The 72,089-nt window shown below is 45.7% G+C and overlaps 4 long non-coding RNA genes across 7 annotated transcripts; 2 read left to right on the forward strand and 2 right to left on the reverse strand.

The window, feature by feature from the left end:
- The first annotated feature begins 2,953 nt into the window (after nucleotides 1-2,953).
- Nucleotides 2,954-4,490, forward strand: LOC144987919 (uncharacterized). 2 transcript variants are annotated; one of them, XR_013651609.1, is made up of 3 exons: nucleotides 2,954-3,172; nucleotides 3,947-4,037; nucleotides 4,278-4,490. It is a non-coding gene; the product is annotated as an uncharacterized LOC144987919 (long non-coding RNA). The 2 variants fall into 2 exon arrangements; XR_013651608.1 differs by having other exon boundaries at nucleotides 3,947-4,032.
- Nucleotides 4,491-25,565: 21,075 nt separating this feature from the next.
- Nucleotides 25,566-29,239, reverse strand: LOC111946410 (uncharacterized). Of its 2 annotated transcripts, none has more exons than XR_002872124.2 (3): nucleotides 29,019-29,239; nucleotides 28,154-28,244; nucleotides 25,566-27,913 (listed from the first exon to the last, which is right to left on the reverse strand). It is a non-coding gene; the product is annotated as an uncharacterized LOC111946410 (long non-coding RNA). The 2 variants fall into 2 exon arrangements; XR_002872126.2 differs by having other exon boundaries at nucleotides 27,701-27,913; nucleotides 28,159-28,244.
- A 352-nt stretch (nucleotides 29,240-29,591) lies between these two features.
- LOC144987924 (uncharacterized) lies at nucleotides 29,592-32,487 on the reverse strand. Its single transcript, XR_013651613.1, has 3 exons — nucleotides 32,391-32,487; nucleotides 31,205-31,291; nucleotides 29,592-30,722 (listed from the first exon to the last, which is right to left on the reverse strand). It is a non-coding gene; the product is annotated as an uncharacterized LOC144987924 (long non-coding RNA).
- A 2,839-nt stretch (nucleotides 32,488-35,326) lies between these two features.
- Nucleotides 35,327-57,039, forward strand: LOC144987922 (uncharacterized). 2 transcript variants are annotated; one of them, XR_013651612.1, is made up of 5 exons: nucleotides 35,327-35,780; nucleotides 37,688-37,868; nucleotides 37,943-38,073; nucleotides 38,248-38,333; nucleotides 56,902-57,039. It is a non-coding gene; the product is annotated as an uncharacterized LOC144987922 (long non-coding RNA). The 2 variants fall into 2 exon arrangements; XR_013651611.1 differs by lacking the exon at nucleotides 56,902-57,039 and adding an exon at nucleotides 38,430-39,176.
- The last annotated feature ends 15,050 nt before the right edge of the window (nucleotides 57,040-72,089 follow it).

A 72,089-nucleotide genomic window follows, 5' to 3' on the forward strand; every position in this document is an offset into this window, starting at 1 on the left:
CTAACTACATTTAAACAGAAACTATATTCTGCGTTATTGTTTTTTTTAACCTGGCGGGGCGGCTAGGTGCAGCGTTAGGGCAGTCGACCCATGATCTTAAGATTGCAGGTTCGATTCCCGCCTTGCGAAGTGACCTTGGGCAAGACACTGAACCCCACCTTGCCTCTGGTGGGAGGTTGGCGCCAGTTTGGCAGCGGAGCCGCCACCAGTGTGTGATGTGTGTGTGTGCATGGGTGAATGGGACTGTGACTGTAAAGCGCTTTGGGCCTTTGAAGAAGGTAGAAAAGCACAATATAAGTACACGCCATTTACCATTTGTCCTGTCAAACAGCTGAGAAAGCAGATCACAGCTGAAGGCCTACTGTGTTGTGAGCCGGAGCCAGGGCAGGGACCCGTCCCACCCCAAGGCACTCTGGGCCCATACCCAATGCCCTGACCGCTCGAGACCTACACCAGCGCCCAGAGGAGAGGCATGCCATCGCCCGGAAGTCCTGAGCCCCCACCCCCAGTGGCAGGGATGGGACAACCCATAGTCAGTCCACACTGCACACCCCTTGCAACCTGCCCGCTAGCCCTCTTGATATTCTGTGTATTTTTGACCTCGTGTCCTAAAAAGACCTGATGGTCCTCACCAGTGTTTATGCCAGGAATGGTCCCTAAAGGTCCCAAGTACAAGAACACACCTACTTTCTTTAATTTAAATGATATTTAAATGATAAACGGTGTGTACTTATACAGCGCCTTATAACCTTCTTAGAAGGACCAAAGTGCTTTACAGTCACAGTCCCATTCACCCATGCACACACACATTCACACACTGATGCTTAACACTGGTGTCAACCTATAACCACCAGGAGCAATGTGGAGTTCATTGTCTTGCTCAAGGACACTTCGACACATGGGAATTAAATCTGCGGTATTCTAATCAGAGGTTGATCGCTCTACCTCAGCACCATGGACCACACCATGGCCATGTGTGGTCACTAAAATTCAAGCTTTTTCATAGAATTTACACAGGGAAAATGAAACAAAACCTTTTTTTTAGATTAATTTGTATTGTGTTTTTTTTCAAATACTCTCTTTTCAATAATAAAATCAAATGGTTCCCCCAGACTGAAAACTATTAAGGCTGTATAGTGGTTCAATTATTAATCAAAGAATTCAGTAAAAAGTAGTTTGACTGACAGTTCTTTTGAAGAAACTTCCCTAAGAACTGGGACCTATAAGCCCCATTTACCTAAAATCAACTCACACAACCTTTTTTTTTCGCCCATGCCCTTTTCCGGATGTTTTAGTAATCAGAAAAAACTAATTTTCCATTTATAAAAAAGTAGAATTTTGTAATTCTTGTATTTCAAGCTCTTTTAATTTGTTTTTAGACATTATTCTTTTTGTAGCTGTGTATACATTAATTATATTAAATCTTCCTTTAGGATCTGTAATAATACTCTGCAGATAAGTTGTGTTAAGTACAGATAAAACCCCACAAATGTGAAGCACTTTGACCCCCCCCCCCCCCCCCCGACTCATAAATTAAGGGGATCAATTCCACCCAAACCCTCTACTAAAGATATGTCCCTCTGATCACCTGATCCAATTAATCAACAGCTTTAATAGCGAAAAAACAAGCAGGTTTGTAGTGTTTCAGCACCAAGGTTGGGTCACCAACCAATTTGGAAAGATAATTCACATTTTACCATGAACAGAAAGTTTAAATCAACTGATCACTCATAGACATAAAGTAGCACAATGCATTTCCAAAACTGAACTATGTGGTACCCACATTTGGCCAGAAGATGGAGCCACTCTTCAGATGAACCTGCAACTGTTGAAAGAACTGCAAGTTTAACCCTTCCGCTCGCTTAGGTTGGCATGTGCTTTGGGGTCTGCATGACCCCCCTGCAAAAAATGTAACTCCTTCCGCTGTGTTACAGGGCATAAGTGACCCCACGATGCATTTCTCGGTGGCCAGCACGAAACCCATTCCCTCCGCTGTTTAAACGGGCATAAGTGACCCCACGAGACAATACTTTATTTATTTTTTCTCTTTCCATCCTCTCCGCTGTGTTACAGGGCATAAGTGACCCCACGATGCATTTCTCGGTGGCCAGCACGAAACCCATTCCCTCCGCTGTTTAAACGGGCATAAGTGACCCCACGAGACAATACTTTATTTTTTTTTCTCTTTCCATCCTCTCCGCTGTGTTACAGGGCATAAGTGACCCCACGATGCATTTCTCGGTGGCTAGCACGAAACCCATTCCCTCCGCTGTTTTAACGGGCATAAGTGACCCCACGAGACAATACTTTATTTTTTTTTTCTCTTTCCATCCTGTCTTCATTTTCCTTACACCCCAAGACCACCAGGGGGTGGAGAGGGGGGGGGGGGGGGGGGGGGTATCAATTTTTTTTAAAATTTATTTTCATACCCCTCGCGCTGTGGAGTTTGCGACTACTATTCGCAGTCCAGCCTGTTCCTGTGACGCTTTGAGTGTGTGAAATATTGTTGTTTCTTTTGTAAAAAAAAATGCTTTTGTCTTTTCACTGTTGCTTGTGTTACTTGACTTGCCTGTGAAACTCAATAAAACAATGGAGTTGATATGTTTTTTTCCTTGTTGTTTTTTTTTTTTTCTTTCAACCATTTTTCACTCCAGCAAGGCATGAGTCAAGGTAAGTAAACTTTACAGCGACTTTTTCTTTTTAGCTGGGACTTTTGATTATGTTTTATGTCTTTCTTTTTTTTAAAAAAAAAAAACCTGTTGCAACTGTAAGACTTTAGATTATTATTAAATACCTTTTATTTATTTATTGCTTTCTTTTTTTGTTGTTTGTTTTTGCTTTCAAAAAATAAAAAGTTGTGTCTCAGCTCGCTTTTTGGAAAATCAGTTTTAACAGGAGCAGTTGGTGCAATACCTCCACACCAGGTGGTGGCAGTATTGCACCATTCTGTTTTTCTTGTCAAGCTGCAGGAACCGGAAATCAGAAGCTATCCGGTCTACCACGCACGCATTTAATTGCTTTTAAAAACTATAAACACTAAATTGTGCAGCACTGTATGCCGTTATAGTTATCGATTAGGGAGGGAATTCGGACACAGATTTTCAGGACTTTTGTAACCTTGAGATTTAATGTTTACAAGCTTCACGTGTTTACATGGCTTTGTTACAAAACGGTGAGTTTTCCCGGTCATATGTGGGCTTGTTGCTTTTACTAAACACTGTCATTTGCGTAATCAGTGTTCTAAATTTTATTGAAGAGAAAAAAAAAACCAACAGGAATTACCATCTTTAATAGAATTTGCATCTGATGCAGCAAGAATGATTTTATGGATTTTAATATAAAATGATCTTTTAGGTAACATTCTTTCGTTCAGATTCTTAAAAGAATGTAAAATTGTGAACGCTATTAAATAATAACAGGATGCAGACAATGAGTCCGAACACACAAAAAACCCAGGTGAACTCAAACCGATCTAGGTCACAGATTTTTTATTGTAATACAGTATAATCATAATCAAGGATACATTTCTTGAAAATATGCAGTGTCAGATTAAATCAAATTAAAAACGAATGTACGACTCCAAGTACCACAGATACATCAAACAAATTTCAGAAGCAATAGTTCTTGATAGTGTAATTACTCACAAATATAGACATTTTACCTTGAAGAATATCTATGAAGTACACTCGTGTCACATTTAGCTAAGTGATATAAGGAGCCACTTACCAGATATATCAAAAATAGAGATTAAAACTTTTCTTAAAATGTAAAGACAACTCAAAGATGATGATATAATATTTTTCTACATTTTCTTATGCGATGCACACGTGTCGAACTACGTTGGTTACATATATATTGATTACAATTAATGATTGCTATTACTTTTATAAAGAGCTTATATGTGGCTTGAAAAGTAACGAAAATAACATGTCATTCTGGGGGGGAGGTCCGGTCCACATCAGCGCCATCTTCCTTCATGTCATCGTCGTCCTCATCAGAAGAACTGCCGATATAAATGACTCCAACATGACTGTAAGGTACCGCATGTTCCCCATAGATTTCCATCTGTAAAAGATGTTAGGGAAATTTCATGTGTAATTGCATTAATTATTCATTAAAGAATAATGAATCAAAATTGCTTGAAAAGTAAAAAAAAAAACAATACATTACCTGGTTGGGTTGCATGTTATGGTTTATTGAAAGTGGTCTCTGGTTTTTTGTCTTCAAAGTGAATTTTTCCTCACTTTCTGTCTGCACGCCTTTGTCAATCTTCGCAGGTTTGTCTGCTGTTGGAGTGCCTTCAGTTGAAGATGTGACATCTTCTATCATCTTTTCATCTTGGAAACTGGTTAGGTTTCTATTGATGCCTTCACAGCACAGGTATTGTCCTCCACAGAGGCAAAAACACCTCTTCCCTGAGCCAGGTTCAGGTGAACCAAAACCTTGGAGGTCCTTAAGATCTGCAGAAAAAAATGAAGGGGTAAAAGTTGTCCCGTCTAAATTTCTTTCGTGAATAATGGTAAGATCTTCCATCTTGTGCTCCAATCTGTTGTCCTGGGGAAAGCCTGAAGTAGAATGGGGAGGCCTTTATTTAAATCCTCTGTCTGGAGTCTGACTTCCTAATAAGGTTGAGGAGCAAATCAAAAGTTCCCAAGTTTATGGTTGCTCCTTTACCATAAACACATACATTTTAACTCAAGGATCAGAATTAGCTATTCTATCATTGTGCCATGTCATGTCAGACACCTCAGAACCCACACAGATTTAAATCTATGGAGGTTTTTAATACTAAACTCTGTGACATAACATAACAAAGATATATCTGGACTTTTTAAACAAAATTTTCTGAATCTTTACCAACAAACAGACAAACAATTTAAGCGTCTAGGTAATGTACCCATCTCATTAGCTGGTCGTGTAAATATAGTTAGAATGAACGTATTGCCAAAATATTTATTCCTTTTCCAATGCATCCCTATTATAATTCATTAAAAGTTTTTTAAAAAAAAATCGATTCTCTTGTCTCATCATTTATTTGGAATAAAAAAACACCCAGAATTAAAAAAGTTTTTTTGCAAAGACCAAAATTCCTGGGAGGATTAGGACTGCCTAGGTTTAGTCTGTATTATTGGTCATGTAATATTTGATGTATGTCCTTCTGGGACGGAAAAACCAGACCTGACTGGGAACGGTTGGAAAATCGAGCTTTCTTCCCAAACACAGCAAAGTCACTGCTATATTGTACATCAGATCTTTCTAAATTTAAATGCCAGAACCCAGTTGTATCTCAGTCCCTAAAAATTTGGTCCCATATAAGAAAACATTTTAAATGGAATTTTTGTTCAGTACAAATGCCGTTGACCAACAATCAAGCTTATAAATTACTATCACATGATACATTTAAACAATGGGGCTCTAAAGGGATCCACTTAGTAGCAGATTTGTTCATAAATAAGACTTTCTCTACATTTGACCTTTGAAAAATCTCAAGAGTTGAGCTTAAATGTAAGTGCGGACGAGCCAATTTATTCGCCCAAAACAGAAAAGAAATACAACCTTTTTGGTAAAGTTACATTTGTGATTAAGACGAAAGAAAACCGATAATTCAAATAATTCAATCTCTTGAGTGGCTGTGATTGTGTAAAAAACAACCCTGCAGCTTTTGCACATTTCATCCACAAGGTGACAGCATTCTCCACAACAAAATCCACTGCCAACCTGTTTGGAAAGTCTTTATCGGTCTGAAAAGGACCTCTTTGCACCAAATCCATTCTTACTGGATCAGAGAGTGTGGTTGGTCATTCAGCTGGATCAACTGGATTTAAGTTTGGGCGAATTTTGGATCCAGTCTGTTCCTCTTCCATACAGAGCTACAATAAAAGCAAACAGTTAAAAGAAAACAGTCAAATGTTTCCCTTTCAACAGTAGATGTGGTGACAGAAGTTTCTTCTGCAGATAAAAAACAAGAATTATTATTGTACAATAATCAATGATAAAGCCAATAAAATATCTATAGCAGAATAATAATATATTGGCTCGTTTAAAATCTGTGTGCAGGTTTTTCACAATTTCATGATCTTTTTATATATTTATGAGAGATTTATTGTTTGATTGTATATTTGCATAAGGTCATATTTCATTATGCAGACACTGTTTTTTTTTTATTACTCCAATACTTTTTAATACTTTTTGAGAGCAGAAGAAACTGTCGGCTGAGATGGAACTGTGCAAAACATCATCATTATGTAAACTAAAACTGCAAAATATAAATGAGAAATAAATGTACCTATTTATAAATAATAAAATGTGAACACTAATTTGAGAATAAGTGGAAATATAAGCCTTTAATACACTTCTTTTTGTATTATTTTGTATGTTCATAATTTTAAAATTAGTACATTTATTTTGTTTGTCATTTATAGATGAGAACCTTTATTTCCTGACACACTCGTTGTAAAACTCAGACTACCTGACTGTCTATAACAGATAAACAGCAGTTTTTATGCTGTAATAAACCGAAAAATGCAGAACGCACTAAATATGTGTTACCAAAACAATGAAACAAAACGATAACGTGAGTTAATTGCGCAGCTGCACAGAACTGCTGGATAATGTAAAAATAAAGCCCCAACATCCTCCAAACTTACCTGGTGACTGATGTGGAGTTGATCAGTGACAAAATGTGTTGGTTCGTTGATTTGTTGTTAGGAACCCATCTTGAAACGGAAGGCATCAACCTAAGGGCTGTGTAAACATTACCTGGTGACTGATGTTGAAGTTTCTTTTATCCCTTTTAGGTCCTGTCAGATAAAGTCTCTGAGGAATTAAGTGTTTCTTGTCGAGTTGATCACTGACAAAATGTGCTGGTTCGTTGATTTGATGTTAAGGGACCCACCTTGAAACCATCCACCTAAGGGCTGTGTAAACATTAAGGTTAACGTTTTTTTAGGTTTCATGCTTTTCTATTCCCGTTTTTGCTTGTTCCTTTAGCATAAATCCTTTTAAATTTGATTCTGTCAGGTTAGGTTATGTGGACAGTGTTTAAGTCCAAAATACATTTAAAAAATAAATAAAAATACAGATCGGGAGAGGTGCAGGAGGGATAGACCAGCATTTTATGTATGTATGTATGTATGAATGTATGTGTGTGTGTTGAAGGCCGATAATCATTTTATTACCATTTAGCTTATAATCTTGTTTATGTTTACGCTGAACACTTTTATTGAAACTGCTGAAACTTTTATATAACTTTTGCATTATCTTAAAGTAGATGTGGATTTTACTTAAATGTGTTTGCTAGATCTGTTTTTTTTTTTAAGGAGGGGCGTGATGGTGACCTCAGGCCTTGTCTACAGAATCAATGTATTTTCTCTTTATTTTATCGCAAAGCCCTTTTCGCACCTTCAAGGAGTTGTAAAGTGCTATATGTATGAACAAAGTGTCATTCGTTCAGGTTCCCTTAAATGAAATAATTGTTTCTGACAGAGGCAAAACGACGGGGGAAAATAGTGTATGAGGATTCATACCTGCAGATCGTTCCCGACATTCCACAAAGCGTTCGTATCGCCAGAAGAGCGTTCAACTCCGTGTGCGCGCACCTCATCGAGAGGAATATACGCTTCCAGATGGCTTATCCAGCAACACTGTCCTTCACAATCAACGGACCTGAAAAGACTTTCAGAGACTCGAAAGAGGCTGAACTATTTCTAAAAATTGCCCACAAATGAGGTACTGTTCTTCTATTCCAACCTCAATAATAATCTGGTGAGTAAACGTCGCAGTAATGAATGACTAATGTTTGTTAAGGGTATTGAATGAATTGCACTCCTCGGGAGAGAGAAATTTGACTTGAGTTTACTTTAATGACTATGGTAATCTTTATGTTTCTTAAATTTTTACTTATTGCAAACAAAATCATTTTACTACACAACTGAAGGTTGCATCTGGAGATCGAAAAAAAAAAAAAAGTCTTGGAGGGTGTTAAATGACATTCTCAGCCGCAGAACAAAAACTACAGTCATCCCTGATGCCTTAGAGCAGTGGTTCCTAAACTTTTTCTGCAGGGCCCCCCTTTCTAAAGATTAGAATATTTTCGAGCCCCCCCACACTGACACAAACATACAAATCCTTTGTTTCTAAACTCCACTGCGCCTTATAACATGTGGTTAATGAGAAATCTCTCTCTGAACGGTAGAATTCTGTTATCTGAAGCTGAAGGAATCTCTAGATCTGTCTATGTGTCTCTGTCTTTAGAAATGCCAAAACACATCTGTAACCTATTAAACAAAACATTATTTGATTTTGGAGGAAAAAATGTCATTACTTAAGGAAAAATATTTGTGTAACAGCAGAAAACATTGGGGCATGGATGTATTAACCTTTGAAACTTTAAACAACTCTTTTAAAATAAAGTGGTTAAGTAATTTATTGAAAGGGGAAGACAATATCTGGAATGCATTTCCCAAATATATATTTGACACAATGGGAGGCATTCAATTCTTGCTAAAATGTAATTGTAAAAATGAAAAATTACCCACAAAACTTTCAAACTTTTACAATGAAGCCCTGCTGGCCTGGAAACTCCTTTATAAACATAATTTTTCTCCAACAACTTGTTTTATTTGGAATAACAGTAATGTACAATACTAGAATAAATCACTTTTTTTCCTAGATGGTATGATAATGATATTGTTTTAATCAGACAACTTTTCAATTCTCATGGACATCTTCTGACGAATGAAGAATTTCTTTTAAAATTCGGTATTCCTGTTCCACCCAGAGAATATGCAATAGTGTTAGATGCCATTCCAACCAGTCTACTTCAACTGTTTAAAGGGATTTATAACATAAGTCAATTAAGAACCCAGACAATTTTTTTGGACAATGTGGATATGTGTGTTAATTCAGTTTCCAATAAACAAATAAGAAATCTTTTACAGACCACAACCTTACCTGCTGGGAGGTTTTACTGGGAATCCAAATTTGTGGACATAAAATGGGCTTATGCTTGGACTATTAGTAATAAATACTGTCTAAATAACAAAATAAAAGAGGTGTCCTTCAAAATATTGCATTGTATATATCCTACCAAAACTTTGAGTAGATTTGTTGTGGACATGGACCTGTTTTGTTCATTCTGTGGAACTCAGGAGGAAACTATTTATAATCTGTTTGTGGACTGCAGACATACTAATATGTTTTGGATTGAAGTGGGAAACTATATTGGAAATATAACTAAACTAACTGTTACATTTTTAGATAAAGACATTATTCTGGGTTACCTTAATGTCAAAGTAGACAAAGATTGTATCTTCATTACACAATTGTTTTTATTATTGGCAAAATTCCATATCCATAAAGCCAAACGGTCAAACTCCAAACCTAAATTCCAGCAGTTTCTGAGTGAAATCAATCAGTACTGTACCATTATCAAACATCTGCAAAACAAAAAAGCAATCCAACTAATTTAATTTTTGAAAGATTTAAAATTTATTAAACCCCAAAGATTTTTGAAGGAATTATTCTTTTTTCTCTTATGTTGTATATGTATATGTATATAGTTTTTGTTTTATTTCCTATATTTTTCTGCAATATGTACACATTTCAATTCCCCCTGAGACATTCACATTGTTATTGTATTATGTTGTTTGTCAATAAAGTATGAAAAAAAAAAACTCCACCGCGCCCCCCCTGCAATACCTCCGCGATACCTCCTCTGTGATTTTTAGTATCATTTTTGTCCCCAGACTTATATATGGGTATTATTTGAGCTATTTTAGTAATTTTTGGGACTTTGCCATGTGTTAATGAAAGATTAATGGTGTAAGCGAGAGGTTCTGCAATTTCATTTACTATAGCTTTGATGATGTTACTACTTATGTTATCAGCACCAACTGTGTAGGACGATCTTAGCTTGTTTATAATATTCACCACTTCTGTTTTACAGGTTGGTTTTAGAAAGAATGAATTTGGGTAATTTCCCTGAAGATAAACATTGTAATTAGCACCACCTGGTGGATGAATGTTTTGAGAGAGACTTTTCCCAACTGAACAGAAATAATTGTTAAAAATATCAGGTAAACTGAGATTGTTTGATTGACATTGCTCTAAGGCACAGTGGCGCCTCCAGAAATTTTTCATGGGGGTGGCCAGTGGGGGGCCACATTAAATCTTGGGGTGGCACACAAAAACCATGAGCTATATTTTTAAAATTCATTCTACCAAACGTAGTAAAACAACCTTTAGAAAACCAACAGAAAGATAAATGCCTACTGATATTTTGTAGAACATGAACTTATAGTAGATACTACTAGTATAATAACTAATAGATACTAGTAGATACCATTAGTAGATACTACTACTGATATATATATATATATTTTTTTGTTTATATTTAATGCTTTGGTGTGTCTGCTTGGGGTGTTCGGCTCTTGACTGAGAGATATCTATAATGAACAAAAAATGAAATCTGTTGTTCTGAAATAATAATAAAAATATCCTCCTAATTATTAATTATATCTGTAGACATTTCTATTCAGACTAATAATCATGAAACATTTTTATTATTAGGGTAACATAATTCTAACTTCACCTGTTGGTCCAGGAACAGGTGGAGCACCTGCTTATGCTGAGTTCTGCCTTGTTTCTCTGACCAATGATGCTGACTGATGCTGAGAGTCTCATCTTTGTCTTCCTCATTCTCTTCTGTCATTCATGCTGCTCTGTCTCATCTTCCTCCTCCTCCTCACTACTCCTCTGTTGCTCCCCTTCCATCTCTTTCACTCCTTCTGCTGCACTTTTATTCTTAAAATAAGAATATATGTTGAATTTCTCTTCATTCTCTGAAAATGGACAGACACAAGCATCAACTAATGACTATAGGTAACTCTGTGGAAACAAAAACACATCAAAATGTTGCGGTAACACAACAACCAGTGCTTAAATAGTTCCATAAAAATGAGTGGCGCGTGTGACAGGGACATCCTTTGTTTACTTATTAATAAAAAGTAATGACACATCCACCGCCGCTGATGATGTGGCGTATTTGCACCAAGTATTTGCACACTGGGTTTACATGTTTTGCAGACCGCATGTTTTTTACACCTTTGCAGCTGTGTTTATTTAATATTTATTTCTTTATTTAATAAGAATCTAATTTTTCATAATTTTTCATAATTTTCTGTGATATTTTTAATTATTTAATATAAATGTCATTATTGATGTCCTTTATTGATGTTATATTATATAGATTATTTCTGAATGTCGTGTTGCTGCCACAGATAAATGAAATTTCCAAGTTATCTATCTATCTATCTATCTATCTATCTATCTATCTATCTATCTATCTATCTATCTATCTATCTATCTATCTATCTATCTATCTATCTATCTATCTATCTATCTATCTATCTATCTATCTATCTATCTATCTATCTATCTATCTATCTATCTATCTATCTATCTATCTATCTATCTATCTATCTATCTATCTATCTATCTATCTATCTATCTATCTATCTATCTATCTATCTATCTATCTATCTATCTATCCAGATCTAAAGTACAGTAAACAGATTGTTAAAGACCCACGGAAAATATTTAACAGGAAAAGAAACTGTGGTATATTGTGATAGACAGCAGTAATAACCACCGCCACCAATAGATGGTGCTGTCGGCCGGTATATGCCATGAGGAGTTTCAGAGTAAAGTACATGTAAAAGCTCTTGCACCGAAAGCTGTGTCCCTGTCGTCTGTCCTAATTAAGAGACCCGCTGATAGCACCCACGCTAAGGTAACTCGGAGCAACATCATATAAAGCCACAACATGGTGTCAGAAGTGGGATGTACTGTGCCAAGAATTTTACCATTCCCAGAAGACGCTGGAGACTTTGTTTATCCTCTGGAGTTGGCATGTCAATAATGGCTTTAATCTTTGTGTCGTCTGCTTTCTGGCCTGCTGCAGTTATGATGTGACCCATGTATTTCACTGTGTCTACTTTGAATTGAATTTTGTCCTTGTTAAACTTCACATTTGCTGTTTTCGCTCTCTCCATTACCTTTTGCAGGATTTCATCATGCTCACGCTCTGAAGTTGCTGCTATGATCATGTCATCTGCGATGATAAATACACCAGGGATGTCGCCAAAAGTCTCACAGTTCTTTTGTTGAAAAACCTCACTGGCAGACTTAATGCCAAATGGGAGCCGGAGGAAACGAAACCGGCCCCAAGGTGTGTTAAATGTGCAGAGCTTAGAAGATGGCTCGTCCAGTTTGATCTGCCAGTAACCATCTTTTTCATCCAGAATGGTGAAGATTGATTTTCCTGCCAGTTTACTACGAACATCCTCATGTGTGGGGATAGAATAGTGCTGGCGTTTTACTGCTTGGTTAAGGTCACAAGGGTCCAAACACACCCTTAGTGTTCCATTCTTTTTCTGTGTTGCAACCAGACTATTTACCCAATCTGTGGGCTCCTTGACTGGCTTTATAACATTTCTGTCTTGTAAGTCTTTCAGTGTCTTTTTCAGTGTTGCATAACATGGTGTCAGAAGTGCTAGCTGTCGTGTGAGAGGGAGACTGCAGCCGAGTCACGCAAGTGAGCTAGCTTAAATTAGCATAGTTCACCGTTGCTGAAAACATGGAGCAGTTCAAACCGCCATCGCCGCTGCTGCTCACCGGCAATCTGTCAGAAACTTGGCGCAGGTGGGAACAAAGATTTCAGTTGTACATGACTGCAACAGGTGCGTTGGAAAAAGATGAAAAGGTTAAAATAGCCATTCTTCTTCACACCATCGGCGAGGAAGCTTTAGAAGTGTACAACACACTTGCTATTACCCCAGCCGGAGACGCACTTACGATGGAGGACATTCTGAAAGCATTCAAAGACTACTGTAGCCCACAAAAGAATGTTGTATTTGAGCGCCATCAGTTCTGGTCACACCCAATGATGTCAGGAATATCAGTGGACAGATATGTCACAGAGCTCCGTCAAAAAAGCAAAAATTGTGAGTTTGGAGCTGATGAGGAAGGCATGATCAGGGATAAATTGGTGTTCAGCATAAATGACACAAGACTGAAAGAGAGACTGCTTCGGGAGAATGACCTCACTCTTCGTAAAGCATTAGAAATATGCAGATCAGCAGAGGTGGCCAAAGCACAGATCCAGGTCATGCAGTCAACACCTGTCACCCACGACACAGCAGTGGATACGTTGAAGAAAGCTCAATAGACTGAGAACAGCAGTTGCAACAGACAGTGAACTACAAGCTGTGTGTGAAAAACACATTCATGGGTGGCCAGCTAAACGTAAAAGTTTAGACAGAGCACTATATTGCTATTGGCCCATGCGACACAACATCAGCATTCACAAAGGCATAGTCATGGTAGGAGACAAGATCGTGATACCACAGAACTTCCGACAAACTATCCTGGAAAAACTGCACATGGCTCATCAAGGTATACAGCGCACGAAAGCTAAAGCAAGAAAAGTGCTATACTGGCCTGGTATGTCCAGTGATATAGAGACTATGATTCAAAAATGTGAACAGTGCCAGCAAATGCAACCAAAGAATCAGGCGGAGCCACTTGTTCCACACATGATTCCGGAGCTGCCGTGGATGAAAATTGGAGCAGATATTTTCGAGCTGGAGGGTCAGCCGTATCTGCTGTTAATTGATTACCTGACCAAATACCCGGAGGTTCTCAACTTACCAGACAAAACAGCTTACTCTGTCATTCAAAAGATGAAGTCAGTGTTTGCAAGACACGGGATTCCCAAAGAAATAGTGAGCGACCATGTCCCATTTGCCAGCTATGAGATGAAATCATTCGCAGATGCTTGGGAGATTAAGCTCACTCATTCCAGCCCTGGTTTTCCCTCTTCAAACGGAATGGCGGAGCGAGCCATTAAGACTGTCAAACATGCACTAAAGAAAGCAATCCAGACCGGCACTGATCCACATCTAGTGATGTTATCACTGAGAAACACTCCAGTTACTGGATTGAACTTGTCACCCGCACAAATGTTGATGGGACGAGTCCTGCGCAGCACCCTGCCATGTTCTAGTAATGTGTTGAGACAGTCAACTCCACAAAACGTGCCAGAAAAACTACGAGACATGCAATCAAAGCAAAAGTTGAACTTTGACAAGCGTGCAAGACCACTACCTGTTCTATCTCCTGGTGACACTGTGCATATGCAAACCCGCCGCGGTTGGGAGCCAGCAGTCATCGTTCATCAAAGAGAGGAACCACGCTCCTACACCGTGCGAACACCATCAGGTAATACTCTCAGGAGGAACAGAAGGCATCTGAGGAAAACACACTCAAGTTTGTTTAAGGACACAACTCTGAATTTGGACTCGGATGGACTATTATCTCAAAACCCAGAGTCAGTTGATCCACCAGCATGTGATTCCCCACAGAAATCATCTTCAGAGAGTATGGAAAACACAGCACCGTACTTCACACGCAGTGGTCGAGCAGTCATACGTCCTGCCAGATACAGAGACTAGTTAATGTGACAGTTTTGTGTTCATACTGTTGCTTTGATTTGTTTAATGGTTACGTAAAAGAAAAGAGTATGTTCGTTTTGAAACATTGTAAGAAATAAGTTAAATGTTTTTATGTCGAAGTTTCAGACTACTGCACTAAGATGCACATTGTTAAATGTAAGGTTGTTTACAATCTGAATTTGCCTAGCCATTATGTTAAGAGCATAAGACCGTCTAATGTTCAAATTATTTAGAGGGTGCTTTTGTGTTTAAACAACTGTTGAAGATGTTATGACTAACATGTCTTGGGAAAAGAGGGATGTGGTATATTGTGATAGACAGCAGTAATAACCACCGCCACCAATAGATGGTGCTGTCGGCCGGTATATGCCATGAGGAGTTTCAGAGTAAAGTACATGTAAAAGCTCTTGCACCGAAAGCTGTGTCCCTGTCGTCTGTCCTAATTAAGAGACCCGCTGATAGCACCCACGCTAAGGTAACTCGGAGCAACATCATATAAAGCCACAACAGAAACTTAGCATTTTGGGATGTGTCATTGTGTGTGCGTGCGTGCGCTCTCGCGCGCACGCGTGTGTGTGCGTGCTGAAACCGGTGCTCGCGCGATGCAGGAAGAGAGGGGGGAGAGCGCGTGTGAGGCTGTGGAGCGCATACACGCGCGGTCAGTCGCCGTTTTGGACTTAAGGAAAAAGTAATAAAGAAAGTTCATCTTTAGTGACTGAGACTGGTTCTTTTGTCTGACCGGCCCAGAGGATCTGGGGGTTCGAACGCGGAAGTGAACCACGCGTCTTATTCATTCTGCGTCCAGCGGCTCCTCTGTAGATGTCTGCGCACTCAAAGGCAGCAGGGAGGGGAGGGGGTGAGGGCCGGTTTAGGTGATCAGAGCGACTTGCCCGCTTGCTGGCTGTGCATTTGGGATGAAACGCACAACTGATGCTACCACAGCTTATAGTGGCCAGTGGGGTGGCCACTGCTAAGGCAGAGGTTCCCAAACTGGGGGGCGCGCCCCCTAGGGGGTCGGGGAGGTATTGCAGGGGGGGCGCGGTGGAGTTTTTTTTTTTCATACTTTATTGACAAACAACATAATACAATAACAATGTGAATGTCTCAGGGGGAATTGAAATGTGTACATATTGCAGAAAAATATAGGAAATAAAACAAAAACTATATACATATACATATACAACATAAGAGAAAAAAGAATAATTGAAGAATGAATAAGAATAAGAATAAGAATGAATAAGACGCGTGGTTCACTTCCGCGTTCGAACCCCCAGATCCTCTGGGCCGGTCAGACAAAAGAACCAGTCTCAGTCACTAAAGATGAACTTTCTTTATTACTTTTTCCTTAAGTCCAAAACGGCGACTGACCGCGCGTGTATGCGCTCCACAGCCTCACACGCGCTCTCCCCCCTCTCTTCCTGCATCGCGCGAGCACCGGTTTCAGCACGCACACACACGCGTGCGCGCGAGAGCGCACGCACGCACACACAATGACACATCCCAAAATGCTAAGTTTCTTTTCCTGTTAAATATTTTCCGTGGGTCTTTAACAATCTGTTTACTGTACTTTAGATCTGGATAGATAGATAGATAGATAGATAGATAGATAGATAGATAGATAGATAGATAGATAGATAGATAGATAGATAGATAGATAGATAGATAGATAGATAGATAGATAGATAGATAGATAGATAGATAGATAACTTGGAAATTTCATTTATCTGTGGCAGCAACACGACATTCAGAAATAATCTATATAATATAACATCAATAAAGGACATCAATAATGACATTTATATTAAATAATTAAAAATATCACAGAAAATTATGAAAAATTATGAAAAATTAGATTCTTATTAAATAAAGAAATAAATATTAAATAAACACAGCTGCAAAGGTGTAAAAAACATGCGGTCTGCAAAACATGTAAACCCAGTGTGCAAATACTTGGTGCAAATACGCCACATCATCAGCGGCGGTGGATGTGTCATTACTTTTTATTAATAAGTAAACAAAGGATGTCCCTGTCACACGCGCCACTCATTTTTATGGAACTATTTAAGCACTGGTTGTTGTGTTACCGCAACATTTTGATGTGTTTTTGTTTCCACAGAGTTACCTATAGTCATTAGTTGATGCTTGTGTCTGTCCATTTTCAGAGAATGAAGAGAAATTCAACATATATTCTTATTTTAAGAATAAAAGTGCAGCAGAAGGAGTGAAAGAGATGGAAGGGGAGCAACAGAGGAGTAGTGAGGAGGAGGAGGAAGATGAGACAGAGCAGCATGAATGACAGAAGAGAATGAGGAAGACAAAGATGAGACTCTCAGCATCAGTCAGCATCATTGGTCAGAGAAACAAGGCAGAACTCAGCATAAGCAGGTGCTCCACCTGTTCCTGGACCAACAGGTGAAGTTAGAATTATGTTACCCTAATAATAAAAATGTTTCATGATTATTAGTCTGAATAGAAATGTCTACAGATATAATTAATAATTAGGAGGATATTTTTATTATTATTTCAGAACAACAGATTTCATTTTTTGTTCATTATAGATATCTCTCAGTCAAGAGCCGAACACCCCAAGCAGACACACCAAAGCATTAAATATAAACAAAAAAATATATATATATATATCAGTAGTAGTATCTACTAATGGTATCTACTAGTATCTATTAGTTATTATACTAGTAGTATCTACTATAAGTTCATGTTCTACAAAATATCAGTAGGCATTTATCTTTCTGTTGGTTTTCTAAAGGTTGTTTTACTACGTTTGGTAGAATGAATTTTAAAAATATAGCTCATGGTTTTTGTGTGCCACCCCAAGATTTAATGTGGCCCCCCACTGGCCACCCCCATGAAAAATTTCTGGAGGCGCCACTGTGCCTTAGAGCAATGTCAATCAAACAATCTCAGTTTACCTGATATTTTTAACAATTATTTCTGTTCAGTTGGGAAAAGTCTCTCTCAAAACATTCATCCACCAGGTGGTGCTAATTACAATGTTTATCTTCAGGGAAATTACCCAAATTCATTCTTTCTAAAACCAACCTGTAAAACAGAAGTGGTGAATATTATAAACAAGCTAAGATCGTCCTACACAGTTGGTGCTGATAACATAAGTAGTAACATCATCAAAGCTATAGTAAATGAAATTGCAGAACCTCTCGCTTACACCATTAATCTTTCATTAACACATGGCAAAGTCCCAAAAATTACTAAAATAGCTCAAATAATACCCATATATAAGTCTGGGGACAAAAATGATACTAAAAATCACAGAGGAGGTATCGCGGAGGTATTGCAGGGGGGGCGCGGTGGAGTTTTTTTTTTTCATACTTTATTGACAAACAACATAATACAATAACAATGTGAATGTCTCAGGGGGAATTGAAATGTGTACATATTGCAGAAAAATATAGGAAATAAAACAAAAACTATATACATATACATATACAACATAAGAGAAAAAAGAATAATTGAAGAATGAATAAGAATAAGAATAAGAATGAATAAGACGCGTGGTTCACTTCCGCGTTCGAACCCCCAGATCCTCTGGGCCGGTCAGACAAAAGAACCAGTCTCAGTCACTAAAGATGAACTTTCTTTATTACTTTTTCCTTAAGTCCAAAACGGCGACTGACCGCGCGTGTATGCGCTCCACAGCCTCACACGCGCTCTCCCCCCTCTCTTCCTGCATCGCGCGAGCACCGGTTTCAGCACGCACACACACGCGTGCGCGCGAGAGCGCACGCACGCACACACAATGACACATCCCAAAATGCTAAGTTTCTTTTCCTGTTAAATATTTTCCGTGGGTCTTTAACAATCTGTTTACTGTACTTTAGATCTGGATAGATAGATAGATAGATAGATAGATAGATAGATAGATAGATAGATAGATAGATAGATAGATAGATAGATAGATAGATAGATAGATAGATAGATAGATAGATAGATAGATAGATAGATAGATAGATAACTTGGAAATTTCATTTATCTGTGGCAGCAACACGACATTCAGAAATAATCTATATAATATAACATCAATAAAGGACATCAATAATGACATTTATATTAAATAATTAAAAATATCACAGAAAATTATGAAAAATTATGAAAAATTAGATTCTTATTAAATAAAGAAATAAATATTAAATAAACACAGCTGCAAAGGTGTAAAAAACATGCGGTCTGCAAAACATGTAAACCCAGTGTGCAAATACTTGGTGCAAATACGCCACATCATCAGCGGCGGTGGATGTGTCATTACTTTTTATTAATAAGTAAACAAAGGATGTCCCTGTCACACGCGCCACTCATTTTTATGGAACTATTTAAGCACTGGTTGTTGTGTTACCGCAACATTTTGATGTGTTTTTGTTTCCACAGAGTTACCTATAGTCATTAGTTGATGCTTGTGTCTGTCCATTTTCAGAGAATGAAGAGAAATTCAACATATATTCTTATTTTAAGAATAAAAGTGCAGCAGAAGGAGTGAAAGAGATGGAAGGGGAGCAACAGAGGAGTAGTGAGGAGGAGGAGGAAGATGAGACAGAGCAGCATGAATGACAGAAGAGAATGAGGAAGACAAAGATGAGACTCTCAGCATCAGTCAGCATCATTGGTCAGAGAAACAAGGCAGAACTCAGCATAAGCAGGTGCTCCACCTGTTCCTGGACCAACAGGTGAAGTTAGAATTATGTTACCCTAATAATAAAAATGTTTCATGATTATTAGTCTGAATAGAAATGTCTACAGATATAATTAATAATTAGGAGGATATTTTTATTATTATTTCAGAACAACAGATTTCATTTTTTGTTCATTATAGATATCTCTCAGTCAAGAGCCGAACACCCCAAGCAGACACACCAAAGCATTAAATATAAACAAAAAAATATATATATATATATCAGTAGTAGTATCTACTAATGGTATCTACTAGTATCTATTAGTTATTATACTAGTAGTATCTACTATAAGTTCATGTTCTACAAAATATCAGTAGGCATTTATCTTTCTGTTGGTTTTCTAAAGGTTGTTTTACTACGTTTGGTAGAATGAATTTTAAAAATATAGCTCATGGTTTTTGTGTGCCACCCCAAGATTTAATGTGGCCCCCCACTGGCCACCCCCATGAAAAATTTCTGGAGGCGCCACTGTGCCTTAGAGCAATGTCAATCAAACAATCTCAGTTTACCTGATATTTTTAACAATTATTTCTGTTCAGTTGGGAAAAGTCTCTCTCAAAACATTCATCCACCAGGTGGTGCTAATTACAATGTTTATCTTCAGGGAAATTACCCAAATTCATTCTTTCTAAAACCAACCTGTAAAACAGAAGTGGTGAATATTATAAACAAGCTAAGATCGTCCTACACAGTTGGTGCTGATAACATAAGTAGTAACATCATCAAAGCTATAGTAAATGAAATTGCAGAACCTCTCGCTTACACCATTAATCTTTCATTAACACATGGCAAAGTCCCAAAAATTACTAAAATAGCTCAAATAATACCCATATATAAGTCTGGGGACAAAAATGATACTAAAAATCACAGAGGAGGTATCGCGGAGGTATTGCAGGGGGGGCGCGGTGGAGTTTTTTTTTTTCATACTTTATTGACAAACAACATAATACAATAACAATGTGAATGTCTCAGGGGGAATTGAAATGTGTACATATTGCAGAAAAATATAGGAAATAAAACAAAAACTATATACATATACATATACAACATAAGAGAAAAAAGAATAATTGAAGAATGAATAAGAATAAGAATAAGAATGAATAAGACGCGTGGTTCACTTCCGCGTTCGAACCCCCAGATCCTCTGGGCCGGTCAGACAAAAGAACCAGTCTCAGTCACTAAAGATGAACTTTCTTTATTACTTTTTCCTTAAGTCCAAAACGGCGACTGACCGCGCGTGTATGCGCTCCACAGCCTCACACGCGCTCTCCCCCCTCTCTTCCTGCATCGCGCGAGCACCGGTTTCAGCACGCACACACACGCGTGCGCGCGAGAGCGCACGCACGCACACACAATGACACATCCCAAAATGCTAAGTTTCTTTTCCTGTTAAATATTTTCCGTGGGTCTTTAACAATCTGTTTACTGTACTTTAGATCTGGATAGATAGATAGATAGATAGATAGATAGATAGATAGATAGATAGATAGATAGATAGATAGATAGATAGATAGATAGATAGATAGATAGATAGATAGATAGATAGATAGATAGATAGATAGATAGATAGATAGATAGATAGATAGATAGATAGATAGATAGATAGATAGATAGATAGATAGATAGATAGATAGATAGATAGATAGATAGATAGATAGATAGATAGATAGATAGATAGATAGATAGATAACTTGGAAATTTCATTTATCTGTGGCAGCAACACGACATTCAGAAATAATCTATATAATATAACATCAATAAAGGACATCAATAATGACATTTATATTAAATAATTAAAAATATCACAGAAAATTATGAAAAATTAGATTCTTATTAAATAAAGAAATAAATATTAAATAAACACAGCTGCAAAGGTGTAAAAAACATGCGGTCTGCAAAACATGTAAACCCAGTGTGCAAATACTTGGTGCAAATACGCCACATCATCAGCGGCGGTGGATGTGTCATTACTTTTTATTAATAAGTAAACAAAGGATGTCCCTGTCACACGCGCCACTCATTTTTATGGAACTATTTAAGCACTGGTTGTTGTGTTACCGCAACATTTTGATGTGTTTTTGTTTCCACAGAGTTACCTATAGTCATTAGTTGATGCTTGTGTCTGTCCATTTTCAGAGAATGAAGAGAAATTCAACATATATTCTTATTTTAAGAATAAAAGTGCAGCAGAAGGAGTGAAAGAGATGGAAGGGGAGCAACAGAGGAGTAGTGAGGAGGAGGAGGAAGATGAGACAGAGCAGCATGAATGACAGAAGAGAATGAGGAAGACAAAGATGAGACTCTCAGCATCAGTCAGCATCATTGGTCAGAGAAACAAGGCAGAACTCAGCATAAGCAGGTGCTCCACCTGTTCCTGGACCAACAGGTGAAGTTAGAATTATGTTACCCTAATAATAAAAATGTTTCATGATTATTAGTCTGAATAGAAATGTCTACAGATATAATTAATAATTAGGAGGATATTTTTATTATTATTTCAGAACAACAGATTTCATTTTTTGTTCATTATAGATATCTCTCAGTCAAGAGCCGAACACCCCAAGCAGACACACCAAAGCATTAAATATAAACAAAAAAATATATATATATATATCAGTAGTAGTATCTACTAATGGTATCTACTAGTATCTATTAGTTATTATACTAGTAGTATCTACTATAAGTTCATGTTCTACAAAATATCAGTAGGCATTTATCTTTCTGTTGGTTTTCTAAAGGTTGTTTTACTACGTTTGGTAGAATGAATTTTAAAAATATAGCTCATGGTTTTTGTGTGCCACCCCAAGATTTAATGTGGCCCCCCACTGGCCACCCCCATGAAAAATTTCTGGAGGCGCCACTGTGCCTTAGAGCAATGTCAATCAAACAATCTCAGTTTACCTGATATTTTTAACAATTATTTCTGTTCAGTTGGGAAAAGTCTCTCTCAAAACATTCATCCACCAGGTGGTGCTAATTACAATGTTTATCTTCAGGGAAATTACCCAAATTCATTCTTTCTAAAACCAACCTGTAAAACAGAAGTGGTGAATATTATAAACAAGCTAAGATCGTCCTACACAGTTGGTGCTGATAACATAAGTAGTAACATCATCAAAGCTATAGTAAATGAAATTGCAGAACCTCTCGCTTACACCATTAATCTTTCATTAACACATGGCAAAGTCCCAAAAATTACTAAAATAGCTCAAATAATACCCATATATAAGTCTGGGGACAAAAATGATACTAAAAATCACAGAGGAGGTATCGCGGAGGTATTGCAGGGGGGGCGCGGTGGAGTTTTTTTTTTTCATACTTTATTGACAAACAACATAATACAATAACAATGTGAATGTCTCAGGGGGAATTGAAATGTGTACATATTGCAGAAAAATATAGGAAATAAAACAAAAACTATATACATATACATATACAACATAAGAGAAAAAAGAATAATTCCTTCAAAAATCTTTGGGGTTTAATAAATTTTAAATCTTTCAAAAATTAAATTAGTTGGATTGCTTTTTTGTTTTGCAGATGTTTGATAATGGTACAGTACTGATTGATTTCACTCAGAAACTGCTGGAATTTAGGTTTGGAGTTTGACCGTTTGGCTTTATGGATATGGAATTTTGCCAATAATAAAAACAATTGTGTAATGAAGATACAATCTTTGTCTACTTTGACATTAAGGTAACCCAGAATAATGTCTTTATCTAAAAATGTAACAGTTAGTTTAGTTATATTTCCAATATAGTTTCCCACTTCAATCCAAAACATATTAGTATGTCTGCAGTCCACAAACAGATTATAAATAGTTTCCTCCTGAGTTCCACAGAATGAACAAAACAGGTCCATGTCCACAACAAATCTACTCAAAGTTTTGGTAGGATATATACAATGCAATATTTTGAAGGACACCTCTTTTATTTTGTTATTTAGACAGTATTTATTACTAATAGTCCAAGCATAAGCCCATTTTATGTCCACAAATTTGGATTCCCAGTAAAACCTCCCAGCAGGTAAGGTTGTGGTCTGTAAAAGATTTCTTATTTGTTTATTGGAAACTGAATTAACACACATATCCACATTGTCCAAAAAAATTGTCTGGGTTCTTAATTGACTTATGTTATAAATCCCTTTAAACAGTTGAAGTAGACTGGTTGGAATGGCATCTAACACTATTGCATATTCTCTGGGTGGAACAGGAATACCGAATTTTAAAAGAAATTCTTCATTCGTCAGAAGATGTCCATGAGAATTGAAAAGTTGTCTGATTAAAACAATATCATTATCATACCATCTAGGAAAAAAAGTGATTTATTCTAGTATTGTACATTACTGTTATTCCAAATAAAACAAGTTGTTGGAGAAAAATTATGTTTATAAAGGAGTTTCCAGGCCAGCAGGGCTTCATTGTAAAAGTTTGAAAGTTTTGTGGGTAATTTTTCATTTTTACAATTACATTTTAGCAAGAATTGAATGCCTCCCATTGTGTCAAATATATATTTGGGAAATGCATTCCAGATATTGTCTTCCCCTTTCAATAAATTACTTAACCACTTTATTTTAAAAGAGTTGTTTAAAGTTTCAAAGGTTAATACATCCATGCCCCAATGTTTTCTGCTGTTACACAAATATTTTTCCTTAAGTAATGACATTTTTTCCTCCAAAATCAAATAATGTTTTGTTTAATAGGTTACAGATGTGTTTTGGCATTTCTAAAGACAGAGACACATAGACAGATCTAGAGATTCCTTCAGCTTCAGATAACAGAATTCTACCGTTCAGAGAGAGATTTCTCATTAACCACATGTTATAAGGCGCAGTGGAGTTTAGAAACAAAGGATTTGTATGTTTGTGTCAGTGTGGGGGGGCTCGAAAATATTCTAATCTTTAGAAAGGGGGGCCCTGCAGAAAAAGTTTAGGAACCACTGCTCTAAGGCATCAGGGATGACTGTAGTTTTTGTTCTGCGGCTGAGAATGTCATTTAACACCCTCCAAGACTTTTTTTTTTTTTTCGATCTCCAGATGCAACCTTCAGTTGTGTAGTAAAATGATTTTGTTTGCAATAAGTAAAAATTTAAGAAACATAAAGATTACCATAGTCATTAAAGTAAACTCAAGTCAAATTTCTCTCTCCCGAGGAGTGCAATTCATTCAATACCCTTAACAAACATTAGTCATTCATTACTGCGACGTTTACTCACCAGATTATTATTGAGGTTGGAATAGAAGAACAGTACCTCATTTGTGGGCAATTTTTAGAAATAGTTCAGCCTCTTTCGAGTCTCTGAAAGTCTTTTCAGGTCCGTTGATTGTGAAGGACAGTGTTGCTGGATAAGCCATCTGGAAGCGTATATTCCTCTCGATGAGGTGCGCGCACACGGAGTTGAACGCTCTTCTGGCGATACGAACGCTTTGTGGAATGTCGGGAACGATCTGCAGGTATGAATCCTCATACACTATTTTCCCCCGTCGTTTTGCCTCTGTCAGAAACAATTATTTCATTTAAGGGAACCTGAACGAATGACACTTTGTTCATACATATAGCACTTTACAACTCCTTGAAGGTGCGAAAAGGGCTTTGCGATAAAATAAAGAGAAAATACATTGATTCTGTAGACAAGGCCTGAGGTCACCATCACGCCCCTCCTTAAAAAAAAAAACAGATCTAGCAAACACATTTAAGTAAAATCCACATCTACTTTAAGATAATGCAAAAGTTATATAAAAGTTTCAGCAGTTTCAATAAAAGTGTTCAGCGTAAACATAAACAAGATTATAAGCTAAATGGTAATAAAATGATTATCGGCCTTCAACACACACACATACATTCATACATACATACATACATAAAATGCTGGTCTATCCCTCCTGCACCTCTCCCGATCTGTATTTTTATTTATTTTTTAAATGTATTTTGGACTTAAACACTGTCCACATAACCTAACCTGACAGAATCAAATTTAAAAGGATTTATGCTAAAGGAACAAGCAAAAACGGGAATAGAAAAGCATGAAACCTAAAAAAACGTTAACCTTAATGTTTACACAGCCCTTAGGTGGATGGTTTCAAGGTGGGTCCCTTAACATCAAATCAACGAACCAGCACATTTTGTCAGTGATCAACTCGACAAGAAACACTTAATTCCTCAGAGACTTTATCTGACAGGACCTAAAAGGGATAAAAGAAACTTCAACATCAGTCACCAGGTAATGTTTACACAGCCCTTAGGTTGATGCCTTCCGTTTCAAGATGGGTTCCTAACAACAAATCAACGAACCAACACATTTTGTCACTGATCAACTCCACATCAGTCACCAGGTAAGTTTGGAGGATGTTGGGGCTTTATTTTTACATTATCCAGCAGTTCTGTGCAGCTGCGCAATTAACTCACGTTATCGTTTTGTTTCATTGTTTTGGTAACACATATTTAGTGCGTTCTGCATTTTTCGGTTTATTACAGCATAAAAACTGCTGTTTATCTGTTATAGACAGTCAGGTAGTCTGAGTTTTACAACGAGTGTGTCAGGAAATAAAGGTTCTCATCTATAAATGACAAACAAAATAAATGTACTAATTTTAAAATTATGAACATACAAAATAATACAAAAAGAAGTGTATTAAAGGCTTATATTTCCACTTATTCTCAAATTAGTGTTCACATTTTATTATTTATAAATAGGTACATTTATTTCTCATTTATATTTTGCAGTTTTAGTTTACATAATGATGATGTTTTGCACAGTTCCATCTCAGCCGACAGTTTCTTCTGCTCTCAAAAAGTATTAAAAAGTATTGGAGTAATAAAAAAAAAACAGTGTCTGCATAATGAAATATGACCTTATGCAAATATACAATCAAACAATAAATCTCTCATAAATATATAAAAAGATCATGAAATTGTGAAAAACCTGCACACAGATTTTAAACGAGCCAATATATTATTATTCTGCTATAGATATTTTATTGGCTTTATCATTGATTATTGTACAATAATAATTCTTGTTTTTTATCTGCAGAAGAAACTTCTGTCACCACATCTACTGTTGAAAGGGAAACATTTGACTGTTTTCTTTTAACTGTTTGCTTTTATTGTAGCTCTGTATGGAAGAGGAACAGACTGGATCCAAAATTCGCCCAAACTTAAATCCAGTTGATCCAGCTGAATGACCAACCACACTCTCTGATCCAGTAAGAATGGATTTGGTGCAAAGAGGTCCTTTTCAGACCGATAAAGACTTTCCAAACAGGTTGGCAGTGGATTTTGTTGTGGAGAATGCTGTCACCTTGTGGATGAAATGTGCAAAAGCTGCAGGGTTGTTTTTTACACAATCACAGCCACTCAAGAGATTGAATTATTTGAATTATCGGTTTTCTTTCGTCTTAATCACAAATGTAACTTTACCAAAAAGGTTGTATTTCTTTTCTGTTTTGGGCGAATAAATTGGCTCGTCCGCACTTACATTTAAGCTCAACTCTTGAGATTTTTCAAAGGTCAAATGTAGAGAAAGTCTTATTTATGAACAAATCTGCTACTAAGTGGATCCCTTTAGAGCCCCATTGTTTAAATGTATCATGTGATAGTAATTTATAAGCTTGATTGTTGGTCAACGGCATTTGTACTGAACAAAAATTCCATTTAAAATGTTTTCTTATATGGGACCAAATTTTTAGGGACTGAGATACAACTGGGTTCTGGCATTTAAATTTAGAAAGATCTGATGTACAATATAGCAGTGACTTTGCTGTGTTTGGGAAGAAAGCTCGATTTTCCAACCGTTCCCAGTCAGGTCTGGTTTTTCCGTCCCAGAAGGACATACATCAAATATTACATGACCAATAATACAGACTAAACCTAGGCAGTCCTAATCCTCCCAGGAATTTTGGTCTTTGCAAAAAAACTTTTTTAATTCTGGGTGTTTTTTTATTCCAAATAAATGATGAGACAAGAGAATCGATTTTTTTTTAAAAAACTTTTAATGAATTATAATAGGGATGCATTGGAAAAGGAATAAATATTTTGGCAATACGTTCATTCTAACTATATTTACACGACCAGCTAATGAGATGGGTACATTACCTAGACGCTTAAATTGTTTGTCTGTTTGTTGGTAAAGATTCAGAAAATTTTGTTTAAAAAGTCCAGATATATCTTTGTTATGTTATGTCACAGAGTTTAGTATTAAAAACCTCCATAGATTTAAATCTGTGTGGGTTCTGAGGTGTCTGACATGACATGGCACAATGATAGAATAGCTAATTCTGATCCTTGAGTTAAAATGTATGTGTTTATGGTAAAGGAGCAACCATAAACTTGGGAACTTTTGATTTGCTCCTCAACCTTATTAGGAAGTCAGACTCCAGACAGAGGATTTAAATAAAGGCCTCCCCATTCTACTTCAGGCTTTCCCCAGGACAACAGATTGGAGCACAAGATGGAAGATCTTACCATTATTCACGAAAGAAATTTAGACGGGACAACTTTTACCCCTTCATTTTTTTCTGCAGATCTTAAGGACCTCCAAGGTTTTGGTTCACCTGAACCTGGCTCAGGGAAGAGGTGTTTTTGCCTCTGTGGAGGACAATACCTGTGCTGTGAAGGCATCAATAGAAACCTAACCAGTTTCCAAGATGAAAAGATGATAGAAGATGTCACATCTTCAACTGAAGGCACTCCAACAGCAGACAAACCTGCGAAGATTGACAAAGGCGTGCAGACAGAAAGTGAGGAAAAATTCACTTTGAAGACAAAAAACCAGAGACCACTTTCAATAAACCATAACATGCAACCCAACCAGGTAATGTATTGTTTTTTTTTTTACTTTTCAAGCAATTTTGATTCATTATTCTTTAATGAATAATTAATGCAATTACACATGAAATTTCCCTAACATCTTTTACAGATGGAAATCTATGGGGAACATGCGGTACCTTACAGTCATGTTGGAGTCATTTATATCGGCAGTTCTTCTGATGAGGACGACGATGACATGAAGGAAGATGGCGCTGATGTGGACCGGACCTCCCCCCCAGAATGACATGTTATTTTCGTTACTTTTCAAGCCACATATAAGCTCTTTATAAAAGTAATAGCAATCATTAATTGTAATCAATATATATGTAACCAACGTAGTTCGACACGTGTGCATCGCATAAGAAAATGTAGAAAAATATTATATCATCATCTTTGAGTTGTCTTTACATTTTAAGAAAAGTTTTAATCTCTATTTTTGATATATCTGGTAAGTGGCTCCTTATATCACTTAGCTAAATGTGACACGAGTGTACTTCATAGATATTCTTCAAGGTAAAATGTCTATATTTGTGAGTAATTACACTATCAAGAACTATTGCTTCTGAAATTTGTTTGATGTATCTGTGGTACTTGGAGTCGTACATTCGTTTTTAATTTGATTTAATCTGACACTGCATATTTTCAAGAAATGTATCCTTGATTATGATTATACTGTATTACAATAAAAAATCTGTGACCTAGATCGGTTTGAGTTCACCTGGGTTTTTTGTGTGTTCGGACTCATTGTCTGCATCCTGTTATTATTTAATAGCGTTCACAATTTTACATTCTTTTAAGAATCTGAACGAAAGAATGTTACCTAAAAGATCATTTTATATTAAAATCCATAAAATCATTCTTGCTGCATCAGATGCAAATTCTATTAAAGATGGTAATTCCTGTTGGTTTTTTTTTTCTCTTCAATAAAATTTAGAACACTGATTACGCAAATGACAGTGTTTAGTAAAAGCAACAAGCCCACATATGACCGGGAAAACTCACCGTTTTGTAACAAAGCCATGTAAACACGTGAAGCTTGTAAACATTAAATCTCAAGGTTACAAAAGTCCTGAAAATCTGTGTCCGAATTCCCTCCCTAATCGATAACTATAACGGCATACAGTGCTGCACAATTTAGTGTTTATAGTTTTTAAAAGCAATTAAATGCGTGCGTGGTAGACCGGATAGCTTCTGATTTCCGGTTCCTGCAGCTTGACAAGAAAAACAGAATGGTGCAATACTGCCACCACCTGGTGTGGAGGTATTGCACCAACTGCTCCTGTTAAAACTGATTTTCCAAAAAGCGAGCTGAGACACAACTTTTTATTTTTTGAAAGCAAAAACAAACAACAAAAAAAGAAAGCAATAAATAAATAAAAGGTATTTAATAATAATCTAAAGTCTTACAGTTGCAACAGGTTTTTTTTTTTTAAAAAAAAGAAAGACATAAAACATAATCAAAAGTCCCAGCTAAAAAGAAAAAGTCGCTGTAAAGTTTACTTACCTTGACTCATGCCTTGCTGGAGTGAAAAATGGTTGAAAGAAAAAAAAAAAAACAACAAGGAAAAAAACATATCAACTCCATTGTTTTATTGAGTTTCACAGGCAAGTCAAGTAACACAAGCAACAGTGAAAAGACAAAAGCATTTTTTTTTACAAAAGAAACAACAATATTTCACACACTCAAAGCGTCACAGGAACAGGCTGGACTGCGAATAGTAGTCGCAAACTCCACAGCGCGAGGGGTATGAAAATAAATTTTAAAAAAAATTGATACCCCCCCCCCCCCCCCTCCCTCTCCACCCCCTGGTGGTCTTGGGGTGTAAGGAAAATGAAGACAGGATGGAAAGAGAAAAAAAAAATAAAGTATTGTCTCGTGGGGTCACTTATGCCCGTTAAAACAGCGGAGGGAATGGGTTTCGTGCTAGCCACCGAGAAATGCATCGTGGGGTCACTTATGCCCTGTAACACAGCGGAGAGGATGGAAAGAGAAAAAAAAATAAAGTATTGTCTCGTGGGGTCACTTATGCCCGTTTAAACAGCGGAGGGAATGGGTTTCGTGCTGGCCACCGAGAAATGCATCGTGGGGTCACTTATGCCCTGTAACACAGCGGAGAGGATGGAAAGAGAAAAAATAAATAAAGTATTGTCTCGTGGGGTCACTTATGCCCGTTTAAACAGCGGAGGGAATGGGTTTCGTGCTGGCCACCGAGAAATGCATCGTGGGGTCACTTATGCCCTGTAACACAGCGGAAGGAGTTACATTTTTTGCAGGGGGGTCATGCAGACCCCAAAGCACATGCCAACCTAAGCGAGCGGAAGGGTTATATTGACAAACCAATACCTTTTTACATGCTTATCACAGGTAAGATTGATAACCCTTGTGCTGTCTTAGGGGAAAAGAAAAGCATGGATTAAAAAAAAAGATAAGGAGGGGGGGTCATTTTAAAAACGCATACCCCCCTTTGGTATTGACCCCAGACAGGTACACCCCGTACACCCTCCCGCAATCGAAGAGGGTCGAGTTCCTGAATTTTTGTTTTTTCATTGTGGATTGACTCAGTCCAGTTTCATTTTTAGCATTTAAATCAGTGTTTTTCAACCAGTGGGAGATGGTCAAGTGTGCTGTGGGAAATCACCCTCATTAACTGATGTAAAAAGATTTCCATCTCCAGGATATCAGCTCTTTGTTCATCCTTACAGGCGCTGAAAAACAAAACACTAAGAAATTAGGATTATGAAAGCTCTTTGTGTTTATTTAAAGACATTTTGATAAGAATAACGGTACCCCGATTTAGCTGTAGCTTCAGCTGTTTTAGAAAAAGTCCCGTTCCTTTAACTGTCTCCACCAATCCTTCTTGGATTCTTAATCACATGTCATCAGTCTGACCAAGTAAGTCTTCAAATCCTTTTTCTGAATTTTGCTGATAAAGTTGCTCAGTTCTAACAAAAATACCAGCTGAAGCTCATCTTTAGCTGTGTAGCTTACTAAAGAAACCGGTGTCAGACTGTGGAACAAGTGAACAAAACAATGAAGTTCAGAGACGCTAGTCTTTTTTTTTTTACTTTTCAAGCAATTTTAATTAATTATTCTTTAATGAATAATTAATGTAATTACACGTGAAATTTCCCTAACATCATTATATCTTTTACAGATGGAAACCCATGACACATATATGGTACCTTACAGTTATGTTGGAGTCATTTATATTGGCAGTTCTTCTGATGAGGATGACAGCTATGGAGATGAAGGTGACGTGGACCACTGCTCCCCCCTAGAATGACATGTTATCTTCAGGTTACTTTTCAAGCAACAAAAGAAGCTCTTTATAAAAGTAATGGCAATCATTTATTGTAATCAATATATGTAACCAATGTAGTTCCACACGTGTGTTAAGGTAAAGTGCATCACCTAAGAAAATGTAGAATTTTTTTATCATCACCTTTGAGTTGTCTTTATATTTCAAGAAATGTTTTAATCAATATTTTTTGATATATCTGGTAAGTGGTTCCTTATATTACTTAGCTTAATATGGCATGAGTGTACTTCATAGATATCATTTAAGGTAATTGTTTATAATTGTGAGTAATTACACTATCAAGAACTATTGATTCTGAAATTTGTTTGATGTATCTGTGGTACGTGGAGTCGTACATTCGTTTTTATTTGATTTAATCTGACTGCATATTTTCAAGAAATGTATCCATGATTATGATTATACTGTATTACAATAAAGAATCTGTGACCTAGATCGGTTTGAATTCACCTGATGTTCATTATGTGTTCAGACACATTGTCAGCATCCTTTTATTATATATAAAAGAATAACGTCCCCCTTTTACATTCCTATAAGAATCTGAACGTAAGAATGTTACATTAAAGATCGTTTTAGATTAAAATCCATAAAATCATTCTTGTTGCATCAGATGCAGTTCCATTAATGATGATAATTCCTGTTTTTTTTTCTCTTCAATAAAATTGTCATTGAGAATGCGTATTTAGAACACGGCTTATGTGCGCCATCAGGCGGATACGAAGAGAACAGAACACAAGGGACGAATAATCATTCCACGTCTGGCCATTTTTTTTTCAAGTCCACACCACGCATATGTAATAACTGTCTGGACACACAAATGACAGTGTTTTGTAAAAGCAACAACCCCATGTGAACGGGAAAACTCACCGCGTGTAACAAACAAAGCCATGTAAACACGTGAAGCTTGTAAACATTAACTCTCACGGTCCCGAAAGTCCTTAAAGGCTCTGTCCAAATGTCCTCCTTAATCTCTACATACTTTAACACCATGTAGTGCTGCACTATGTAAAATTCTGGGTTTTAAAAAGCAATTAAAACCGTGGCTGTCAGTACTCACAGCTTCCGCTGTCGGTTCCTGTAGCTCGAGAAGAAAACAGAATGGTGCATTACCGCCACCGCCTGGTGTGGAGGCAAACTACTATCTTAACGCTGATTTTCCAAAATAAAAAATAAATGAATAAATATTGCTTTTTGCCTTTTACTTCTAAGGGAATCCATCCTGAACCGGTTAGTGAGCTGGTGGTGCAAAAGCCCAAAACAGTTGGCAGGGACGGTCTGAGCTCCACACTGTTCAAGGCATATACAGGTGATTAATTTAACTTTGTGTTGCTTTGTGACAGCAAGTTAAGTTGGGTTTTTTTTTTTTCTAATCTTATGACTAACCAAATTATGGTTACAGCAGATATAATGAATAAAATTTAAATGTAGTTATGAACTCATGTCTAACTTTTGTGTGTTGTGTTTCTCTTGTGTAGGACCACAGCCAGATCCATATATGATGACATCTGGAAGCAGATTATGCCAAGTGCAGCCCCAACCTCTCGTGGCTGTGTTGGATGGGTTTCTGAGATGGAATGAAAGAGAACCTGGATATGTATTATTATGGCAAATACATGAATGCATACCTTAAATTGCACTTATCTTGTCTTTAACAATCAGTTAAGCCTTCTGTCTTACTGTTGATGATCTGAAATGTTATTTTTTATTGTAAATGTTTGATATCATTTGTGTTGTGATTAATCAGTTGTTGTTGTTGTTGTTACCAAAATATTAAATGAGGCACAATTTTGACCAAAATTGTTTTATTTGTTCATCTAATTTTTTGTGAAGTCAAAGTCACCTTTCAACAGAAAAATATTAAGAATATAACAATTATATTTAATTAGATTTTAAGAATATGTGAGAACACGAAATTTTTCCATACTATTTGCACATTATACATTTTTAAAATACCAAACATTAATTCACTCTTCAAAACAAAAAGTCCATGATCATTTGCCAAAACGCGGAAGTTTATCCAGATCTGATTCCCACTGCCCAAAATGCAACTTTATTAAAAGATTACACAAAAATTTCAATGGATTATTGTTGGTGATGATGTTCATGATCATCACAGTAAGTTTGAAGAAGATTTACTGGAGAAAATTAGAGAAATTACCATTATAGTTCTCCTAAGCATACTGCCTTTATAGTTAAAGTAAAACATTTGATCCACCCAAAATGCAACTATTAAAAGATTACGCAAAAATTTCAATGGATTATTGTTGGTAATGATCTTCACTAATATCTAAGCAAGTTTGAAGAAGATTTACTGGAGAAAATTACAGAAATTACCATTATAGTTCTCCTAAGCATACTGCCTTTATAGTTAAAGTAAAACATTTGGTCCACCCAAAATGCAACTATTAAAAGATTACGCAAAAATTTCAATGGATTATTGTTGGTAATGATCTTCACTAATATCTAAGCAAGTTTGAATAAGATTTACTGGAGAAAATTAGAGAAATTAAAGTTTTAGTTCTCCTAAGCATACTGCCTTTATAGGTAACATAGGACATTTGATCCACCCAAATTGCCACTTTATTAAAAGATTACACAAAAATTTCAATGGATTATTGTTGGTAAGGATCTTCCCTAATATCTCAGCAAGTTTGAAAAAGATATACTGGAGAAAATTAGAGAAATTACCATTATAGTCTCATTCAGGCAGGGTTATCCATGGTCAGCATATACTTTAACTATAAAGCAGTATGCTTAGGAGAACTATAATGGTAATTTCTCTAATTTTCTCCAGTAAATCTTCTTCAAACTTGCTGAGATGATCATGAACATCATCACCAACAATAATCCATTGAAATTTTTGTGTAATCTTTTAGTCAAGTTGCATTTTGGGTGGATCAAATGTCCTATGTTACCTATAAAGGCAGTATGCTTAGGAGAACTAAAACTTTAATTTCTCTATTTTTCTACAGTAAATCTTCTTCAAACTTGCTGTGATGATCATGAACATCATTACTAACAATACTCCATTGAAATTTTAGTGTAATCTTTTAATAAAGTGGCATTTTGAATGGTTTCTATGTTATATGCTGACTATGAATGAGACTGCCTGCATGAGACTATAATGGCAATTTCTCTAATTTTCTACAGTAAATCTTCTTCAAACTTACTGAGATATTAGGGAAGATCATTACCAACAATAATCCATTGAAATTTTTGTGTAATCTTTTAATAAAGTGGCATTTTGGATGGTTTCCATGTTATATGCTGACCATGGATAACCCTGCCTGAATGAGACTATAATGGCAATTTCTCTAATTTTCTACAGTAAATCTTCTTCAAACTTACTGAGATATTAGGGAAGATCATTACCAACAATAATCCATTGAAATTTTTGTGTAATCTTTTAATAAAGTTGCATTTTGGGTGGATCAAATGTTCTATGTTACCTATAAAGGCAGTATGCTTAGGAGAACTAAAACTTTAATTTCTCTAATTTTCTCTAATTTTCTCCAGTAAAACTTGCTGAGATGATCATGAACATCGTTGACAACAATAATCCATTGAAATTTTTGTGTAATCTTAGACAGAAGCCACTTTAGAATGAATTGACATGACAGGACCAGATGTGCCCTTTTACGTGGAGAATCTTTATTTCTGTTTCGTTCCATTCCATGCCATGCTCAACAACACACAAAACACTCTTGTTAGTGTTCAAACACACTTTTAGAATCTGTCTGATTGATTATATTTCAAACAAAACACTTTATTTATGGTAGTTTATTATAGAATGGTCAGACATGCAATCTAAATGAATAAATCTGTACATCAAATAACAATATAGGGCTTGCAATAGCTCTCATAGATGTCAGAGCACAGTACATGTTATTTGATCATAGGTAACTGTGATATGATGGGTTATAGTAGCGTTTTATACGTCTTTTCAGCTCGCTGGCCGTGTGTACCGTAAACTATGATGTAAACGCGCATGCAAAAAGTCGGTGACGGCTAGCGAGACCGCACTTCCACAGATGTCGGCTCACTTGACCGCGGTCCACTCTTCAGGCGACGAACGACGCAGCCGCATCACAATCCGGAGCGAAGTGCCGGCATCAGACGATGCTAACTGTGTTTACATTAAAACTATGCCCTTCCTCTCTTCGGATCGCCTGTATCCATTCGGGTTTCAGGTTTGGATCCACAGGAAAATAATGAAATGAAAGGCCGGGCTGTTTTTGGTTGGAAGACGAACAGCCTGGAACACAACAGAAACTTCAACTCTTCGACTCTGCCATTCTTCATATGTGCTGCTGTGCTAACAGGAAGTTGTCATTGACGTATTTCCGGTCGAAAAATGCGGAAGTGTGAAAAAGGTCTATTAAAACCGTACTGTGTTTGAATTATTCGAAGATGGCAGACGGTTGCGCTAGAAAGAGGACTTAAAAATGTAAGTATATTTAAAAGTATCTTGTATATGTTGTAAAATATATTTGTAAATACGTAAGGTGACTTGTTTAATATGTTAATATTTATCTACATTGTTTTGAAGCTCATCAATTTCGGTAATGCTAAAGCTAACGCTAGCGCGAATTAGCATTGAAGGCTAAAAACAAACGCTGTTGATAGTACATCAAAAAATAGAGAAAATTCCCTTAAAACAGTCTAATTTTCATAAGCAGGTTTTATTAACATGGACTTTGATCTACAAACATAATTTTTCTCCTCGTCGCTACTATATTTGGAATAACGCAGATATTCTACACAAAAACAAGAGTATTTTACTTGAAAATTGGTTTGAAAAGAACATTTCTCTTGTAACACAGCTGATTAATCCACATGGTAACCTGATGTCATACGATGAGTTTCTGTCCACCTATGGTCTGCATGTTTCACCTGCAGAGTTTGCATTGGTTACTGGGGCCATCCCAGGTGGTGTTAGACTTCTGTGTAGCAGTACTCCTTCAAATACTCCATGTTCTCCTCCCAAATTAACAGATTTGTGGTGTGGAAAGATTTGTTTTTCAACTAGCAGGAATAATCGAATTATCCGTTTTCTGTTTCAAAATGAGATTGCCACAAAACCGTATGTTATCTCATACTGGAACAGCTTTGGATTTAGAATTCAGTGGGAAAAGGTTTGGACCCTGCCCCAAAAGTATTTCATCACCAACAAAATCAGAGAAATTTCTTTCAAAATTCTTCATAAATTTTATCCAGTGAAACACTTCTTTACCAAATTCAAAAAAGATCTGGACATAAACTGTTCATTCTGTCATTCCTCACCAGAAACTGTGCCTCATCTTTTTTGGTATTGCTCCTTTACTCAACTATTTTGGAAAGATTTGATACATTTTATAAGAACTCATCTATGTGTAGATTATAGATTATTTTATGAGCATATTATTTTTGGATATTTTACACAAGAAAAACTTAATGCAGATAAATTATATGTAGTTAATTTACTCATAATTATGGCTAAACACTTTATACATAAGTGTAAATATTCCAACAAGAAACCAGTGTTTTATGTTTTTCAGAAAGAAATGGTGTTGTATGTGAACAGTATAAAATCCTCCACTAACAAAAAAGCTGTCAGAACAGTTGAAGCTTGGTCTCTCCTGAAACTTTAACAAATTCCTATGCCTTTATTATTTTTGTTTTATTTTTGCATAACCAGTTTTACATAGTTATTATTATGGTTTTTGTTTTTTGTTCATTCTCCTGGCAAACGTGAATATTGTATTTTGCACAGTGTGGAGTTTTGTTTTTGGTATTTTGTATGTGCAATATTTGTTAATAAAGTTTAAAGAAAATAGTACATCAAAAAGCAGTGAGTTCTAACCATAGTCATAAGTTATTAACACATTTTTAAAATGTGTTTATATATGTAGGGACAGACGAGGATGAGGAAAATCTGATCCATCTGTGGATGGAGAAAGATAGCCTGTTTGTTATCAGGCAAGCTCGTGCCGGATGGGAGTGAGAGACACTTGATCAGATTTGTATTTATTTATCATTAAACTGTAATCGTTGTCATGTTGGGGTAAAGGTTGTTGTTAAAAGGGGAGAGGAGAGGAGGAGAGAGCAAGAAGGGACAAAGAGTGACAGGAGAGTCTGTTAAGCTTACCTGAGTTTAAAATATTGTTGACAAAATGTAACATCGTCGTTGTTTTTGCAATTTGTTTAATAAATGCATGAACAAAAATGAATTATTTACATGTATTATTTAAATCTGATCCATTTTTAACAATCTCAAAAGGATTTTCATATAAATATCAAATGTACATATTTACATTTTCGTTTTATATGTTAACATTTATTTTATACATCTTAACAATAATCCTGGTCTTCTAGAGTCATGTGTGTCACAGTTGGAGCTAAAAGGAAAGCAGAGATCTGTCCTCGCAGACGGACGCCACTTTACCCGTCCTACTGGTTCCTGCTGTGGCTCAACATCTGTGGCTCCCAGCAGTCCCCTTCGCTGATGCACAGATCGTGCAGAACTGAACTGCAGGCAATGATTTTCATCGCAAAGGTTGGTTTTACTTCCAGTGCCCCCAGAAATATTGCTCTCCTGCTCATTTGCCAAATGCTCTCTCTCCACCACAGAGCGTGCCTTGGTGTGGTGCTGGTTGTAACGGGCCTGAACCGCATTCCTCATGGGTTCCCTGTAGGGTGTCAGCAGCGTGATGGGATGAGCAATGCAGGGATACCCACCATCACCCAAAAGGATCCTTCAGGTGGGTTTGTTTGATTTACATAAATTGGGCTTTTACGTAGAACCTGTGAACTGTGGACTGATCCTTGATTCCCAACAAAAATATCTCTATATTTGGCTTGGAGTCACATACAGCCTGCAGTTGAATGGAATAAAAAAGCTTCCTGTTAAAATAACAAGCTGCATTTTCTTTTAGGGCCTTTATTCTTCAGTGGCAGCCATCAATGCTCCCCACGACCTTTTGGAAGGTGGAAGACCAAGCAAGCTGCTAAAAAACCAGAGGTGACTAATGGCAGTTCATTCCCACTGGATGCTGGATGACCCTGCTTATCAGCTGGAGGATGCGGTCTGCCGTCCTGTGGACAATGTCACTTACAGTGGACCGTGGCATGTCAAAGGCCCTGGCTACCACACTGTATGATGTGCCACATGCCAGCCAGAAAAGAAACACCAGGACCTCAGTCTCCTGTGCCCCCCCCCCAGAGTGTGAGGAACCGGAAGCTGCTCCACCAGATGCTCAATGGTCCTGCGGGTCAACCGACCTGCAGGTCTGCCGGTCTGGTTTTGTGTCGGACTGAGCGTCAGCGTGAAGGGCCACGACAGACACCTTTATGTTTGCAAAGCAGTAGAGACGTGGAAGAACTTGTAAAATAGAAAAATAATTATTTCATTGAGAAAATTAAATCTGATTTTTTTGAATGTTTCATTGCAAAGCAGTAGAGACGTGGAAGAACTTGTAAAATAGAAAAATAATTATTTCATTGAGAAAATTAAATCTGATTTTTTTGAATGTTTCATTTTATTCTGATGTCTTACATTTTAGTTTATGACGTATTTATTAATGCTGGAAAATCTCGTGTTTTTTTTTTTGGCTGGGTTTTTGGATTTTTATATAAATATTTAAAAATTAAAGTATTTTTGTTTAAAACAAGTGATATGGTTTGACTCTGAATAAAAAATACTAAACTTTGAACTCACAAGTGTTTCATGTAGTTAGACTATACAGTTCATAGTCCAGTGTTGAAAAATAATTTTAAACTCTTACCCAGCAGACTGTGTAATCTTGAGCACAATTAGTGACAAATGCTTAAATTGAACTAATAAAAAAACTTTAAGTTTAACTTACAGATGGTTTATGTCTGGTCAGGGGCATCCAGATGAAATCTTCTGAGACGTCTGCTTCTCCTTGCCGTCCTGTGATGCTGCATATCTGCTCGTTTTTGGTTTGATCCCATGAAAAACGGTTGAATTATTGCCAGGAACACGGACAGATTCATATATAAAGCTATTTTCAGTAAGGTAGAAGAGAAAACTACAGAAAAAAATGCCTCCTCGCAAGAGCCTGTAAATCGTTCAGCGGCACAAAAATAAATATTGCCATGGAGTAATAACATAGGGGTTTATTTATCAACAAATACATAAAATCACCACCAATGTGTTTGTAATTTTATTATTTATAAATCAGCCACGTTTTCCATGATCAGAACACAGCAGATGCATCAATAGTCTTCATAAAATGTTCATATTTATTATATTTTTAATTTGACAAATGGGTGTCATTCTCCGCGTTAAATAGAAGTAGTTCCCCTCCAGACCAGGTGGTGGCGGTAATGCGCCACTTTGTTTCCGTGCCAAGCGCCATTTGAAAACACCCGAAAGAGAAAACTAGTGAGCACGGGTGTCCGAATTGCTTTGAAAATTCAAAGAACTATATAGAGAACTATATAGTGCCGCACTATATAGGGTTTTAGTAGTTAGGGGTTAGGGCGGTAATTCGGACACAGTCCTCACAGCTTCCGCTGTCGGTTCCTGCAGCTCGAGAAGAAAACAGAATGGTGCATTACCGCCACCGCCTGGTGTGGAGGCAAACTACTATCTTAACGCTGATTTTCCAAAATAAAAAATAAATGAATAAATATGAACATTTTACGAAGACTATTTACGAATCTGCTGTGCTCTGATAATGACAAACATGTCTGATTTATAATGCATAAAAGTAGATACAAATTTGTCTAGATTTAATGTGTTTGTTCAGAAATAAACCGCCAAGATACTAGGCATGTGTCTGTCATTTTTTAAAAAGAAACATACTGTGGCGGCTGCTCTCTCACGTAGGTCAGGATGGAGCAGAATGCAGCTATGCTAAATAGCAAGGTGCTAATGCCTGTCACCTAAACTGTTTTAGCAGGCTGAAAAGTGAGCTGACCCGTGCCGCATGACCCCAGGCAGCTGTTGTTTTAGGAGGCACAAATGAAATGACAGAGTCCAATGTCCTCAGATTAACCATTTATTAGGCCTTTTCAGAACTAAACAGAACAGACCAACATTGAAAATGTCTTTACTGGAGATACCCAACTCACTCATGGTTTCAACAAAGCAAACAGAAAACTCCCATACTGCATTCCTGCCATGGGCAGGATAGCCACATCGACAGGATCACTACACAGCCCCCCCTCTTAGAGGGTTAAGTGTCCTCACAACCCTTAAATGTCATCAATTTCAAAATCTTGTAAGTTAACAGGCTGGTGGCGAACACGCACTGGTATTCTCTTTGGTGTGTCACCATGACCAGGCCCAGCCCTGAGTCTGCTTCCACCATTCTCTGACGCGGTTTTTGTGCAGGTTTGCTGTGAGGATTGTGGGACATTAACGCATGCCCGCCAGCGACAAAGGAGGTCAAGCCCTCTAATGCAGTCATCTTGGATGTCAGCCAGCCAAAACTCATGTTTAGACTTAATAGCCCCAACTGCCACCGATAACAATTTCTTCCCTGGCATGATGGTTCGCTCACCTGTCACTGTGAGCAGTGCAGTCTCAGTATGAATCCAACTCTCTGGGAGAGAGCCTGATGTCACTGGACCCTGCATTGGCATTGGTGGACCCTGTGTCCACCAATGCACTGCAGGGCTGGCCACCAATGGAACAGTCCAAATATAATCCATGTGTTGGGCCACAGTGATCTACCATTGGAGTGATGGTTCCAAGGGGGGTTGTGGTTTGGGGTGAGGATCCCCTTACTGCCTCACCCCGCTGGTGTTTCCCCTGAAGGGCCTGAGGTCTGGCTCTGGGACTGGGTGCTGGACAGTCTCTGGCAAAATGTCCTGGTTCTCCACAGCGGTGGCAGCAATTGGGCGGCATCCGGCGCCGTTGGGTTCGAACAGCTTGAGCTTGACTGAGCTCGTCCTGCGCAGAGTCCTCCAACTCATGGTCAGCAGCCCTCACCAGTGGGGATCTCTCAGTTGACCCAGCACACAAAACGTCCTCCGCCTGTTCAGCTCCTTTCAGCGCCTCCCCCAGGCTGGTGGGAAAGGAGAGACACACGTGTTGGCGCAGAGGTTCAGGTGTCAGACCCCGCAGAAATGCATGAAGGCTTAGCTCTTCCCTGGCAGAACTTGGAAAGTTAGGGTAGCCATGTCGTATGTGTAGTTGAATGTCAGCGGCATAGGCTCCCAGACTCTCTCCACTACGTCGTTGTCGTCTGATCAGCTGCTCTCTGCTCTGCTCACTGGACACTCTTTGGCCAAACCTTCTGTTTAGGGCCCCAGTAATGGCTTGTAGGTCACTATGTTCGTCTGCAGACAAGTCTACTAAAACCTGAAGTGCTGGACCCTCCAGAGCAAGGGCCAGGTGGATAGCCGTCTCCCTGCTGCTCCATCCATCATGCAAGGCAGCTAAATCCACTTGGGCAAGGAAAGGCTCAAGAGGAGTCAGGCCGCTAAATCTCGGTAGCTTTGCCGGTGTTTGAGTAATGGGTTTCGTGCTGGCATCCGAGAAATGCTTCGTGGGGTCACTTATGCCCTGTAAAACAGCGGAGAGGATGGAGGGGAAAAAAAAAAAAATAATGTATTGTCTCGTGGGGTCACTTATGCCCTGTAAAACAGCGGAGGGAATGGGTTTCGTGCTGGCCACCGAGAAATGCCTCGTGGGGTCACTTATGCCCTGTAAAACAGCGGAGGGAGTTATATTTTTTTGGAGGGGGGTCATGCAGACCCCAAAGCACATGCCAACCTAAGGGAGCGGAAGGGTTAAAGTCAAATTGTTTTTATCAATAAAGCACTTTGACACAGTAATCCGCGCCTTTATTTCTATTCGACTGGATCAGTGTAACTCTCTTTCCATCTCTCACTCGTCCTTATCCTGTCTCAAACTGGCAAAGATCGCTGCTGTATGTTTGTTAACTGGCATGTGGAACAGAGAGCATATTACTCAAGTTCTGACTTCTCTACACTGGCTGACTGTTCATTTTAAAATTCTTTTATTTGTTTCTAAATCTTTAAACAGTCTGGCTCTGCCCTGTCTCTCTGAGCTGCTACAGCTGCATTCCTCTTAGATCAGCTGACCAGCTGCTGCTGGATGTGCCAAGGACACAGGGGAAACTCAGAGTGTATGGGGCATTTTCCTTTGCTGGCCTCAGCTTGTGGGATGCACTGCTCATGCAGGTTAGGCAGGCCAATTCTTCGAATGATTTTAAATCCAAGTTGAAAACTCAGTTTTTCTCACTGGCTTTTAACTTAGTTTGAGTTGGTGATTGTACTGATTTTTATTACTTTTGTATTATGTTGTTCATTTTGGATCGTTGTCTTGTTTTATCTTTCATCATTAAGCACTTTGGTCAGCCTCTGCTGTCACAAAAGCGCTTTATAAATAAAGTTTACTTGACTCATGCCTTGCTGGAGTGAAAACATAGTTGAAAGAAAGAAACAAAAACAACAAACAAAACACATCAACCCCGTCATTGTTTTTATTGAGTTTCACAGGCAAGTTTACTGTAGCACAAGCAACAGTAAAAAAAAAGCAAAAGCATTTTTAAAACTAAAAAAAAAAAACTATATTTCACACACTCAAAGCGTCTGCCAGCACAGAGTCCTTTCACTGCTAGCGCATTTCACAGGAACAGGCTGGACTGTGAATAGTAGTCGCCATCCCCGTATGTTTTGGCAGCATTAAGACCGTCTCGATGAGCGTTGTGTGACATGAAGGCGTCTGTATTTCTCCCGTCGCCTTGCCTCTCTTTGAGCACTGTGGAGGTGAGCACCATGGTGATCACGTACATGGCGTATATGAGAATGTTGAACACTGCTATGGCGCACTCCACGTTGTGCATCCTGTGTTCGTCACGAATCAGCGGCCTGTACAAGAGCTCCATGCAACCAGAGACGACTGCCATGAACAGCTCCAGATTCATCATGATCAGACAGGCCAGCACCGTCCGGGTGCTTTTGTTGAGCCTTCTGGTTCCTTCCTCGGCGTCGTCCATCTTGCGCTTGCTCTTGGCCGCGAAAAAGCTCAGCACCACGCTCACGACCATCGCCAGACAGCCCATGGTTATCACAGCTATGCCGCCGTGTATGTAAGCGTGATCGTAGCTACTCCTCTCCTGAGCCGTAGAGGAGCCGAAGGAGACGTCCCGAGCGCTCCCCCTCACGGCGTGACTGCTATCTATCAGGTAGAGGATGTTGTTGGGCAAGGCGAGGAACCCGACAATGAGAGAGGTGATGACCGCGATGGCGGCCCCCAACTTTCCCCTGAACCTGGCAACGCTCAGTACGGGGTTGGACTTCCTCCCCATCAACATCTCTTTTCCGGACGAAATCAAAGAATCGAAGCCTCCGACGAGGCCGGACCTGGTCCGCTGCATCCCGCCCAGCAGAGGTGGGCAGACGGGGTCGCGTCCTGCGCACGAGAGGGCCGAGCCAGCATAGGTTACCTACCCCCCTTTAACGGTTACTGCCGCACAGCGTCTTGGTCCACCCCGAGACATTTAATACGATGAAGCTCGGGAGGCCCGTGATCGAGTTCAGAGGGTCGAGAAGAGACCTCCAGGCGAAGGCCGTGACGCAGGACCGGTGGTACAGGGTCCGCGGCATCACGAGGACCTTGGATTCGATCGCGCGCCGCAGGAGAGGCGTCCGATCTCACAACATGATATGTGTGGACCTATACGCTAGGTTTTTTAGCCACCTCGTCCGTGACCGACGAAACCCGCTCGGCTGGTTGTCTCATCACTTGGCCATCCTGAACGCGCCTGATGACCCAGCCCGTAAGTTTGAGGGCGAGTTGAGACGCCTGCTGGCATACGGCTCTCTCAACTTTGAGTCGTGCAGGCGCGCCTGGGACAGGAGCCGCATGTCCAGGGGCATAGGAAACGCAGTAGACGCTCAGTGCAAGGACGTGTTCAACGGAAAGAAGGCTGCTTCAGAGACCGGGCCCGTGTCTCGCCTCCTGCTCGCCCAGCTCGAGGCCCTGCGCCTCAAGCCGATCTGCGCGGGCCTCAAAGTGGCCGGCGTGCCCACGCCCGACCGAGGCGGCAGCACGTACCACAACGGCTGCACCCGGGGCTGCGGGCCACTGCCTGGACGGAACACCTTCTACACGGAAGTCGACCTGCTGGCTCACGATGCAACGACCGACACCGTGGCCCTCCTAGAGCTCAAGACCCGAAACAGCGACGTCTTGGATGCCCCTACCCTGTGGCGGTACAACGCCCAGCTGTGGCTGACCTGGACGATGTTCTCGCTCACGTACCCGAGCGTGGCGGAGCGCTCAAACGCTTACCTGGTGATCGTGAGGCCAGGCACGAACACAGTCACCATAAGGAGCTGTCTGAGGCCCTCCGTGACCAAGACGCTGCGCACCAAGTTCCCCTGGATAAACTGCCTTTGTCCGCAGGTGCTCAACTGCCTCACGCCGACCTGTGTCAACGTGAGAGTGCAGGCCTATCCGAAGCCAGGCTCTGGCGGCAGGGCGAGCATCGACCCAAAGGACCTCTGTTACAGGAACGTCATGTTCAACCGAGAAAAGGCCAGAGTGCGTCAGAGACGTTACCCCGATGAGGGATCGCAAGGCCGTCCACCGCACCCAATACCCTCCTCCTCCGAGACGAGCGGGGCCCCCAGGGGTCCTGGGTCCGCATCATGTCGGAGCCAAAAACGGCTCCCGCGCAGGCATGACACACAATAAAAAGCCACGCATGTTCGAGCGCTGGATGGAAACTGACGGACAACTAGAACTGACATGGGTCTGAGGCACCAAGCGCTCCACGGCATGCTGGCCAACCCAGACGTGTCCCCTTTCAAAGTCATCGAGAAACCCAGCGAACAGCAGGACTGGATCCTGATAGACCATCTCATGGTCATACACACAGTCAGAGAAAGCGATTACACGGAGAGCGAACCGGAGATGTCGGTCGCGAGGATGGCGAGCTATTTCGCATCCCGGTACGTCAGAGAGAGGGCCCACGGCCGATGCGTCGTGCTCGTAAAAGACGGTCCGGGGGCGCAGAAGCCTAGCGTGAGGGAAGAAAGGGCCAACAGGACGGTCCCTGGTCACTTGAAGTTCTGTAAGGCTCACCTGGCCGAGATAGAGTACGGCACGATGAAACTGTTGGCCGACGTGGGCATGAGAGACAGCTTTTTCTTAGTCACGGGGGCGGTAGGCGAGTCGCGCTGGGCCGAGACCGCCGGCGAGCGCGCCAGCAACCTGGTCTCGTTCCACAACGAGCGCGAGGAGCGCGGGGGAGAGGGGGCCAGTCCACTCACGGAGCCAGACCACTTCAAAATCGAGACCCTCCATTTTCCCATCGTGGATCTGAGCTTCTGCGACGGCAAGACCTACAGGCCTGAGGGGACGCCTGGAGTTTTCTTGACAGCTTTCGGGAGCCCGGAAGACGAGCGGCTCCAGGGCTTGCTAAAGGCTTGCGTCGAGTGTCGAGAAACGGAGGCCGACACGCTGATGGTGGAGTTGGCCAACGCCCTGACGGGCTCAGTGACAGTGTGCACAGGGGACACAGATCTGATAGCCGTGCTCGCTGCGAGCGGACGGCCCGGCCTGACACTGAGGTTGGACAACAAAAGCTACACTGAGGACAGAGCCATGCACGAATCGCCCTTCGGCGAGCTCCTTGTCGAGCCAGCGGTCCGACGGACCGCCAACAGAGCGCCGGGTGCCACAGACGACTGGCTGAGCGCACTGTGCGACCTGGGCTCCGCAGAGCACCACCTGTTGCCCAACGGCGCGGCGGAAAGACATGCCGATCTGGGTCGCCTTCTGGAGAGCCACGGGGGCGAGGCGTTCAAACTCTCAGTGTACGAGTTCTTGTACCGGGGCGGTGTTCGAGGCTCGGTTTACGTCGCTTTCCTGAGCGCGTTCTTCGAGTCTGACGCGAGGAGCAAACTGAGCGAACTGGCACTGGAGAGCCAGAAAACGTACCCCCCCGGCACACGCAGCGCAAACACGTTACGCTTCGCCTTCACGGTCCTGTGCGGCGCGGATGACCCGAAAGTCTTAGGCGCGGGGAACGCGCCCTCGTCGCAACTTTTCGGTAACGCAGCACGCTCGGTCGAGCGGGGATCTAAGCGCCCCCGCGAGCCAGAGGTCGACCGTGAGGGCGAAGCAGAACAAGAGATCGGATCCGACCCCCAGAAGACCAAGGTAAAGATCACGGCTGGGCTCAAGCGCACGGCCAAAGCCTACGCGGACGGAGCAATTCCGGAGTCCACTCACGCCCGTTACCTCAGACTGGCTCGCTCCGGAAGGCACCTGTTCCTGAGAGCCAAAGCCAGAGCGCAGGAGGACCAGAGCGTCCGATCCAAACACTTGCTGTTCATGGCCCTCTGCGGAACAGACTACAGCTTCACTCCAGTGGGGCTGGGAATCAAAAGGTTGCTGAGTGGCGCGATACGCAACCGAGAGAAGTTCAGCTCTTGGTGCGCCAAGCTCGTGACCGCGCTGTGGTCCCGGGACGGAGAGGATGGCGGAGGGAGCGAAAGGTCCCTTGAGTTTCGCGCCATGGGCGAACAGTTGGCCAGCCTCACAGGAGTCCCCAAGTCTACGAGCTCAAAGCATTGGACTGGAAAAAAGTTTGAAATCATGTGCAGGACGCTCAAATACGTGTGCGACCTGTGGACCCTGAAGGGTCCCCGGATCGGTCCCCATTATGGGTTTCATGTGCACGACGGAGTCGTGCGTTTCATAGAAGAGGAAGACCCAGAGTCTGTGTCTTGAGAGTTGATACAGGGGCGAGATGTATTTCATTTCATTTTCTGTGTAAAAAATGAAGAAGAAAAAAAACGAGCGAACAAACACAATAAGAGGATGACCCAGAGTCTGTGTCTTGAAAGTTGATACAGGGGCGAGATGTATTTCATTTCAATTCCAATTTCTGTGTAAAAAATGAAGAAGAAAAAAAAAATAAGTGAACAAACACGATGGAAACAATAAAAGTAAATTCAAACACACCAGTGCAGTTTTCAGAGTTTTATTTCATTCGGGCACGTCTGTATTTACACCACACAATGTCGATTTCAACTCTCGAAGCCATCTCTAAATTACCGCTGGAGTTCGTCGTGTGTCAACCGAAAGGATGATTGGCGTACTCGAGCTTGCTCATCCATGTACATTAAGGTCATAGGCGGCGCTAAGGATGAACAAAGGCCGCAAAAGAACACTAAGAAGCAGGTCGAGGCCCCTGGCCCACAAGCGGGGAACAAGAGCGGTCGAGCCAGAGGATCCTCGGCCCGACTCGCAAGGGCAGCGCGGGGGGCCGAAGCCGGGCCGCTACGAACCCTACGACTGGGATTCGGACTCAGACGGGGGACACGGAGACGGAGGGGGTCACGGTCGAGTCAGCCGCAAAACTCGCGCGGGCCGGCGATCCCATCCGCCGGGGGACAAAGCCCGTGAGCCTGATGCGGCAGCGTTGGAGCCCGTGGGTCCTCGGCACGACTCGGAAGGGCAGCGCGGGGCCCCGAAGCCGGGCCGCTACGAACCCTACGACTGGGATTCGGACTCAGACGGGGGAGACGGAGGGGGCCACGGTCCGCCGCGGGACGAAGCCCTCGAGCCTGATGCGGCAGCGGTCGAGCCCGAGGGTCCTCGGCACGACTCTGAAGGGCAGGGCGGGGGAGACGGAGACAGAGGGGGCCGCGGTCAGGTCGGCCGTGAAACTCTCGAGGACAGGCGATCCGATCCGCCGCGGGACGAAGCCCTCGAGCCTGATGCGGCAGCGGTCGAGCCCGAGGGTCCTCGGCACGACTCGGAAGGGCAGGGCGGGGGAGACGGAGACAGATGGGGCCGCGGTCAGGTCGGCCGTGAAACTCTCGAGGACAGGCGATCCGATCCGCCGCGGGACGAGGCCCACATGCCTGACGATGGAGCGGTCGAGCCCGGGGGTCCTCAGCATGAATTGGAAGGGCAGGGCAGAGGCGACGAACCCTCCGATTGGGATTTGTACGAGTGTGAAACGGACGTGGACGAGCTCGATGGTTCTCAAAGTGAAACGGAGGAACAGCACCGGGGCCCCAGGTCATCGGGCGAGGAAGACGTCGAGGAAGCCGTTGAGGAAGACGCCGAGGAAGACATAGAGGAAGAACCAGCCGCAGAGAGCGCGAGCGTGTACCCGGATACATTTTCCTCCAAGAACGGTGAAATAAAGTGGTCAGCGAACGAGCGTGATCGGTCGAGCGTCCGGGCGTCCCCTCCTCACCAGGCCTCAGGGCCTACCACTGAGGCGAGGGAGGGGGCTCGAGACATCCTGTCTTCTTTTCTTTTGTTTTTCACTCCAAATGTAGAAAGACTGATTTTGATAGCTACCAACCGCCATAGCGCCGATAAGGCCCACGAATTAAAGACTCCGAAACCCATGGACGAGATTGAACTGAGGGCCTACGTGGGACTGCTGATCTTGGCCGGGGTGTACAGGTCTCGAGGCGAAGCGTTGGTGAGCCTGTGGGAGCCCGAGTGCGGACGACCGATCTTCGGGGCAACCATGTCCCTTAGAAGCTTTTACCAGCGCTCTGCGACGCTCAGGTTCGACGATCGAAGCACGAGAGCCTCTAGGAGCGCTTCGGACAGATTGGCCGCAGTCAGAGAGGTGTGGGAAGAGTGGTGCTATCGGCTGCCCAGGCTTTACGACATCGGACCCGAGGTGACTGTGGACGAACGAATGGTTCCTTTCAAAGGTGCGGTTTCAGCCTCCCTTTTTACTGTTCTCAGGGTATCCTTGACGTATTTGCGTCTGTCTTAACTCTTCCTTTTGTTTTTCTTTCTCTACGCAGGACGTTGTTCTTTCAGACAGTACATTCCCAGCAAGCCTACCAAGTACGGCCTCAAACTATGGGTCGCTTGCGACGCAAGGACGAGCTACGCTTGGAGGGTCCAACCGTACATGGGCAAGCTGGCTTCGGGTGCTCGAGAGACAAACCTTGCGTCCCGAGTGGTTTCGGATCTCACCCGGGGACTGGAGCACCGTAACGTCACGTGCGACAATTTCTTCACTTCGTACGCGCTCGCCACCGAGCTCCTGAAACGGAACATCACCCTGCTCGGTACGATCAAAAGCAACAAACCCGAACTGCCTCCGGAGCTCGCATCGGCCCGCGGACGAGAAGCACTCTCCTCCAGGTTCGCCTTTACGGACTGTGCCGCGGCCGTTTCCTACGTGCCCAAAAAGAACAAAAACGTCCTGCTCCTTAGCACGAAGCATTCGAGGGTCAAAATATGCCACGAACGCAGGGACAAAAAACCAGAGATGATCTTGGATTACAATAAAACCAAGGGCGGCGTGGACAACCTGGACAAACTGCTGGCCACGTACAGCTGCAGGAGAATGACCAAGCGCTGGCCCTTGGCCATGTTCCACAACATGATCGACATGTCGGCGTACAACGCTTACGTGATATGGAGGGAAATGCACCCGGACTGGATGCCGTGGAACCGCAACCGAAGGAGAATCTTCCTCGAGCAGCTGGGCAAAGATCTCGTCAGACCGCTCGTACTTCGCAGGAAGCGTGTTCCTCGCGCAAGGCCGGCCTACGATCTAATGGTCAGCATGCAAGAAGCCGGCGGGACGAGCGCGCGCAGCGAGGGCAAAAGAAAACGATGTCAGATATGCCCGCGCTCCAAGGACACAAAGACGCTGATCTCCTGCAAGAGCTGCGGAAAGAGCATCTGCAGAGGCTGCACTGTCCCCTTTTGCCCCCTTTGCTCCGAGCGCCAGGGAAGGGACGGCGACACAGACGCGTCCCAGTGAAAGGGATCGAGCTGTCTGGTAGCGCGACCTGATGCCTCGTTTCCCACTCGAGTAACTGAAAATCTGTTCTGTTTTGATATCAGCGAGTCTGTCCTCTGTGCCGCCCTGTATGTCCTCTGAAAATAAAACTGAGAACTGCTGTCGTACAAAGGTGTCTGTGTGCGCGTGTGTCTGTGTGAACATTCGAGAAGCAAAACTGTTGAAAGGGTTTGAGGGGTCTACGCGAAGGTACGGATATTTCGATCCAACGTGTTCGATTCACAAAGAAAGGCCTACAAACAGGGCTGGTTTGAGCTCGCAAAGCCTCTCAGCGCCCACAGGCCAACTCTGTCCTCGTTCGAGTGGATAAACAGAGTCAGCAGGGATTCTAAGCTTTATGGGGAGAGAATTGGCCTGCAAGCTCTGAGGCTTGGCGTTCTGGAGGTATCTTCACATTCAGAATGCTTGAGTCCGGAAAGATTTTTTTTTTTTCTTCCCACTCGAGCTGTCAGAATTACATGTGGAGCCAGTTTGGGGAGGGAACCGCAACAGCCGAGAGCTCAGCGGAAGGGGAAAAAAATGAGTTGGCCTTGTAGCACCAAATCTCTTATGAATCCTATGAGCTCTCCACCTAAACCTACTGTGAATGTTGTGTGAGATTTTCACTGGGTGTAAAATAAAATAAAAACAGAACAAATAATCGAAAAGAACCCAAACATTATAGTTTTTTTTTTTTTTGTGTGATTCGGGGATGTCTTCTGATGCAAAAGGCTCGTAGCGCTAGCCAGCCTTCGCGATCTGGTCTGCGCCCTGGAAACGAGCAGCGTGGGTTTGCGAGGGTAGCCGAGCTGCCACACGGCTGCTCGTTCTGGGATAGGATTGGCCTGCGAGCTCCTCTCATCAACGACACGCTTCAGTTTGCCTCTGATTCGGCTTCCCTGACACAGCGCGCTGTGATGTGACTCGCAGAGCCACACATCAAACCCTTCCCATAGAGCTTCATGTGCTGTCAGAGGGGAGGCGATCGGCCTGCTCTGGGGCTGGGCTCCCCTTGGGGTTGCTTCACATTTGGAACATTTGGAGATACAAGCGGAGCCAGCCCGGAGAGGGAACAGAAACGGACCACAGCTCAACGGAAAGGAGAGAATGTTGGTCTTTGAGCACTCCGCCTGAAGCTATCGCGAATATTCCGTGAGGTTTTCACTGTCTGTAAAATAAAAATAAAAAAACAGGACAGAAAATCCAAACGAACACAGAAATTGTTTTTATTTTGTAAGACTTTTTTATTACAACATGACCTGGGTATCCAACCCAGGGTGGAACCGAAACGGTCAGAGCTCAGCGGAATGGAGAAAGTCGGCCCTCCCTGACACAGAGCGCTGCGGTGTGACTCGTGGCATCCAGCCTGTCTCTCAGTCAGCTCACTCTCAGGCGCAGGCTGCGTGTGTTTTTCAGACGCGAAAGGCCCCAGCCTGTCTCTGAGGATGCCCCCCTGCCCCCCGACACAGAGCTCTGTGGTGTGTGGATTGTGTTCTGAAAGGGTTTTCTCACTCGAGCGGTCAGAATTACATCCTGAGCCACGCAGAGCCGCTCGTGCGGTTCCCTTCACCCGACCTGAGCCTCTCCACGGAGCTTCATGTGCTGTCAGAGGGGAGAGGGTCTGCGTGCGGGCTGCTCTCAGCCAATGCACGATCTAGCCTGCCCCTGCGCGGTCCAGCCTTCCTCTCATTCTCCTCCCCTGCAGGCGCGGGCTGCGTGTGTGCCTCAGACAGGAAAGGCTCCAGCCTTCCTCTGCCTCGGCCCCCCTTGAAACAGCGCTCAGTGGCTTTACTTCACGCAGAGCCGCTCAGGATTTTTCCCTACACACACCCCAAGCCTTTCCGTCGAGCTTCATGTGCTGTCAGAGGGGACAGGCTCTGACTGCGGGCTGCGCTGCAGCTCGGCTTCCTTGAGGTTGCTTCAAAGTTAGAACGCTTGTGTTCGGAAAGGGTTTTCTCACTCCGGCTGTCAGAATTACATCCTGAGCCACCCTGGAGAGGGAACAGAAATGGCCCAGAGCTGAACAGACTGAAGAGAATGTCCTTCTTAGAGCTCTACGCCTGAATCTATCGCAAATGTTCCGTGAGGTTTTCACTGGCTGTAAAATAAAAATTAGAAAAAAACAGGACAGAAAATCCAAACGAATTTCCCCCCGGGAGGGGCTGCGTGTGTTTCTCAGACGCGAAAGGCTCCGGCCTGCCTCTGAGAGTGCACCCTGAGCCTCTGCAGAGAGCCTCCGTAGAGAGCCTGCCTGCGAGTGGGGACTTCCCGACAGAAGCGGAGCCCTGTGCCTTGTGACATCTGTTTCGAAAGACCGCAGCCTGCTTCTGCTTCTGCAGCTTGCTTGACACGGATTTCTGCGGAGCGTGGCTGGTGTTGGGAAAGATTTGTTTTCTCACTCGAGCGGTCAGAATTAAGTGCAGGGCCAGCTCTGGGAGTGAACCGAACGGGCCCGGAGCTCAGCGGAGTGAAGAGAAAGTTTGCCACCGAGCTCTTTGCCCGTAGCTGTCTAGAGTGTTCTGTGAGGTTTTTGCTGGCTGTGAAATAAAAATGAAAACGAAGTAAAAACGGGACAGAAAACCCAAAAGAACACAGAAAATTTCTTTTGTGTGATGACTTTTTTATTACAACACGAGCTGGGTATCGAACCCAGGGGTGGAACAGAAACGGTCCGCAGCTCAGCCAACCCTGCCTGACACACAGCTCTGCCGTGTGACTCGTGGCATCCAGCCTGTCTCTCGCTCGGCTCACTCGCGGGCGGGGGCTGCCTGTGTTTCTCAGACGCGAAAGGCTCCGGCCTGCCTCTGAGGGTGCGGCCTGAGGAAAGGTTTTTTTTTTTTTTTTTCCCTCTCGAGCTTTCAGAATTACATGTGGAGCCAGCTTGGGGAGGGAACCGCGACAGCCAAAAGCTCAGCGGAATGGATAAAGAGTTGGCCTTCTAGCACTAAATCTCTTATTGTTTTTGCAAATGAGCTGTCCACCTCATGCTACTGTGAATGTCGTGTGAGGTTTTCACTAGATGTAAAATAAAAAACAGAGCAAAAAATCCAAAAGAACCCAAAAATTATTGTAATTGTTTTATTTTTTATTTTTTGCATGATGATTTTCTTTGTTGTGACTCGGGGATGCCTCCTGATGCAAAAGGCTCATCGCGTTGGCCAGAAAGAGTTGCATTCAGAAAGAGTTTTTCTCACTCGAGCTGTCAGAGATACAAGCGGAGCCAGCCCGAAGAGGGAACAGAAACGGGCCACAGCTCAACGGTCTGCCTGCGGGCCGCTCTCAGACAAAGCACGATCCAGCCTGCCTTCAGTCGCTCCCCTGCACGATCCAGCCTGCCTCTCATTCCCTCCCCTGCAGGCTCGTGTGCCTCAGACGCAAAAGGCTCCAGCCTTCCTCTGCGTTGGCCCCCCCTTGACACGAGCCTCCGTGTCTCTACTCCACACAGAGCCTGCCTGCGGGCCGCTCTCAGACAAAGCACGTTCCAGCCTGCCTTCAGTCGCTCCCCTGCACGATCCAGCCTGCCTCTCATTCCCTCCCCTGCAGGCTCGTGTGCCTCAGACGCAAAAGGCTCCAGCCTTCCTCTGCGTTGGCCCCCCCTTGACACGAGCCTCCGTGTCTCTACTCCACACAGAGCCTGCCTGCGGGCCGCTCTCAGACAAAGCACGTTCCAGCCTGCCTTCAGTCGCTCCCCTGCACGATCCAGCCTGCCTCTCATTCCCTCCCCTGGAGCCAGCTTGGGGAGGGAACCGAGACAGCCAAAAGCTCAGCGGAATGGAGAAAGAGTTGGCCTTCTAGCACTAAATCTCTTATTGTTTTTGCAAATGAGCTCTCCACCTCATGCTACTGTGAATGTCGTGTGAGGTTTTCACTAGATGTAAAATAAAAAAAACAGAGCAAAAAATCCAAAAGAACCCAAAAATTATTGTAATTGTTTTATTTTTTATTTTTTGCATGATGATTTTCTTTGTTGTGACTCGGGGATGCCTCCTGATGCAAAAGGCTCATCGCGTTGGCCAGAAAGAGTTGCATTCAGAAAGAGTTTTTCTCACTCGAGCTGTCAGAGATACAAGCGGAGCCAGCCCGAAGAGGGAACAGAAACGGGCCACAGCTCAACGGCCTGCCTGCGGGCCGCTCTCAGACAAAGCACGATCCAGCCTGCCTTCAGTCGCTCCCCTGCACGATCCAGCCTGCCTCTCATTCCCTCCCCTGCAGGCTCGTGTGCCTCAGACGCAAAAGGCTCCAGCCTTCCTCTGCGTTGGCCCCCCCTTGACACGAGCCTCCGTGTCTCTACTCCACACAGAGCCTGCCTGCGGGCCGCTCTCAGACAAAGCACGATCCAGCCTGCCTTCAGTCGCTCCCCTGCACGATCCAGCCTGCCTCTCATTCCCTCCCCTGCAGGCTCGTGTGCCTCAGACGCAAAAGGCTCCAGCCTTCCTCTGCGTTGGCCCCCCCGTGTCTTTACTCCACACAGAGCCTGCCTGCGGGCCGCTCTCAGACAAAGCACGATCCAGCCTGCCTTCTGTCGCTCCCCTGCACGATCCAGCCTGCCTCTCATTCCTTCCCCTGCAGGCTCGTGTGCCTCAGACGCAAAAGGCTCCAGCCTTCCTCTGCGTTGGCCCCCCCTTGACACGAGCCTCCGTGTCTCTACTCCACACAGAGCCTGCCTGCGGGCCGCTCTCAGACAAAGCACGATCCAGCCTGCCTTCAGTCGCTCCCCTGCACGATCCAGCCTGCCTCTCATTCCCTCCCCTGCAGGCTCGTGTGCCTCAGACGCAAAAGGCTCCAGCCTTCCTCTGCGTTGGCCCCCCCGTGTCTTTACTCCACACAGAGCCTGCCTGCGGGCCGCTCTCAGACAAAGCACGATCCAGCCTGCCTTCAGTCGCTCCCCTGCACGATCCAGCCTGCCTCTCATTCCCTCCCCTGCAGGCTCGTGTGCCTCAGACGCAAAAGGCTCCAGCCTTCCTCTGCGTTGGCCCCCCCGTGTCTTTACTCCACACAGAGCCTGCCTGCGGGCCGCTCTCAGACAAAGCACGATCCAGCCTGCCTTCTGTCGCTCCCCTGCACGATCCAGCCTGCCTCTCATTCCCTCCCCTGCAGGCTCGTGTGCCTCAGACGCAAAAGGCTCCAGCCTTCCTCTGCGTTGGCCCCCCCTTGACACGAGCCTCCGTGTCTCTACTCCACACAGAGCCTGCCTGCGGGCCGCTCTCAGACAAAGCACGATCCAGCCTGCCTTCTGTCGCTCCCCTGCACGATCCAGCCTGCCTCTCATTCCCTCCCCTGCAGGCTCGTGTGCCTCAGACGCAAAAGGCTCCAGCCTTCCTCTGCGTTGGCCCCCCCTTGACACGAGCCTCCGTGTCTCTACTCCACACAGAGCCTGCCTGCGGGCCGCTCTCAGACAAAGCACGATCCAGCCTGCCTTCTGTCGCTCCCCTGCACGATCCAGCCTGCTTCTCATTCCCTCCCCTGTAGGCTCGTGTGCCTCAGACGCAAAAGGCTCCAGCCTTCCTCTGCGTTGGCCCCCCCTTGACACGAGCCTCCGTGTCTTTACTCCACACAGAGCCGCTCGTGATTTTTGCTTCACACAAACCGAGCCTTTCCGTCAAGCTTCATGTGCTGACGGAGGGGACAGGGTCAGCCTGCGGGCTGCGCTGCAGCTCCCGTGAAGTTGCTTCAAAGTCAGAACGCTTGTGTTCGGAAAGGGTTTTCTCAATCCGGCTGTCAGAATTACATCCCGAGGCAGCCCGGAGAGGGAACAGAAATGGCCCAGAGCTCAGCAGACTGAATAGAATGTCGGTCTTAGAGCTCTCCGCCTGAAGCTATTGGGAATGTTCTTTGAGGTTTTCAATGAGTGTGAAATAAAAAAATAAAAAAAAAAACAGGACAGAAAATCCAAATGAAAACAGAAATTGTTTGTTTTTGTATGACTTCTCCAGCCTGCCTCCTGCCTCTGAGTCGCCCCTCCCTGACACAGAGCTCTGTGGCGTGTGACTCGTCTGAGAGGAAGTCTCCCGTCTGCCTCCTGAGCGGGCTTCTCCTGACAGAAGAAGAGCTCCGAGGCTGTGCGGCTCTGGTTGCTAAAGGCTCCAGCCCGCCTCTGAGCGGGCTCCCCTCGACAGGACGCACAGCTCCGTGGCGTGTGACTCGTCTCGACCAAAGGTTGCAGCCTGCCCCTGAGTCTGCCTCTCCTGACAGACGCAGGGCTGCCTGGCGTATGGGTCGTTTTTGGAAAGGTTTTTTCTCTCTCGAGCGGCCAGAATTACATGCGGGGCCAGATCGGGGAGTGAACCGAAACGGCCCAGAGCTCAGCAGAACGAAGAGAAAGAGTTGGCCTTCAAGCAACAAATTTAAAGCTATTCTGAATGTTCTGTGAGGTTTGCGATGGGTGTGAAATAAAAGAAAAAAAAATCAAACGGGACAGAAAATCCAAACGAACACAGAAATTGTTTGTTTTGGTATGACTTTTTTATTTCAACCCAGGGATAGCTCAGCGAAATGGAGAAAGAGTTGGCTTTCCAGCCCCACACCTGAAGCAATTGCAGCCCGCAGAGCTCAGTGGAGTGTGACTCTTCTGAGAAGAACCCAGATTTTTGTTTTGTTCTTGTGGGCATACAACGGGGAACAGAGATGCTTCAGAGCAGGCTCAGAGACCCCGCCGAGCTTTGGAGAGTGATAAAAAGAAATGAAAAGCAAAAGAAGCTGTGCTTTTTTTTTTAAAAAAAAAACGGTGCTTAGAAAGGCGACTGGTAGTCGTGCGAAACACTTTCGGTGCTGCTGTTAGATACTGCACTCTTCATTCTGTTTCAGAGTCTGCCCATCGGAGTCCTCGCTGTCCCCAGCCACGCATTTGAGAGGGAAATACCGCCGCCCCTCACTACGGCACGCTGCCCCACGAGTAAATCCCACGCTCGAACAGTCAGGGGAAGAGCCTCGGGATTTACATTTAGGGCTGACCCAGGCTGGAAACCAAAAGGGCCCAGAACTCCGTCACGAGAGGAGAGGGTTGGCGTTCGAGCAATAGGTTCAGAAGCTATTGCAAACATTGTGTGTGGTTTTCACTGGCTGTGGAATAAAACAATAACAAAACGAATAAAAAAGCCACAAAGACACCCAGAATTGGTTTTGCGTGGTGATTTTTTTTTATTACAGCATGACTTGGAGACGCTCTCATAGACAATAAAATGGAAAAATACAAAAGATTTGTCCAGCGAATCGCTCAGATGTTCCTAGTCAACGTCTCCGTCGCTTGTCAAGGCTCTCAGAGCAGACTGACCTGGAGGTCAGCCGTTTGCGCGAACGGCCCATCCCTCTCAGTCCAGAAGTCCTCACTTCGTGCCGAGTTTCACCTGCGCGAGACTGGGTCGAAGGCCACGTTCTCATCTCCAGAGCGGCGCGACCGTCGGCCTTGCGCAAGACGCTCACCGCGCGGGCCAACCTTCGCGATCTCATAGGCGCCCTGGACGCGTCCTCCCCCTTGACCACAGTCATGGCCACGGCGTAGTCCCGTTTCAGGCTTTCGACGGTGAACGCATCATGACCGTGCAGTCTGTTGAACACCTCGCAGGCTTCCAGCCACTCCCAATCCGGTTCCAGCTCGACGACGGGCCGGCGGGTGCCGTCTTCCTCCCTCAGCAGAATTCGCTCCTGGTGGTACACGGTTCGCGTGGCGCAGAAGGAGCTCAGGTTTTTCACCGGCAGGCCCGAGTACTCCGGCGAGTAGACGCTCAAGCGAGGCCCGTGAAAAGTGTCCGCCGGGCCTCTCTCGGACTCCCTCTCGTGCAGAGGGTCCAGAGATCCCCGCGGCGGGTCGTCTCCCCTGAGCCTGAAGGCTCTCGCCACCAGCCCTCCGTAGTACAAGGGCGCAGTGCAGCGAAAGAGCTGTCCCCCGATGGCGCATTTGTTGAACGAGAGCTCGTTCAGAGGATCCACTCCCGCCGTCGCCTCGAGTATCAGGGAGCGAACCGGGTCGTCGCCGAAGTCCAGGGAAAACACCAGTCTAGCGCTCCGATCCATCTCCTCGTCCCCGTCGGCCTGTGCGGTCCCGAACGCGTTGGTCTTTTCGACCGTTTCGTTGTCATAGGCGTCCATCATCGCTTCGCCCAGCTGGTCCCAGAAGCCCCGGTGCGCCTCGGGCGCGTACAGAGCCAGCATGTCGTAGACCGCTTCGAGAGAAAGGGTGACGGAGCTCACCTTTTTGGGCCGAGCGTGTCCACGCCTGCCCTGCTGCGTGTTCTGAGAGGGGGCGCATTTGTACGAGCAGAGCCTGCGGCTCCTGGGACCCGTCCCGCCACGTTCGGGAAACGTGCAGTTCGAGCAAAGCTGGAGCATTTCGTGAGCGGCGTCGTTGCCGCCTCTAAATTCGGGGCCCGAAAAACTCAAAGAATCGACGCCCGAAATGCACATCTGACCGTCCTTGACGGCGGTCTTCAGGCCCTTTTCCCGCACCTGACAAAGAAGGCGGCCCAGCGCCTTGCACGCGAAGCGTCCCTGCGCGTCCAGCACGCGGGGGCAAATGTCCGGCAGGCAGGCGGCCGCGCAGAGCTTGAACGCCGCGTTGGTCTCCAGGCAGATCTGTCCGAAAGACAGCCTGTCCAGGGCCCTCAGTCTGTTCCTGTTCAGCTGCGTCCAGAAGCCGCGGAGGTCCGGGAAGCTCCCCTCGTCTGGCACCTCCGTCCACGGAGGGACCCACACGTCGAACACAAAGTGGCAGGCCAGTTTCATGGCCTCGGCGAAGACCAGCTGGTTTATGCAGAAGGACACCCGTCTGCTCAAGGCTCCCGCGCACACGACGTGACTGGCGTACATGGCCTCGACGCAGGCGTCTCTGGCCGCGTCGAACCTCCTGTCGAACTGCATGATCTCGGACTCGGCGATCATGGTGGCCGACTGCACCAGGTTCTGCCTGTACAGGCAGACGGCAGCCACCTTGTCCATGGATCGCTTCTCCACTGTGTCCTGCAGCTGTTTCGAGCTGCGCGTCCGAGTCACGTGCGCCGAGAACTCGGATTCCATGATCACGCAGCGGTCGGCCCAGGCGTCGCTCACGAACCCCAGGGTGTTGGTGTTCCACACGAACCCGCAGTTGTGCACCGCGTGATACCTCACGGTGTCCACCTTTCCGCTGCACGCGTCCTTGCCCACCACGTCGCTCTCCAAGACGCTGGTGTCCAGCAGGTTCTTGAACGTGTTGGGTATCACGCTGGACTCCTTGTCCAGGGCCTTTAGGTTTTTCTCGTGGGTGATGTGAGCGTCGTCTATCATCACCACGCAAGCTTTCCTCTGTTGCTTGTACTTGAAAGCTTGCGGGGTGAAGGACGTGAGCGTCTCTATGCAGCCCTTCACCTGCCTGAACTGGCAGTTCAGCACGTTGTTGGCGTAGCTCTTGCCCTCCCCGGGCCCGGTGACGTTGAACAGCATGATCCGTTCGATCGTGTACCTGGGCGCGGTGTTGGTCACCACGTAGTTGAAGGTGGTGGAGGCCTGAAATAGCCTGCCCACCTGGAGGCTGTCAGAGAACATGTAGCGCACCAGCGCGTGGTCGTAGACCTTCACCGGGTTCAGCGAGCGCGGGTCCTCGGCGTAGTCGTCGTAGTAGTCCTCAGCCGGGAACTCCAGGCACAGCTCCTCGTGTATGTCGGGGAGAGCGCGGCCGAGAGACAGGCGCGAGTTGAGCATCCCTTCTCCCATCAGGTCCCGGAGCCCCGCGTACAGCGCGTCGGCGTGCGAGGAACGGCGCTTCGCGAGGATGTCGAAGACCATGTTGGCTATGCTCTCGAAGTGCCTGTGTCCTCCGTATTTCGTCTTCATGTCCTTGCTCAGGCGTTCGAGTTTTCCCAGGTGAGGGTACAGGTGCGCAAAGTAATGGTTGTAGTCGCACCTGCTCACGGAGAAGGGGTGCTGCTCGCACACGTTGTAGAAGCACGCGTACGCAGTCTGACAGTCTTCCCGGCACCTCCTCCCTCGACGATCCTGGTCGACGGCCGGGCCGGGCCGGGGGCAGGGGCAGTGGCAGCGGCCGCCCGTCAACAGCCGAGCGAGGTGCCGGGTCCTGCGGTTGGCCCTGATCTCTCGCAGCGCTCTCGAGATGCGAGGCTTCGTCACCGGCATGTGCCTGTGGAGCATGGAGTTCAGGAAGGCGTCGGGTTTGTCCCTGTCTATAAGCCTTTCGATCGAGTACCTAAACACCAGGAGCCTACCCACGCAGACTTGGGGCGCTGTCCCGCCCGCGAGGGCTCGCGTGAAGGCTCTCACCTCCTCCAAGAATCTTGCGTCGTTTGGGATGCTCGAGCTGTACCTCTGCACCACTTTGTGCCTTCTCCAGTTGTCCTCTGCGAGCCTCGAGACCAGGCGCTCGAAGAGTTCCTTGCCTTGGTCCCGACTCTCGGTGTCCGTGATCCTCCCTATCGCCTCGGCCAGGGACTTCAGCGTCAGACCGGTGATCGCCTCGGGCAGCGCGGTCGTCTGCTTTCCGCCCTGGCAGGCGGGCACGTACATCGAGCCCTGCAGTTCCTTGACCTTTTTCCGATCTATCTTGTCGGGGTTCAGCGTATCGCTGCGAATGTCTAACCACTCGAACGCAGGGTTCAGTTCTCCCTTGGGGTCTCTCATGACGATCATAGCGTTGTTCAGCGACACAGCTTTCTGCCTGACGAGCTGAAGTCTCATGAAGGCGTTGTAGGCCTCCTCTCCAAGCTCGTAGTCGATGGCGGTCCAGTCGTGTGGCTCCTCGTCGCCGTCATCGCCCTCGTCAGGCTCGCTGTCCACACTGGTGTCGGAATGCTCGTCTCCGCTCGCCCCGGGACTGCGGAACACGCTCGCGTCCGCCTCCACGAAACGCAGTAGACCACCGCCGTAAACGCACTCGGCCGGGTCGCCGTCCTCGCGACCGCGACGTTTACCCGACTCGCGTCCAGCGGCCACAAAGCTAGAAATTCCGGGAGAGTCGCCCCCGTTCATGTCCAACACGAAACAGAAAAGCCTTCCGTGCGCAAAGTCCTCCCTGACGGGGGCCGACATGCTCGAAAAGTCCGGGTCCTCCAAGGTCAACTGGAGGACTTGTCCTTTGCAGCAATAGGTGAGGTAGAGGAGCAGCTGCACCAAAGACCTTTCGCAGGGCGGCAGAGCCCGAAAAGCCAGCTCGACCGTCTCGTCGTCGTGCAGCATTTCGGTGTCCAACGCGAGGAACAGAGCTCTCCTGTCGGTGGGGAGTTCCACCATTCGCACCACTGCGGTGTTAGATTCCCTGTGGGGCAACGCCGCTCGCTCCTTCTGCTGGGCCTTTTTGTCAGACTCCATGCTCGTGGTGTGCGCGAACCTGCTGCCAACACTACATCTGGATCTGCGTGTGGCTCACTCACTCACGAGCTCATCGGTAGGCTGGCCAAGTGAGCAGTCTGACTTCAACTGAGGCGGTGGGAAACGCTCCGAGTCTGGAGGCAGGGCATCCCCGTCAGACTTTGCTGTGGGTTGGACACTTTCAGAGGCGGCCTCTGGCTCACTCACTCACGAGCTCATCGGTAGGCTGGCCAAGTGAGCAGTCTGACTTCAACTGAGGCGGTGGGAAACGCTCAGAGTCTGGAGGCAGGGCATCCCCGTCAGTTTTTTGCTGTGGGTTGGACACTTTCAGAGGCGCTCACAGCCGGCCTCTTTTCGATCAGATTTTGCTGTGGGTTGGACACTTTCAGAGGCGGCCTCTGGCTCACTCACTCACGAGCTCATCGGTAGGCTGGCCAAGTGAGCAGTCTGACTTCAACTGAGGCGGTGGGAAACGCTCAGAGTCTGGAGGCAGGGCATCCCCGTCAGTTTTTTGCTGTGGGTTGGACACTTTCAGAGGCTGCCTCTTTTCGATCGGATCGTTTTGCTGGCGGTCGGGGCTGGTCTTTGCTACGTCGGAGATTTTAGATCGTGGCCGGACCCTTTCAGCGGCGGTCGGAGTCCTTCTGTGTAGCAAGGGGAACCTGTGTTGAGAAGAAGAAAGAAAAGAGGTGAATAAGAAAGAAGAAGAAGAAAATAGAAGAGAAAAGGAATTTAAAAATAAATAAAATAAAATAAAAATAAACCAAACACCTTGTGTCCAGTCTAAGTTCACTGTACCCCCCATTTTTTTTTTTTCTGAGGAGAACGATGGATAGGCCCATTCCTTTCGTGAATTTGTTCCCCGACATCTTTCCGAAACGTAGAGCAGTATCGCCCTCGGAAAGAGGTTTGATCGGGCTCATGGTCAAGTCTGTGATGTTTCACAGGTTGGAGGAGGCACTCTTGTGCAGGGGCTTGGTGCTGCAGGCTCACAACGGCACCACGGTGTACACCACAGTGTGTTTCAAAGTGGTGGGCATAATGCCCGTGGTGGGCTATGACTTGGAATTGGACTCTGACCAGGGCGACGCCTGTGAGAGCTGGGAGCGGGTGAGTCGAGAGTGGCGCAGACACTTTGCTGCGGAGCCGGCTCACGTGAGAGTGGTGCACGACGACGTGAAAAGGGAAGTGAAGGCCGCTGCGTTCCCGCTGGGGAGCATAGCGCTGGCCAAAAAATATATGGAGACCGTAAAAGGAGCTCTCACGTTTGGGGATTTCCACCCAGAGAGCGGCTACTACGTTGCACGGGACGGCAACACGCCGGCCCTGTGCTGCGATGTCATGTACGGACGAGTGTATTTCTTGCCCGAGGAAAAGTGTGGCGGGACCCTGGTCCCAAGCGAGCTCGTGTACGACCACGAGAGGTCCGAAGAGGAGGCCAAGCTGTTTGACACCGTGCACGCGCCGCACGTCTACAGGGCCGCCTGTCTTGACATCGAGACCGTGGTGGACGAGGCCTTCCGCGATCGCTCCCTGAGGTGCGAGTTTTTCGCCCACAGGTTCCCCTACTGCACGGAGCGCACGGTTTCCGATTTGACGGCGTACAGGAGCAAACTGGTCAAGATCCTGAGCGACTTGAAGAAAGGCCCGCTCAGAGGGGCTTGTCGGGTGTCCATACCGGCCCTGGCCAGTGACATGCCGGGACAGGAGCACGAGATCACATGCGTGTCCTTGGTGCTGATGAACTCGCACCTCCCAAAGCCCGAGCCGGGGAGTCACAGGAAACAACTGATAGTGGTCTACAACAAACTGAAGGTAAAGGGCCAGGGACGCCCGAAACCCGATGGCGCGCTCGTGGAGGCCGTGGGACTGGAGTCCGCGTCCAGGATCCTTTTCTACCCCTGCGCCGGAGAGCTCGCGCTCCTAGAGCAGACCCTGCGGCTGCTCGATCGCCACGGCGTGGAGCTCCTGTACGTGTACAATGCGGAATTCGACCTGAGAGTCATCGACCAGCGCGTGCATTTCTACGCGGACTCCAACTACGCAGAGCGATCGGACGAGGATACCCGCAGAAGGTGCGCTGAAATCCTCCGGTCTTGGCACGGGCTCTTTGTCACCAGGCACCTCTCGGAAGACCTGCCTCCCGTTTTCCGTTTCGAGTCGGTGCGCCACTTGGAAATCTACAAGGAGATGCTGACCGCCGTGGGCTCGAGCCTGACCGGAGGCAAGCTCACCGAGCGTGAGGTCGAAGCGGCGTGTCGACACGTGGACAAGTTCAACAAGGACAAGGGCAAGCTGGGCCACTTTAAGATGATCGGCTGCGGCATGACAGTCGTGGACCTGTACAGGATGGCGGGCACCAGGGAGATCAGATTCGCCTGCACGAGCATGAAGCTGAACGACGTGGCGCCCTTCGTGATTTCCAGAGACCGAGAGCTGCGCGGACTGCCTCCCAAAGACCCACGTAAGCTGCGGAAGCTGACCGACGTGCCCTACTCGATGATGGACGGCATGATCCACCGCGGCGGGACCGAACTGTTCGCCGTGCTGCTGTACAACTTGGTGGACTCGCAGCTGTGTTCGAGGATGGCCAAGGCGCTCAAGCCCGCGTCCGCGCTGTTCCACAGGTGCAGGATCACGCTCAACATAGACGTGGTGGTGCACGGGCGGGGAGACAACTTTGGCGGTTTCGTTCAGAGCATCCACTCGGTCCAGATGCCCCAGCTCAAGTACGTGCTCGACACTCTGAGGGTCAGGGCGGGACCCTCGGGCAGAGAGCTGAGCAGCCGCGAGCCCTGGGACGCCTCACCGCCGGGGCTCGACGGAGCGGGCGAGGACACGTGGAAGGGAGGGTCCGTGTGCGAACCCCTCTCGGGCCTCCACTACTCTGGGCCCGGCATGGGCTTGGAGCTGGCCTTCGATTTCGCCAGCATGTACCCGTCCATCATGTGCGCGCTCAACATTTCTCCAGAGACCACCGTGCCCTGGCCTCCGCGCTCCTTCCCCCACGATCTCTCCGGATGGGTCGTGTACAAGTGGGAGGCCGAAGGCTTCGAGTACGCGACGCTGATCCTCCGGTACGACGCGGACCGAGCCGTCTTCGAGCGGGCGCCGGCCGTCTTCTCCTCCTCCGTGGAGCATTACCTCAACAGGCGGGACGAGTTCAAGGCCAAGCTTAAGGACCCGGCCCTCTGCGACGCGGAGCGAGCGTACTACAAGGTGCAGGAGGCAGAGTGCAAAGTCATGGCCAATTCGTTTTACGGGACCGCTCCCCCACCCTGCGGGTCCCTCATATCGGGACACGGCAGGAGACAGATATCGGTGGTGAACGACTGCGTGTCGACTTTTTACAAAAACCGCTGCCCGGTCATGTACGGGGACACGGACAGCGTGATGGTGTCCGCGGGGTACGGGCCGGACGACCTGCCCGAGAGCGACGTGTCGGACGAACAGCCGGGCGACGGGGAGTCCCCGGAGCTCGAGACCGAGCGGCTTCGGAACTTCGCGGCGGCCTCCCTGGCGGCCTTGGGGGCGAAATTCGAACGCGCTGCCTCCGAGGTACCGGGTTTCCTCCGATACGTGCACCTGGCGCTGGTGGAGGACACTCTGAAGAGGATGTACACCATAGAGAGGGGCAACGAGCCGGTGGCGGTGATCAGAGACCCCGAGGGCGCCTTCACGGAGGAGGGCTACCCCGTGTACGTGGCGCAAACTCCGGACTCCCGGAGCCTCCTGGACGTGACGAGGCCCTTCGTGAAGGACCGGCGGGTGAAGCTGGAATACGAGTACAGCAGCTCGGTGTACTGCCACGTGGCGAAGAAGAGCTACGTGTCTCTCACTCACAACCTTGATGGGAGGGGCCGCATGTCCTCCTCGACGGTCAAGATCAGAGGACTCTCCGCTGTAAAAAGCCTGCGCTCGCCCTGCGATTCCGCCGTCGCGGACACTTTCGTGGCCTGCGTCATGAGGGGAGACTGCGTCAAGCTGGAGCCCCACGGACTCTCCTGCTTCTCCACCCTACCGTGGCATCGGCTATCGGAGGGGGATCTCGTACTGTACCCGGAGAGCGAGCTCACCGTGGACGGCCGCGGGCGGTGGGAGCAGCTGGATCGAGCGCAAGCCCTCCTCGTAGGCCACAGGGTGCTGCGCGTAACAGAGCTGGAACTGGACGGCGGGTTTTCGGCCGTCTCCGTCACGTTGGCGAGGCCGGGTTCCGGCGTCGTCACGGCAAGAGCCCTGTACAAGGACGGAACGTACTGCATGAACCACCTGTTCTCGAGCAGACACGGAGTGCTCAGGGACCTGCTCGCGTGCCGAGCCTCCGAGCTCATCGCGTCCAAGATGGGAGCGGGCTTCTTTCCCTGGAGCGCCCTCGTCAAATCGGCGAAAAACAAGCACTTCAGCCAACAGACGCTGGAACGTTTCAAAGCGAGCAAGTCCGGCGTGAAGACGACGTACGTGGAGATCGTCCGCACGTGGCTGCAGAGGATAACCGGGCTCTCTGTGAAACCCGTGGAGTGCGAGGAGTTCTACAAGTGCAGCCCCATCGAAGCCGCCTTCTACAGGTACCCGCTCAACCTGCAGGCCACCTCGGGGTGCACGACCGCGATGTTCGGAGGTTCCCTCGCCTGCCTCTCGGACAAACACGCCCGTGGCTGCGACGGCGAGGCCGGCGCCCGGAGCGCCTCGGCGGGCCGTTTGGTCCCTCACCCCTGTCAGCCTCAGAGCCAGTGCTTCGCCGACGCCAGGGTCTTGACGGCGCACAAGGCAGACCGTGAGCTCGTCGGCCGATCCGGGAAGCTGGTGGCCCACTGCATCGTGGACTACTGCCTTCCGCGACGCATGTACGGGAGCGGCGCGGACGAGCTCGAGATCCTGGCAGACTGCAGGAGGCACCTGATCCTGTCATTCTCCGCCGTCCGAGAGCGCCTGAGCAGAGCTACGGCCGCGTTCAACGCGCTGATGAACGTCTGTCCGGAACACATGGAGCCGGCGTGCGGCCTCCGCGAGCTCGAGCGCCTGAGGGCTCTCCGTCGGGCTGCGCCTCGCCTCACGGGGGACAAACTGGAAGCCTGTCGCAGGGTCCTGGAGGAAGATCTCGCGCTGGTGCCCCGTGAGGTGTACGCCGGCCTGATCGGAGAGCTCGGCCGCTCGCTGGCCTTGCTGACTCGCGAAGGCGTCGTGCGCGTGGGAACCTCGGACGAAGGCGAGGGGCTCTCGAGCGAGCGCATAGCCCTCCGCCTGCCGACGTGCCTGTTGGTCGATGCGGGCCTCGCCGGCTCGGAGGGATCGCTGTCCATCTCGAAGAGCGAAGCCTCGGAGAGGGCCTTGGTGGACCTCGCGGGGCTTCTCTACCAGACGTTGCTCGCGCTGCACGTGAGATCGCCCGACGCGTTTTCCTCTGTCGTCGCCAGGGAGCCCGATTCGACGCTGCGCATCATGCCGTACACGACAGAAGACCCCGATGCCCTGAGAGCCTGGATAGAGGACTTCAAGAGCAAAAAGTGGCTCGTGCGTCCAGCGCCGCCAACGGGACAGAAAAGGACGGCCCGCGACAGGGCCTCTCTCGGAGGGACCGCGGGAGTCACGTATCACTGCGCCGGTTGCAAAGACTTTTTCAGAGACCTGTGCGCAAACAAGGTGTCGGGCCGGACGCTCCTGCGCAGTGTGTACGGAGACAACGGTAAGAGGAAGCTGGGGCGTTGCGTCAACGAAGCCTGGTGGCTCCGTTGAGAAAGGGGACGGCGCCCGAGCGGCAAACGGGTCGCGGTCCGGGGACGTGAACTGGGCAGACTAACTGAACCGAGGTGCGGAGGACCCCGAGCGAGCGAGCGACCAGGAGCGGACGAGATGGCCTTCAGTCAGAAGACCTACGTCTTTTGTCACGACGTGGCTAAGGACAGCGTGTCGAAACAGCCCCTCCTGTTCGCCGTCGACCTGCGGGATCTCATCTCGCCTTTCGAAGGATGCAGCCCCATGTTTGTGATCGAACAGATGAGCTTGCGGGCGTACAAGAGAGACACCTTCGAAAGGATACCGGCAAAGTTTGCGGTGCTCAACTACGCCAAGAGCAGGGTGGTCACCAACGACCCCTCCAGACTCTCGTCCGCGTGGGAAGTGGAGTTGAACGGAAAGGATGTCCGGATCAGGGCGGCGGGGACAGACACTGATCCTTTTTGCCGCACGCCGTCCACGCACGACGACGACAACAGACAGGCTCTCTTGAACGTTCTGGCCTTCATGATGTCGGGCGGGGTGCGAGCCTCGGATGGGGCGAGGCGCTCCCTCGACGCCATGAAAGGCTGTTTGTCCTCGGAACACTTCACCTACGCCTGCGAGCTGTGCAAGGGACAATGTGAGGCGACGGTCATCGTGACCCAGCCCGGCTACCCGTCCCTGTCGTTGCCCTTGTGCGTCGACGGCTACGTGTGCGTGCCCGAGCGGTCGGGCTCGACGAGTCCGAAGTCTCAAACGTACAGGAGTGTGATTTCGCTCCTCAGGACTGCGTACGAAGACAACACGAGCCTCGTGGACCGAGCGATCCAGGCCGCGTTTGCGAACTCGGGGTTCGGGCGTTATTTGGAACGGGGCAACGGAGAAGTGGAACTGTTTCCCAACCCGCTGATAAACTTTGTCGTTTCCCTGTATGACACGTTGAGCGACCAGGCCGGCAATTTCGTGGCGGTCGACAAACACGAGCCCGGTCTGAAGGTGCTGGTCGAGAGCCCCGCGGAGAAGGTGGGACACGTGACGGGCTCCCTCACTCTCACACTGCTGTACGGTCAGAGCGTGCTGGACGTGTACAGCAACGTGAAGGCACGGCACCGAGGCACCGACTGCCCACAGGACCTGCTGGACATGCACACGGCCGTGACTCGGCTCGGCTGCGACGCCTTGCTCAGACGATTCCCCTTGGACTTCTGCTCTAAGAAACGCCACCTCACCACAGTGGATTTGTGCAATTTTGACAACGACTAAGTGTGTCCCGTGGTTTATTTGAGGGTTATGCTTTATTGTGTGTTACCGGTTGCACTGTGCTCTAAACGCCAAGGTGACAATAAAAATCAAAGACAGAAAGAATATGTTTGGTCTCACGCACTCATTTATTTTGTGCACACAACCACATGGACAGAGAAATGAAAACGAGAAAAAAAATAATAACGCAGCCTCTCGCGCTGGGCAGAGCTGACCCACGGAGGCATCTAAAGGTGAAGGTGACAGCACAATTGTCTAATATCATGTGCAGACATTCACTTGGAAAGAAAAATCAGCCTTTTTAGCCGGCTGAGCCCGTACACCAGGGCCTCCATGTCCATGTGATAAGCGAGGCACTTTTTGTCCCTCGGTCCGCACACCACGGTAAACCCACGGATGCCGAACACGACCTTGCACTTGTTGATGAGCAGTCCGTAGCCCCCGTTTCGTTTGCTCAAGTACATGATCTCGAACAAGTACCCGGGACCCCTTTCTTCCTTCACGTCCGTCAGAGCGATCATGGCGCTCGGCCTCCTCTGTCGCTGCAGAGCCGTGAGGGGATACGTCAGCTTTGGCACTTGGGCCAAGTTGGTGTACGTACCCCACCAAACCTTGCCCATGGGGCCTCGTATCAGCCTGTGCAGCCGCTCTGGTATCCTCGCGTCGGCGAAAAAGCTCCGTTGCGAGGACGTCACGTTGGAGGGCTTGCGAGCCACCGTTCGCTGGCATCCCAGTAGCAGCACGATGTCCCTCGGGTCATCGTAGTAGCCCTTGAGCTCCTTGCACACGTAAAGTCCCCTTTCCATTGCGATCTCCGTCGTCAGCACTGCGTCCGAACTGCCCTGCATCGTCACGGAGCACAGCGCTCCGATCTTCGGCTCCAGGGGCTCCGAGACCACGACGGCGCATCGCCCCTTCTCGCTCCTCAAGAACGTAGCTATGTCATCTCGAGACACGGAGCCCCACCAGCGATCGTCCAGCCAGTTCAGGAAACCCTTCCAAGAACGCATGACGCTCAACCAGTTCTGGACGAGCGTGTCGGAGTCAGAGTAGAGCTCTTCCATGTTCACTTCAACTGCTCTCCTCGAGAACATGGTGCTAGGTACGAGCAGCTGGGAGCCATCCTCCCCGTTGATGATACACTCTTCTTCTTTATCCATTTCTACATCTTCATATTCTCTCTCTTCTTTTTCTTTCCTTCCTTCCCCTACTTTCTCTTCGTCCGCCTCTCCGGGTTTCTGAGACGTGGCGAACTTTGAATCCCGGAGCCCTCTCGCGATGCAGCGGAGCGGCTCTGAGACTGCCTGACGGCACTCGCCGACAAAGGTGTGGCGGCAGAACCCATAGCAACCCGAGCCGCTCGGGTCCTTCACGCACACGATGGGTTCGTAGTGGCCCAACTGGTTCTGCACGTATATCCCGGGCAGCTCGTTCGACCGAGGCCTGCCGTCTGGACTGTAGACTACCCACCCTCCGTGGTTGTGGGTGTACACGTTCACGTCCCAGCCGTTGGCCAGCGCTGCGATTTCCACCTCGGTGGCCCAGACACCCCGATCCTTCGGCCTCCTTTCGAGAATGTACTGCTCCACGCTCGAGTACTGCGAGCGCAGCAAATCTCTGTATTTTTCTTTATTCGAACTCATTTCCCTGACGCACCAGCTTCTGATCTTGTAGTGGTAGTCGTCCCTGCCGCAGACCAAGTAGCTGACGGCCCTGAAGAAACAGTTGCCGTCTCCCATCACCGGCACCGTCGCGCAGGGCCGTCCCAGAGGCACGGGTGAAAAATTCGGCCCGCGGCACAGAGCTCTCGGCTTCTCAGGAGCTGCCACAACGTACGCAGCCAGGTCGAGCAGCGTCGCTCCCCTCACCGGATCGAAGGTCATTTTGTTCCCCGGGGCAGATTCGATGTACATGACATCCAAGTCCGAGTCGCTCCCAGCCCTCCCTCCAGATACCGGGGTGCTGTCCATTCTAACGAAGAGAGTGTTTCGGTCTGGAAACTCGAGAGGAGCAAATGAGGAAAACGAAAAAAACAAAAAAAAAACAAAAAGAATACTACTTAGAAACTTTCCAAGCGACAGAGATACAAGGTACAACAGAGACAGTGCAACAGGTTTGCTCTCATCTGCAGAGCCTGTCAAGTGCCTGCCCCTGAAAGGGTGTGGGTGGGGGAAGAGGTTTCTTAGGAAAGGTGTGCCTGTTAAATATTTAAGCGGAGGGGCTGGCTTCTCTCCTCCTATCGTCTTGCAAACAGCCAGGAATTCAGAGACATGCAGTGTTAGGAATAATTAGAAACAGAATAGTTAGAAACTCAATCTTTTCTTTTATTACATTCACTTTTACCTTTTACTACACAAATGGTTTAAACTTGATTCAGTATTATCATCTCAAATTTATATTACATCCTAAGACAGCACAGCAGAGTTATTGTTGTCACAGTTTCTCCTCATCCTCCCTTTTTCACTTTTTGTGTGTCCTCGTGTGGGTCCATAGACCCTCGGACCATCTTCTGAATAAGTAAATGCTAGGTATATAAACCGAACCTTTTTATGAGTGTCTTTGTTCAGACTTTGAGATCATGTTCCTCTGTCTGTAACCCTGCGTACAAATCTGTGCTGTTTTGTGCGGGGTAAATCTTCACTGTAGCTATGTATTGTCTCTGAGTCTTATTCATTCATTTCTGTGTGCAGGAAACTGAAGGGAACGAACCAACCGAACGTTTTTATTAAAACAGTCCTTTCTAGAAAATCCAATTTTCTCACAGGCAGCATGGACGTCGACTCGGATGAGGAAGTCAACGCAGGACGGCGGTTTGTCCCAAGACGCCGGACCATCGGGACCAATACTGGGACCTCGCCCGAAGGGCCGCAGGCCAGCGTGGAGGATTCCGAGTCAGATTCTGACAACGATCGGGCCATGATGGCTTACTTGAAAAAACGGATCAAAGAGTCCCGTCAGTCCGGGAGCGACAGCAGCGAGCTGGAGTCTGGCGGAGAAAGCGTGGAGTCCTACGACGACAAAGAAATTTTCCCGGCCCACCTTTGGGGTTTCGGGGACCATGAAATCGACTGCGAATGCTGCAACTGCGTCTTCTGGCGCGCAAAGTACCGTCGCAATTACTACCAGAGTAAGCACGGTAGGATCTATTACGATCGCACCACGCAGACTGGAGCAACGGAATCCACGAGCGCGCCAGCTCAACCCGAGAAATCTGAGCCGGCACGCGTGGATCGCGGCACGAGGCCCATAACCTCAAGATTCACCAGCAAGAAGATGCGACTCGCCCAAGCCAAGTCACATTTCAGGCACACGGGAGACATATACGTCGACAGCACGTCTGACGAGGATGAGCCCAGAAAACCCTAGTTTTACAGTCACGGGCTGTGCACTCGTTTTACCAAACGATGTGAACCTGGTTTTGTTTGAATTGAATTCTACGTTCCTGTGTTCCATTACAAAATAAAGACTCCTTGACTGGGGTGTTGCTCCTTGACTGATTTTTTGTTTGTTTTGTTTTTTCTGTCTCGACCCTATCTTTAACTCGATTGAATACTGAGGAGCAAGTTACACACACACATGCACAAAAGACAAGCACACAAAAACACACACAACATAAAGGTGTGCACTGTTGGACAAGCATGAAGACTTTTGGTCAGAGAGGTAAAGTATGTCCCTAGACCTTGAGAAAGCTCATGTGCCCCTTCCACCGTATTTTCTGTGTGCAG

The sequence above is a fragment of the Oryzias latipes genome, chromosome 19 (genome assembly GCF_053564925.1).
Source record: "Oryzias latipes strain Hd-rR chromosome 19, Olatipes_Hd-rR_3.1".
Taxonomy (NCBI): Eukaryota; Metazoa; Chordata; class Actinopteri; order Beloniformes; family Adrianichthyidae; genus Oryzias; species Oryzias latipes.